This window comes from Budorcas taxicolor, chromosome 14, assembly GCF_023091745.1.
Source record: "Budorcas taxicolor isolate Tak-1 chromosome 14, Takin1.1, whole genome shotgun sequence".
NCBI classification, from domain to species: Eukaryota; Metazoa; Chordata; class Mammalia; order Artiodactyla; family Bovidae; genus Budorcas; species Budorcas taxicolor.
In genome coordinates, this window is record NC_068923.1 from 50,987,757 (window position 1) to 51,059,845 (window position 72,089).

General features: G+C 38.6%; 1 protein-coding gene across 1 annotated transcript; it reads left to right on the forward strand.

Moving 5' to 3' along the window:
* The first annotated feature begins 4,597 nt into the window (after nucleotides 1–4,597).
* Nucleotides 4,598–22,305, forward strand: GDAP1 (ganglioside induced differentiation associated protein 1). Its single transcript, XM_052651560.1, has 6 exons — nucleotides 4,598–4,714; nucleotides 5,394–5,586; nucleotides 16,286–16,459; nucleotides 17,672–17,766; nucleotides 20,192–20,306; nucleotides 21,923–22,305. The coding sequence occupies exons 1-6, from the start codon at nucleotides 4,598–4,600 to the stop codon at nucleotides 22,303–22,305; spliced, it is 1,077 nt and encodes a 358-aa protein (XP_052507520.1).
* Nucleotides 22,306–72,089: the final 49,784 nt, after the last annotated feature.

Genomic DNA, 72,089 nt, shown 5'->3' on the forward strand with positions numbered 1-72,089 from the left:
GTAATATATCAATTACAAATCCTATGCTATTCACATGGGTCAGAAAACTGGCAGGGGTTTTCTGACAGGGCAGGCAAAATAGATTGTGGTTGCTTAGTAGCTATTATTAGGTGAAAGTGGAGATATTCTATTTTTTACATATGTATAAAAGATTTTTTCCCCTAATTTTGGAAATTTTCATTTTGAATTAGATAGCTTAATTAGTCATATATATTCTCTGAAGAATATCGCCATTTCAGTTTTCTTATTTGTCAAGAAAAAAAACAATGGCAAGGGATTGATTATTCTTAAAAAGATAGAGACCTCTTGTGGTCATTCATAAAAGTACTTTAAAAAACAAACCTGGAGTATTTCAGTTTGTCAGGTTTCAAGATCTCTGGCTTAGTTGACATACATTAAAAAATGTTTACAAATATGTATGAATTACCTAATTAATACCTGTCAAAATAGGTAATGTCAGTAATAGAACTTTATATAATGACAACTGCATAAATATATATACATCATTCAGCTATAATAGTTCTATATGATAATTTTAAAATTGACTGAAGCATAAGACATAAAGGAAAGTGCACAAATCATTAATTGTTTAGCTCAAGAAATTTGTCCAAACTGAATAGATCTGTGTATCCAGCATATCTGGTAGATTTTCATCATAACTATAGGTAAGGTGACTCAGGTTCAGAGAGAGCATGTGATCTGTTATTTCATAGTACCAATCAAATCCATTTTAACTTCAATCATTCAGTAATATTTAAATGAATAACAAATTTCAATACACATTAACATAGGACTTCCCTGGTATTCCAGTGGTTAAGAATCTGCCAGCCAATGCAGGGTATATGGTTCGATACCTGGTCTGGGAAGATTCCGCACGCTGAGGGGGAACTAAGCCGGTGCGCCACAACAACCGAACCCATATTCTGGAGTCCACGCACTGCGATTCCGGAAGCCCCTGCGCCTGGAGCCTGTGCTCACAGCCAGAGAAGCCGCAGCAGTGAGAAGCCCTCACACTGCAACGGAGAGCAGCTCCTGCTCGCTGCAACTAGAGAAGGCTCTTGTGCAGCAATGAAGACCCCGTGTAACCAGGAATAAATCGGGAAAAATTTAAAAGTTAACATAAAAAGCAGTCAATTTACTGAGCCATGATCCACAGTCCAGATTTGTAAGTACTGAATGTTGTCGAATGAAATTATCTTTACACAGAATCTTTAGAGCAGTAGATAGGTTACACTTTATTATTGTTGTTGGTCATTTACTGCTGCTATCGGTGACGGCGGTTAGCTACTCTTTTTCTCAATTAATGAGCAGTTTGGGAGCATCTTTTATGTACAAAGCACTATTTTGGATTCTTGGGGGTACTAAAATGAATTTGACCTTCTGAGGCTCAAAGTCTAATGCTCAGGAAAGGTATGTGAGCAGTAGTTTGATAGTAGTAGTAGTAGTTGTTGGTAGTTTGTGTTCTAATAGACTTGTGTATATCTATATATCTATGTGGACTAGTTTTCAAGAAAGTGGCTATATTTTCTCTAATGTCTACTCCAGCTGTGTAAAGCTTGAAAGTCTACAACTTTCTTTCTTTGGTATAAAGCTAGCATAGTGTTGTAGAAAGAAATACTTGACTAGTGGTCAAAAAGTCATGTTTGAATTGTAGCTCTGTCACTTACTACTGAAAACATCTTGAGGCCTAAAGAGAGAAGAGCAAGTGTGATGTCTTCTTAACATCATGAAGGGGCTTTTCCACAAATTCTTTTTGCAGCAACTGCTGTTTTGCAGGCAACATGCTAAGTGCTTTTGAAATGGAGCAGGATCCTATGGTCCTTGCCTCCCATGTCCTCTGCCTACCTTTTGTCTGTGGAATAACTTGAGCCAAAGAATAAGTTTAATCAGAGAAGTGAGAACATGTAGAAACAAAGGAAAACAGTCAAAGGAAACCAAATAATAATAATAGTTTAGCCATTACGCATAGTCAAGGACCTTTAGTTCTTGCTCAAGGGCTATAGATAATATTCTGAGCCATGTCCTGGGAGCTGTCTTATACATACTGAAACCCCTGCCAGGTGGAAGGAATTAACTACATGATGACCAGACTATAACCATGACATAAGCTGCCACAATTCTGAGAACTGGTCAAAGAAATGGGAACAAACTGACCCTGAAACTGAAGATTAACTGTACTTAAAACAATCAAGATGATGTTGGTCAGACTACTGCATGACCAATTTCAAGATGACTATCAGAGATAACTGTGATGTTTTGGCATGTAGCCACCCCTCCCCACCCCTGTCCTTCTGTCTATAAAAGCTCTTGCCCCCCAAAAGGTCTTGCCCCTTGATAGTCTGGGGTGGGAGGAGGGGAGGAAGTTGGCCTTTGGACAGGTGGGCCCCTATTTTCCACTCCCCCAAGTGTTGCAAGCATCCAGAATAAAACTAACTTTCCTTCCCACCAACCTGGCCTCTTTATTGGCTTTTGAGTGGCAAGCAGCTGGACCCCATTTTGGTTATTCTTTATACACAGTCTCTCAGCAAATGCCATGGCACTCACATATTTTTAGATGCTAACATTTTGCACATGATGAAGTGAAGGCTCAGGAGAGTTCCGGGTAAGAGTGGAGCTGGAGTTTAAACCCCACTCTGACTGATGTCACAGTTTTGCTTTTTATTCTGCTCTGGAGTGTGAATGGATAAAAAACAAATTTGGTAAGGACCACTTTTGCTGTAGCATTTGAATTCACTTAAGGGTATAAAAGGGCTTCCCTGGTAGCTCAGATGGTAAAGAATCTGCCTGCAATGTGGGAGACCTGGGTTCAATCCCTGGGTTGGGAAGATCCTCTGGAGAAGAGAACAGCTGTCCACTACAGTATTCTGGCCTGGAGAATTCCATGGACAGAGGAGCCTGGCAGCCTTTTCACTATAAAAAGGGGCTTCCTAGGTGGCACAAGTGGTAAACAACCTGCCTACCAACAAGAGGCATAAGACTTGAATTGGATCCTGGGTCGGGGATCCCCCTGGAGGAGGAAATGGCAACCTACTCCAGTATTCTTGGCTGGAGAATCCCCATGCATAGAGGAGCCTGGCAGACTATAGTCCATAGGTTCCCAAAGAGTTGGACATGACTGAAGCAGCTTAGCATGCATGCAAGGGTATAAAGAGATACTATAAAAATCTTTAAACAGCAATTACAGAGAACAACAAATAAAGTGTTGTAAAGGAGAGGAGGGACCTCGTGAGATTTCTGTCTCTTCTAGGGGCCTTTTTTAGACCTTTCACTTCTCTTAGTACTTGTGTTTCTTCTTAAGACTGATAGTTCCCATCTCCACTGTGGTCATCTATTTATTTTGTTGTCCCTGCCACCAGACTTATATCTTGGGTGCCATGTGTGAAGAATTATACATCTTTGTATTTCCAGTGCCCAGTACAAGGCTTGGAACACAGTAGATACTCAATAAATATTTGCTGGATGAATTATAACAAGCATTCATTTCATGGTCATTTTAATACATATTCACTAAAAGAGAAATTCTGCTGATTTACTATTATGCTGAATTTTGAGAAGTGTATAATAATGACTAGATTATCATAAAATTATGATTTTGACCATGGTTATAAAGAGAATGTTTATAAGGCAACTGAAATTGTACATAATATTTAGTGTCTACAATATGCTAGCCTGTTTTGAGTGTTTAACATTGTATTTAGTTATTTAATTCTCACAAAAACCTTATGGGGAAAATGGAATTATCTCTACTTCAAAAGTTGGGAAAATTGAAAAACTAGGAAACAAACCCAAGTAATTCTGCTCTAAAAATTCTGTGTTAATTAGCAGGTGCAAACTATTGTATATAGAAGGGGTAGACAGCAAGATCCTATTGCGTAGCACAGGGAATTATATTTGATCCTATAATAAACCATAATAGAAAGAAATGTAAACAAGAATACACACACACACACATATGACTGAATCACTTTGCTGTGCAGCAGAAACACACACAACATTGTAAATCAACAATACTTAAATAAAATGAATTAAAAAATTTTTTAAATGGACAAAAAATTTCTATATTTAACAACTAGACTTTTAATTCGCATTGTTAATGAGATTTATTGTTGTTGTTACGTGACCTCATAGTAGCATCTTCTAATGAAAACTCATAAATCTTTTGTCTATCAACCTTCCACCGAAGGCACAGCCTATCCATGAGGAATCCTGTGTCTCGGGAAACGGATGCTTTTGTACCTGAGCCATCTCTACTCCATCTACAAAACCTATGAGTAATTTGCAATTAACACGTTTCATTACTCATCTTAAATAATCAGGAACTCATATTTCAGATCATTTCCCCTTAAAAACGTCCAATTGCACCTCCCAGGTGACTTCCGCGTGCAGAGACCCGGCCCCGGGTCTTTGCGGACTCGCCCCGCAGCTTTCTCGCCGGCGAAACTACACTTCCCAGTGATCTGTTCGTCCATCCGCGCGAACGCAACTTTCCCGGCTCCGGGTGGCACCCGGAAAAGCTAAACGGCTCGTTGCAGGGCAGTGTGGCTGGAGGAAGTAAAGGACCGACCGGCGAGGCCCTCCCGCGCTCGCGCACCCCGAAATGGCTCGGAGGCAGGACGAGCAGAGAGGGGGTGCGCCCTTGATGGCGGAAGGCAAGTCGGACGCGGAGGTTAAGCTCATTCTGTACCACTGGACGCATTCCTTCAGCTCTCAAAAGGTAAAGGCCTCGGCCGGGCGGGCGGCGCGGATCGGGTTTCAGCACCTGGACAGCTCCCGCTGGGTGCAGGCCGGGGAAGCCCGCCCACCTAGACCACCAATGCCTCAACCCCTGCGGGCGGGTGCGCCCTGTGGGGCAGGGGTGCGCCTTATATGGAGGAGCAGGGAGAATCAGTCTGAGATGGAAAGGCCGTGACTCAGGCACTGCCGTTCATGAAATGCGACAGAAAGCGTCACTTTCGGCGTTGGGGAGGGAGGGTTTGTCTCCGGGGCCTTTGGAGAGTGAGGCAGAGGGAAGCGCCTTCCGGCAACCGCCGCATCCAGGGTTCCTTCTTTTACTCTTGGTTGATGCACCCTCTTCAACAGGCCTAGTGTATCTGTTTCAGGTTCTTACTATGGGGAGACACATCATAAGGTTTAGGACACAAAGAAGAGTAGTGATGAAGAGGGTGACCGTGGACTGAATATTGCCAGAATCATTCTCATTACTTATCTTTTCTAACTTATAAGATTGAGCTGCGAGAATATGTCTCATTTGTTAATTCCAGGAATAGAGTTGAAAGGAGTGTTGAAAATATTAATAACTCAGGGAAGCACAAAAAGGCTGCTTGCTGGTACCCAGGGATGTCATTTAATTAAAAGCCTACCTGTGTTTTGGTAACCAATGTGAACTCTTCCAGGTGCGCTTGGTAATTGCTGAAAAGGCATTGAAGTGCGAGGAACATGATGTAAGTCTGCCCCTGAGTGAGCACAATGAGCCTTGGTTTATGCGTTTGAACTCAACTGGAGAAGTGCCCGTCCTTATCCACGGGGAAAACATTATTTGTGAGGCCACTCAGATCATTGATTATCTTGAACAGACTTTCCTGGATGGTAATGTTAAGGCTATTTGTGATTTCTTGGATTTACTTTCAACACAAATATATGTCTTCCCTCCTTCCTCCCATCCCTCCTCCCCTCCTTCTCTTCTTCCCTGCTTCCTATATCCTCCCTTCCTCCCCTCCTTCGTCCCTTCCTTTTGGTTTCATGATGGTGGTTTAGTGCCAACAACCTTTTCCATTTCCATAAGCACACAAATAAAAATGGGTCAATAGCATAATTTGTAATAAGCCAGTGTGACTCCATCGAAACGATTTCATATAAACTACCAACTTTAATGTTGGAATTTCCCTTTTAAATTCATTGCAAGAAACCCTGCAGGTGTATGATTTGTGGTGGTGATTTATTAGCCTTGAAGTCAGATTCATATTATTGACAGCCTATTCTATGTCAGACATTTTGTAATTTCTGTTCTAGTCAGTCTTTAAAAAAAAAAACACCTGAGATAGGCATGGTAGATTAATTATTCCCATTTTGTACACGAGGAAACAGAAACGGGTTGCCTAAAGTAACATAGCTGTTTTATAGCAGAATGGGCTGGAATGTAAGCCTTTCAAATCCAGACCTTCCTATTACATGGACTGTCGCTCATAGTCATTGGCACTTACACATTGTCTTTGCTTCTTCCTTAATAACAAGCCTTTCAGGTAAACTGTAGCTTTAATATTTGCCCAAGATTATACAGCCGATCAACGACAGAACTGAGAACAGAACAGAGGGCTCTTAGCTTTCAGGCTAACAACTCGTCTGAAAAAGGAACTGCATGATAAGATCCAATTACTCTTCATCTGCTACCAGTTATGTGAATGTTAATTAGGCAAGATAAAACCAGACTATAACCTCAAATTACTGGAAGCTGAGAAAGGAAATTTTAAGGCAAAAAAAAAAGTCTGAGGTACTTAGAAGAAAGATAGGTATAGGACCTAAATAGGGATGGGGTTTGCCCCAGGGAATTAGATTAGCAACTTCCCTGGTGGCTCAGAGGTTAAAGCATCTGCCTGCAATGTGGGAGACCTGCGTTCGGTCCCTGAGCCAGGAAGATCCCTGGAGAAGGAAATGGCAATCCACTCCAGTATTCTTGCCTGGAGAATCTCATGGACAGAGGAGCCTCGTGAGCCACAGTCCACGGGGTCGCAGAGAGTCAGACACGACTGAGCGACTTAGCTACCCTTATTCTTAATCTAAGTGTTTAGTTCCCTAGGATTTTGATTGGAGCTGGCCATCTATCTAAACCAAGGAGTTTAACTTGGTGTAATGAACTTCTTTTCCATCCATCATTATTTGCTAGCCCTTATAAGTCTAAATTCTGGGGACTGTACAGAAAATGGGGGCTAATTGATTTAAGACAAATTTTCTCAATCTTGAGCTTTTGGAAATGGACAAGTCTGTTAAATAATAATTTGTATTTCTTGGGGGAAGTGATTATAATAATGTGAATAAGACAAAATAATTGCATAAGAATTCTACTATAAGTCATCAAAAACTTTAAAAAGATACAGCAAATGAAAATCATATTTAAATATTTTGTTTAGCATCCCTTGAACTATTACTAGCCTTTTCCGCCTCCTCTTCCTTACATTGTGTCTACTCTCGGATGTTCAGTAATGTTCAATGTTACTTCATAGTATAGTCATGTTAATGATGATTAGGCTTTATTAAATTTTTCTTTAGGCTTTTTCTTTTTCTTTGACTATTTCATAGCAAAACTGGAATGCATTCTGAGTCCTGCTCAAGGTGAATACTAAGTTCTTACTACAATTTGTTGAATCGGAGGAGAAGGCATTGTGGGCTAAACATTAAGATGAAAATATGGAAACTAAGAACTTAATTCTGGTTGCACTGATAGAGTAAACAGACAATCAAGAATCCTAACTCTTAGTCTGAAACTTGATTTTTCTTTTTGTTCTCTTGGGAACTAGGCGTGATAGTTTTATCAGTTGCAGAGATAAAGCAATCCAAACAACTCTTATTTCACTCTTTGCTGTTTCCCAAGGAGAAGAGTCATTCAGTTGGGAAGGGTTAAACAAAGGTTAAGATTAAGGGAACTAAAACCTATAGTAGATATGAAGGCAGTAAGAAAACAATTACTTTATATAAATGAAGGCTACTCTAGTTTCTAGATGAAGTTTATCTAAAATAAAAAACTTGTAAGCATTATCACAATGATCATTAACATAATTTATATTTATTATTAAGAATTCATGGAGGTTAGGAAAAGTGCCAGACAAGAGAGAGACAAATGTTATTCACTGATAACATGTTATTTAACATGTATTCCCTTGACCAGCTTCCCTGGTGGGTCAGAGGGTAGTCTGCCTGCAATGCAAGAGACCCGGGTTTGATCCCTGGGTCGGGAAGATCCCCTGGAGAAGGAAATGGCAACCCACTCCAGTATCCTTGCCTGGAGAATCCCATGGACAGAGGAGCCTGGTGGGCTACAGTCCACAGGGTCGCAAAGAGTTGGACATGACTGAGCGACTTCACTTTTACTTTCTTTCTTTCCATTGACCAGCAGCATTGGTATCACCTAGGAGCCTATTAGAAAGGCAGAATTCTAGACCCTACTGCAAGTCTCTTGAATCAGAACCTATATTTTAATAAGATTCCCAAGTGACTCATACATACATAGAAGTTTGAGAAGCAGTACTACAAATTATTTTGCATTAAGTAATTGCTTAAGCTTTAAGCAGTGCTGTAAAATATTTCTTTAAGTATGGCAGAGTTCTAGAATGTGTTGTCAGAAATTAAAAACAGTATTTTTGAGTATCTTGATTAAAAGGAACCAGCATAAGTTTTACATTACTGGCGAATGTCTCTAACACTTTAAAAAGTGGGTCTGTTGTGTGCTGGGCATAGTTCTTAGTATAGTGTTGCTTGATTTAAGTAGAGCATTTGAGATTGGGTCATATGATAGCCCTGTGGAATGAAGGAGCACATATGGCTAGATAAGAATAATGCATATTTTCCGATGAATAAACCACCATTCTGAAGAATATTCATTTATAAATTTCTTTTTTTTTTTCAAGGTTATGTTGATATATATATATATTTTTTGACATTTTTTTCCCTTTATTTTAATTTACAATACTGTAATGGTTTTGCCATACATTGACATGAATCCACCACGGGTGTACATGCGTTCTCAAACATGAACCCCCCACCCACCTCCCTCCCCATAACGTCTCTCTGGGTCATCACCGTGCACCAGCCCCAAGCATGCTGTATCCTGCGTCAGACATAGACTGGCGATTCGATTCTTACATGATAGTATACATGTTACAATGCCATTCTCCCAAATCATCCCACCCTCTCCCTCTCCCTCTGAGTCCAAAAGTCCGTTATACACATCTGTGTCTTTTTTGCTGTCTTGCATACAGGGTCGTCATTGCCATCTTTCTAAATTCCATATATATGTGTCAGTATACTGTATTGGTGTTTTTCTTTCTGGCTTACTTCACTCTGTATAATCGGCTCCAGTTTCATCCATCTCATCAGAACTGATTCAAATGTATTCTTTTTAACAGCTGAGTAATACTCCATTGTGTATATGTAGCACAGCTTTCTTATCCATTCATCTGCTGATGGACATCTAGGTTGTTTCCATGTCCTGGCTATTATAAACAGTGCTGCGATGAACATTGGGGTACATGTGTCTCTTTCAATTTTGGTTTCCTTGGTGTGTATGCCCAGCAGTGGGATTGCTGGGTCATAAGGTAGTTCTATTTGCAATTTTTTAAGGAATCTCCACACTGTTCTCCAAAGTGGCTGTACTAGTTTGCATTCCCACCAACAGTGTAGGAGGGTTCCCTTTTCTCCACACCCTCTCCAGCATTTATTGCTTGTAGATTTTTGGATCGCAGACATTCTGACTGGTGTGAAGTGGTACCTCATTGTGGTTTTGATTTGCATTTCTCTAATAATGAGTGATGTTGAGCATCTTTTCATGTGTTTGTTAGCCATCCATATGTCTTCTTTGGAGAAATGTCTATTTAGTTCTTTGGCCCATTTTTTGATTGGGTCGTTTATTTTTCTGGAATTGAGCTGCATAAGTTGCTTGTATATTTTTGAGATTAGTTGTTTGTCAGTTGCTTCATTTGCTATTATTTTCTCCCATTCAGAAGGCTGTCTTTTCACTTTGCTTATAGTTTCCTTTGTTGTGCAGAAGCTTTTAATTTTAATTAGATCCCATTTGTTTATTTTTGCTTTTATTTCCAGTGTTCTGGGAGGTGGATCATAGAGGATCCTGCTGTGATTTATGTCGGAGAGTGTTTTGCCTGTATTCTCCTCTAGGAGTTTTATAGTTTCTGGTCTTACATTTAGATCTTTAATCCATTTTGAGTTTATTTTTGTGTATGGTGTTAGAAAGTTATCTAGTTTCATTCTTTTACAAGTGGTTGACCAGTTTTCCCAGCACCACTTGTTAAAGAGATTGTCTTTACTCCATTGTATATTCTTGCCTCCTTTGTCAAAGATAAGCTGTCCATAGGTGTGTGGATTTATCTCTGGGCTTTCTATTTTGTTCCATTGATCTATATTTCTGTCTTTGTGCCAGTACCATACTGTCTTGATGACTGTGGCTTTGTAGTAGAGCCTGAAGTCAGGCAGGTTGATTCCTCCAGTTCCATTCTTCTTTCTCAAGATTGCTTTGGCTATTCGAGGTTTTTTGTATTTCCATACCAATCTTGAAATTATTTGTTCTAGTTCTGTGAAAAATATGGCTGGTAGCTTAATAGGGATTGCGTTGAATTTATAGATTGCTTTGGGTAGTATACTCATTTTCACTATATTGATTCTTCCAATCCATGAACATAGTATATTTCTCCATCTATTAGTGTCCTCTTTGATTTCTTTCACCAGTGTTTTATAGTTTTCTATGTATAGGTCTTTAGTTTCTTTAGGTAGGTATATTCCTAAGTATTTTATTCTTTTTGTTGCAATGGTGAATGGAATTGTTTCCTTAATTTCTTTTTCTACTTTCTCTATAAATTTCTTATACCATGTTACTTATTTAGCTATATTCTCTCATTTCACTCATCCTATGATAATTCTATCACTTTCATTATTTCATTTACTGGCAGACCCTGTATGCACTGTGAAGTCAGAGACAGTGTCTGTTTCACTAACAGCTACATTTCCAGTGCCTCGTATGGTGAATGTTCTCTAATGGGAGCTTAATAAATATTTTTGAATGATTAAAATGAATGAAATATTGAAAATAGATATCAACTTGGACAGGGATCTCTACTGGTGTTCTTTTAGGCTTCTGTTCTCTGATTTGAGTCTAACAATTCCATAAATGATTTGAATAAAGGCATAGAAATACTGTTACACTTGTGGATATGTAAACTGCAGTAGTTAAAATGATGAGTAGCTTATGAAATGCTTTGCATGGAACAATAACTAAGATAAAGTTTAACAAGGCTAAAAGTAGTATATGAATTTTGTTTGGAAAAATCAGCTTCGTTAATGAAGGATGGGAGCCCTGGCTTGCTAATAAGTTACCAACAACAGCCAACAATGAAATAAAAGACAAGTGTGATCTTGAGTTGTTTCAGAAGTGTAGGTTCTATCCAGAGCATGGCTAATTGTGAGCTACTACATTTGAGCTTGATGGAACATGCAGAATTTTGGTCAATTATGGATGGAACTTTGAGGAAAGTTGACAAATTAGAATGAATAACACTTGAATGAATTTCATGAGGTGTGTACTTGTCCATGGTTGTAATGAGAGGCTTTAAGTGTATCCATTCATCTCCAGAACAGAGTGTAGTAGTCAACAGGCATCGTTTTTGCTGTTATTTGTTGGTATCTTTCATTAGTCTACCAACTGAGACTGTACTAAAAATGATGGCTTGCTGGCCTGTACGCTTTTCTCAACCTTTCTGTGTAATCAGTATTTATATATTTACATTCTTAGGCTTTTGGTATATTGTAATTTCTTTTAGTGAACTTTAACATGGCCACTAGATAATAAAAAAAAAAGGTGAGCATTAGATAACTACAAAATACTAGAATGTATACTATTTATTATTGTCAAATAACTCATTGGTAACCTGGAATCAAGGGTGTCATATGGTAAATATTGAATTTTGGTAACTTAATATGTTATATAACAGTTCTCTGAAGATTATATCCCATGTCTTATGTCCATATATGTCATTTTGAATATTCTTAGGAAAAGAATTTGGTTTGTAAAGAATCCAAGTATCCTGATAGATTAAAGGATCACATATTAAGTCCAATTAGGAAATGTAAATTTATTTTATAAATACAGTTTTATCAATAGAAAATTAATTCAGACTTAAAAAATAATATTAATTCTGAAATTACTGTTACTTTAAATAATATAAATGTAAAGGAATTTCCAATTATTGTTCAGTTCGGTTCAGTCGCTCAGTCGTGTCCGACTCTTTGCAATTATTGTTAAGGTCATAGAATAAATAATTTTATGTCTGTTAATAAAAGGCTCTCATATATAATTGAGTAATATTACATAATTTTTAGCACACTACTGAAATTGCAGATTAGCTCAAAGTGTGTAACTGAATGCAGAGAAAATATGGTATATGGTAAGGAAAAGAAAAGGAGTCTTTAAAACTCCTGATTATGCCAATAAAAGTGGTTTTAAAAAGTAATTAAAAAAACTTTCTGTGATTTGTTCAGTTTTAGTGGATGCCAGTCCACTGTCCATGGGCTTCTCCAGGCAAGAATATTGGAGTGGGTTCCATGCTCTCCTACAGGGGACCTTCCCGACCCAGGGATCAAACTTGCATCGCCTATGTATGTCTCCTGCATTGGCAGGCAGGTTCTTTACCACTAGTGCCACCTGGGAAGCTAAACTCTTTTTATTGTTTGCTCTTGGGGAAACTGAATGTAATTAAAAAAAAAAATTGCCCAGGGCCATTCTTAGTCTACTCAGCAATACAGGGACTTGAGGATATATGGAGCGGATGTCCCCAATTAAATGGATTACAATATGATTTTGTCCTTTCTTTCCGATTTCAAATTTTGTGCTTTTGTTTTCTCTCCTTGTGTATCGCATCTTTCTGCTTTGTGTCTATCTGCTTGTTTCTGATTTGCTGCCTAAATTTAGTCTTGCCTTTGTCCCTACTCAGTGCTTCTACAAAGTCAGGTCTTATGCCAATGTATTTGTTTGTTCTTCCAGCTTAGTCACTAATCCTGGCTTCCACTACTGCAACCGTCCTCCCCAGTGCTGGAAACTTCTTTTACTGCTTTTTCTTTAAAATCCTCTGACTGTCTCTCCTGCCACTGTAACCCTTCTGTTGTTTTCTCACTCCTGACCAAGATAGACCCAGAAAAGATATTCTTTTTTAAATATCTTAACAAAAGTGCTTTATGAAAGGACTGGAAAATAAAAGAAGAGGAGAATGAGAGAGAAGATTTTCTGTGTCACTTAAAGGAAATTCCCAATTGTGTTTTGAAAAAAACTCTTTTTCCAGAGGCAGCTGTCTGTTGCTGATTTGTTGCTGGTGTCAGGAAGATGCTGGTAGTACGTCGTCATGTGGACAGGGTGTCCTTGAAGAGAGAAAGTGAGCTTGGAAAAGAACATGGGTTCAGCGGGTATCTGAGCTTCTGTCTGACAAAGTTGTCTTAGGAGACAGTTATATAGTTCATGGTGCACTGAGTAGAAGATTATTTTCAGGCATTCAAACATTTGGATGCAGGCTTGGCCAGATGGACCTTTCCCAGAAAGCAATTAGACATTATTTTTCCTGCTCTCATTCTCTTTCCAGGAAGGAAGTGGTATGCTTTTCTGAAGTCAAGCCCCCAGCCTGGCCCCACAAAGCAGCCAGAGCCAGTAGCCATAAATTTAACAACCTGGGAAGCATTTTAAAATGCTGCATCATTCATGGTTATTAACCTGCGGTTCTTGAACCCTCCCAGAGCAGTGGTTCTGAAACTTTAAGGTTTCAAGGCCCCTTTGTGTTAGAAGTTAATGAGGACATTTGAGAGAGCTTTTGTTTATATGGACTATCTATCAATACTTATCAAATTAGAAATTAAAATTGAGAAAAGTTTAAAATACAAGAACATACAAGTCTCATATCCCGTTAACTGTCAGAGCGATGGAGTTTTTACACATTGTGTAACCTCTGGAAAATACCATTGTACACTCAAGAGAGGTTAAGAATGAAAAAGCAATGAACATCTTAGTATTACTATAAAAACAGCTTTGATTTGTAGACCCTCTGAGGGTGTCTTCAGGAAGCCCAGGTATTTTCAGACCATACTTTGTGAACTGTTACCCCTAGTGGTCTGTGAATAAAATCCAGGAGATTTACTATCTTAGAGGGGAAAAAAATTACATCTTTGTTTTCACTAATTTCCAAAAGAAATGGATCATTTCCTTCATTTCTAGTGTAGGGAGAATTCAAAGCAGTATCAGAAGTGCCTATGACTTTGTTCACATGTTCACATGACTGTGATGTATTAATAGCATTATTGTTATTGCAGATGTCTTAAAATATCACTTATGCCCCTCACTACATTGAAATTATGGTAATTATTAGATCTGCTGCTAGATCTTGTTAATGTGTTAATAAAAGACACCCATATTACTATTTTATCATTTAAATTTACTCTGATAACATACTTTAATATAATCAATTTTCTTTGCAATCCTATGTATTTTGTGCATTTAAGAACATTATTTTGGAGGTCAGTGGCAAACAAAAAGTTAAGAACTCTTCAGAATTTCAAGCACCTTAGAAAGCCTCCAGTCTGTTATTCTCATGGGAATGGCTACTGTGCATTATTGGGGGTACTGGTGACATTCTGAGATCCTGAAAAGTCAGTAAGAAAGTGTGATCTAGTTGGGCAAACCCACAGTGTATGAGCAGTTTGCAGCTGACATGTGATCCTTGGTCATTCTAACGCAGACTTCAGAATTGGAGTCGCTAGCAGGGAATTAGACACTTGCCCACTGAGGAGTAATCATCTTCTTTTTTCCTTAGAGTCAGAAATAGCCTATTCGCTTTTAAAAGCTTGTTCTTCTTGGTCTGGCATGATGAGATCTTGCCTGAAATGCTCTGCAACCAATTCTGAATTGTCAATGCTTATGAATGAGTGTGGGATGCTCAAAAGGATTCTACATTAAATAAATAACCCAAACTAAATAAGTGAATAAGCAAAAAGGAATGTATAGAATAGAGGCTGTTCTTTTCAACCATTGGATTAATAAGCTTTTTGGCACTTTTTTAGAGGCAGTTTGAGAGTTAGAAGTGGGAATTGGTTCTGCAGGAACTTAGCCCTGGCCTCTGGATCACGTGGTTTATCTTTATTTTTCTTGGATAGTCTCTGAAAAGTATACCCTTTGAAGATGTTATGATGATGTAATACAACAGAGCACTGCATTAGGAGTCCATGACTTTGGTTCTCGTTCTGCCTCTAATTAGCTGTGGGCTCTTGGGAGAATGTCTCAGCCTCTATATGTCAGTGTCGTCCTTAACTGCTCCAGAGCTTCTCCAGCTCAAATATTCCTATAGCTAGCAATTTGGGGACATATTCATTAATTCATTTATTAATTGAAATTTATTGAACACCTGCTATCAGCCAAATATTATATTAGGCAACTGGGGATTCAACAAAGAATAGTACATGATCCTTACCTTTAGGAGTCTATAGTCTAGAGTTTAACCAACAAATGAAGATTTATGTGAAACCCACTTTCCAGAGAGAAAATACCAGAATTTCCCAGTGAATTCCATGAAGACTAGCCATTCACATTCACAGAGCATCAACAGGATCACTCTTTTTTTTAAAAAATATTTTTAATTGGAGGATAATTGCTTTACACTATTGTGCTGGTTTCTACCACATACATCAACAGGATCACTCTTGGTATGTACTGGAACCTCAGAAGGTGTGGTCCCTGGTCATCTTTCCACAATGAGCCTTGATTCACTTAACCAACATTTACTGATGGCCTAAAATGAGACCTCGGTTCAAATCATGCATTGGGAAATTCCTCTGGAGACGGGATAGTCTACCCACTCCAGTATTCTTGGGCTTCCCTGGTGGAAAGAATCCACCTGCAACGCAGAAAACCTGGGTTTGATCCCTGGGTTGGGAAGATTCCCTGGAGAAGGAGATGGCTACCCACTCCAGTATTCTAGCCTGGAAAATCCCCATGGACAGAGTAGCCTGGCGGGTTACAGTCCATGGGGTCACAAAGAGCTGGACATGACTGAGTGACTAAGCAGACATGAAATGTATAAGGCACTGTGCTGGACTCTGGATCATATGTTCTTTGCCCTGGAGGAGTTCATAGGGCAAAAAGATACAATAACTAGTTAAGGTGATAAGGGTTGCAAAGGAGTTTGTACCAAGTATTTTTTGTGTACAGAGGAAGGCACACTTGGTCTAGTCAGATGTTGGTAGTTGTGGGAGGTTGGAGAAGATTTCACAGAGGAGTTGGCATGAAAATCTGGACCTTGAGAATAGTGATTTGCGAGTTGGAGAAGTCTGATCATGGTTTGGAATCTGGTCTAGGACATCAGTTCAAGTTTTGAATGTTGAGGCTGGGAAAATATCATCCTTTACCTCCCTTCATATAATATTGAAAATGTTAATGATGAGGGGGCTGGTATTTTTCTTTTCTGCTTTTGGTTGTAACGTCTCATTTGTAACTTTTTCTTCAATGTTTGTGTATGTGTTTGTATGTATATTTTAGAAAAAACACCCAGATTAATGCCCGATAAAGGAAGCATGTATTACCCACGGGTCCAGCATTATCGAGAACTACTTGACTCTTTGCCCATGGATGCCTATACACACGGCTGCATTTTACATCCTGAGCTAACTGTGGACTCCATGATCCCAGCTTATGCAACAACAAGGATTCGCAGTATGTAGAGATCTTAAAGACCTGCAATTCTGCCTCACATTTCTTTTCATTCATTTTTGACACCCAGCACATCTCAGGAAGCCCCGGGGGCGGGATTGTTGAGTTTGCTTCATGGACATGCATGTTACACATCAATCCATGTGCCAGGCAGATGAATCTGTGCTTCACCTGTTTGGCTGGACATTTATTGTCTTTAGGATCTGATTTTCCAGCTCTTGGCCTTGAGGACCAAGCATAGATAAAACTCAGAAGAGTGGCCTGTGGAAGAGTAAAGAACGTAACGTGTTTACAGGGACAGACAGACTAGGAATCAGAAAAGCTGGGGTCTGCAGGCAGTTATGGGCAATGGAATTCACATTTCTGGTCCTTTAGTTTTGTTTCATTATGTGAAGGCTGTCTTATCATTACTCTGCCTCTAAGTTCAGTGACTGGCGATCCACTGAAGTTGAGCTGTGACCGCTAGCCCTCTCCTTCCTCCTGTCCTGAGCATAGGGATGGGTCAGTGTATGGGATGAGGAGCAGGAGGTGTGCTCCGCGGCCCAGGGGTGGGAAGGGAAGGGGCCGTGGTCTACTGAGGAGTGACCAGGAACACTCACACTCAGATCTCCAATTCCACCAAGCATGTTCTTCCCATGACATCATGCCTCGCTTTTAGGGTTCTCTTACGATGCTTTCCTTTCTTTTTGATGCCCTCCTCCTCAGTCTGCTCCCGTCCCGTGCTCTCCTTCCCTCCATCTTCCTCGTTTCTCTCCTGGCCTCTCACCTTCCTCGTGTTCCTCTTCCTCCTCCTCATAAATACCCATCATATGGTTTGAAGCAAGTATTCTGACCATAGTTCTATCATCCAGAATAAATATTTCTCTAAATAATGCTTTTTCCTTCCCTTCACAAAAAAAGTTTATTATGGAAGACTTGAAAGGTACTGAAAAGTAGGACAACTATTCTGCAGCTGGCACTCACGGTGTGCTGGACTTGGCTCTAAGCACTTTCCAAGGTGCCTCTTATTTCATCCTCAACCTGCGTGGCAGATAGTCTCATAGCTCCAATTTAAAGGTGAGGAAACTGAGGCACAGAGAGGGGGGAGTCTGGGGCAGAGAGAGGGTGTGACCACCCAGCGCGTATGCTCTTACCATCAAGTTTCCCTACTTCTCCTTGTTTCTTATATGGAAGGGAGGAAATAATTTTCTGTTTCAAAACTGATTTCATCATCAGGCCAAATTGGTAACACGGAGTCTGAACTGAAAAAACTTGCCGAAGAAAACCCAGATTTACAAGAGGCGTACATTGCAAAACAGAAGCGACTTAAAGTAAGTAAACCAGGCTGTCCTCAACTGACATCTGCTATTTGTGTTAAATGGTCCACTTTTTGTAAAGTATTGCTATTTCTTAGAATATCTTCTATTAGATATCACAAATCATCAGTGCACATGTTACCTTTGGCTTATGCTCTGCTTTTAGAAAGAATTTTTCTTTATTAGATTTGATATTCAGACCTAACGACAATTGCTTGAGGAGCAGATATTGCTCATGCTGGTTGCCAAGGCAAGTTATAAAATGTAAAAGCAGGTTAATAAAATATCATAGGAATCTGTCATTTCAGGTGTTTAGCACTTTGAGTCAGCTGGATCTCTGTTTGTGACTTTTTATACCAGTAAAGCAATCAGTGAATTTTTTCTTTTAATACTGTATATCTTCCCCTCACACCTTTCAGTTTTTTCCTTTTTACCTTTTGATCACCTTCACCCATTTCTCCTACCTCTTACCTCCTGCCTCTGGCAACCACTGGTCTATTCTCTGCATCTATGAGCTTAGTTATTTGTTTGTTTTGTTTTTAGATTCCACAAACAAGAGAGATCATATGGTGTTTGTCTTTCTCTGTCTGATTTATTTCACTTAGCATAATTCTCTCAAGGTTTAACTACATTGTTGTAAATGGCAAAATTTTTATTCTTTTTTGTAGCTGGAAAATATTCCATTCTATATATACACATCACAATTTTTACAAATCCATTCATCTGTTGATGAACACTTAAGTTGTTCTGGTTATTGTAAATAATACTGCAAGGAACATAGGATTGGAGGAAAAGCTTTACAATGTTGTGTTGGTTTCTGCTGTACAACAATGTGAATCAACCATAAGTATACACATATCCCCTCCATCCTGAACCTTCCTCCCACCCCCTACCCCATTCCACCCTCTAGGTTGTTACGGAGCACTGGGTTGAGATCCCTGTGCTATGCAGTAGCCTCCCATTAGCTGTCTATTTCACATATGATAATGTATATGTTTCAATGCTGCTCTCTCAATTCATCCCATCCTCTCCTTACCTGCTATGTCCACAAGCCTATTCTCTGTGTCTGTGTCTCTATTCCTGCCCTGGAAATAGGTTCATCAGTACCATTTTTCTAGAATCCAGATATATGCGTTATTAAGAATTTATTAGTTCTGTTTTTAATTTTTTGAGGAACCTCTACACTATTTTCCATCATGGCTGTACCAGGTTACATTTCCACCAATAGAACACAAAGGTTCCCTTTTTTTCACATCCTTGTCAACACTTGAAGTTTTTGTCTTTTTGATAATAGCCATCCTAACAGGTGAGGTAGTATCTTACTGTGGTTTTGATTTGTTTTCCCTGATGATTAAAAATGTTGAGCATCTTTTCATGTACCTATTGGCCTTTGCATATCTTTGGAAAAATGTCTATCTAGATCTTCTGCCCATTTTTAAATTGAATTGTTTACTTGCTATTGAGTTATGTGTGTTTGCGTGCATCAGTCATGGCCAGCTCTTTGCAACCCCATGGATTGTAACCCATCAGGCTTCTCTGTCTGTGGGATTTCCCAGGCAAGGATAAGGGGGTGGGTTGCCATTTCCTCCTCCAGGGGATCTTCCCATCCCAGGGATCGAACCTGGGTCTCCTGCATTGCAGGCAGATTCTTTACCAACTGAGCCACCAGGGAAGTCACAGAGCTCTGACCCCTCAGTTATTCATTGGAGACTGCTGAATTTCCATTCTTAAACTTCCTTTGTGGTCCAGTGGTTGACTCTGTGCTCCCAATGTAGGGGACATGGGTTCAACCCCTGGTCAGGGAAGATCCCACGTGCCACGTGCCATGGCCAACAAAGCAAAACAAAATCAACACAACCATCTTCAGGACTTCTCTGGCTCTCCAGTGACTGAGACTCTGCATTGCCAATGTAGAGGTTAGGAGCTCCATCCCTGGTTGGGGGACTAAGATCCCACATGCTACTAGGTGTGGCCAAAAGATTAAAAAAAAAAAAACTTAAAAAATTCCATTCTTGAATTGGACATGAAAGGAATCTCTCTTTTTTTAAACTTTTTATTTTGTACTGGGGTAAAGCTGATTAACAAACAGTGTTGTGATAGTTTCAGGTGAACAGCAGAGGGACTCATCCATACATATGTGTGCATCAATTCTCCCCCAAACTCCCCTCCCAGTGAAAGGAGTCTCTTTGTGCCCCTCATATTCTCTGTACTTCCTGATCCTTCAGTCCCACAGGAGTTGCCAGTGGACAGTGAGTCTGGCCCCTGGGATAATTTCACAGCCAGGGCATTTCCCCTCAGATTTGCTTCTGCTTTAGTTATTGTTTCTTCTCACTGTCTAGAATAAACAGACTCCCACTGTGTAAAAATTTATATCTTCTCTGCTCTACGCTGATTATTTTTACAGGCATAAATAACCTACTTAGTTATTTTTGTTAATTAGTCAAAGCTCCTTGACCATGACAATGTCAAATATTTGAAGAAAATTCTTGATGAATTGGAGAAAGTCTTGGATCAGGTTGAAACTGAGTTGCAAAGAAGAAATGAAGAAACCCCAGGTAGGTTCTCATTTGTGTTCTTTTTGTCTTTTTCTGTATACCAGGGGTATTTATGGGAACATTCTTAGATTTCACCCAAAACGTTCTGTAACCTACTTTTAACTGTTAGTACTCATGGACAGTTTGACTTATGATAGCAACAATAATACTGAATTCAACAAAACCCAGGTGTCTAGTTGTAATTGCATTTATATGAAATACAGCCAGTGAAGAATTTTTTTTGCACAACTTAAGTTATGGTTGGTAGATTCCTACCTGGCCTGTTTCACAAGTTTTAATTACAGTGGTTAGTTTGGGAGTGTTCTACTTGCTAGAATATTCCCTCTAGTTTTTTCCTTAGGTGTGGGAAAAATTGCAAATTCAAGTAAAGTATAACATGGGTGGGCTTCCCAGGTGGTGCTAGTGGTAAGGAACCCACCTGCCAGTACTGAACCCATGAGACATGGGTTCAGTCTCTGGGTCAGGAAGATCCCTTGGGGGAGGACATGGCAACCCACTCCAGTATTCTTGCCTGGAGAATCCCATGGACAGAGGAGCCTGGGGCAGGGAGAGGTGGGGACTACACTCCACAGGGTTGCGAAGAGTCGGACACAACTGAAGTAACAGCATAACTTGTTAGCCTGTGAGTATGTGCAGGCTGGCTGGTGAGCACCCGTCTTCCGTACCTGTGAAAATGAATTAATGGTGAAGCCCAAGTGCAGACACATGGACTGTTTGCACTATTCTGACTGACCACAAAGTTGAAGACCATGTTACCTGCAACTTGCTTCACAAAAGGGATTTTCTTCTGTTTTAAATAAGTAACAATTAACAAAGCAGCAACTACTGAGTGACATTTTAGACCCAACCTTATAGATTTTCCTCAAGTACACGTGTCATTTTTTTTAACCCACGAGGAAATATCTGTTAACTCTGTTGGCTTGGAGGCATGATAGACAGGCTTCGAGCTCCAGTAGCTCTAGTGGCACCTAGGGACCCGGGTGCCTGTCAGGTGTCAAGAAACTGTCCCTTAGCTCTGGGATGGATTATTTTGATGTGGACCATTTTTAAAGTCTTTATTGGATTCGGTACAATATCACTTCTGATTTATGTTATGATTTTTCTTTTGGCTGGGAGGCACGTGGGATCATATATTCCCCACCAGGGATTGAACCTGCACTCCCTGCATTGGAAGGTGAAGTCCCGTAGCTTGGGATACATTTGCTCCTCCTTTTTTTAAGCATAGAATTACTCGCTGAGTGTGATTGTCAAGAAAATGTACCATGGCCTCCATCTTTTGCTACACTCACCCTTGCCCTCAGCACTAAGAGCAGAGATGCCAACCAGAGTCTGTCTGTACAGTGCATGGATGTGTGCTCAGTAACTCAGCCGTGTCTGACTCTCTGTGACCCTGTGGACTGTAGCTCACCAGGCTCTTTGTCCATGGATTCTCCAGGCAAGAATACTGGAGTGGGTTGCTATGCCCTCCTCCAGGGGATCTTCCCAATCCAGGGACTGAACCTGTGTCTCTTACATCTCCTGCATGGGGAGGCAGGTTCTTTCCCACTAGCACCACCTAGAAAGCCCTCTTGGTACAGTGCTTGCCCTTAACCCACCGTGTCCCTTTCTCCAATTAGAAGAAGGCCGCCAGCCATGGCTCTGTGGGGAATCCTTCACTCTGGCGGACGTATCGCTTGCTGTTACACTGCATCGACTGAAGTTCCTGGGGTTTGCAAGGAGAAACTGGGGAAATGGAAAGCGACCCAACCTGGAAACCTATTACGAGCGTGTCTTGAAGAGGAAAACATTTAACAAGGTTTTGGGACATGTCAACAATATATTAATCTCTGCGGTACTACCAACTGCATTCCGAGTGGCCAAGAAAAGGGCCCCAAAGGTTCTTGGCACCACCCTTGTGGTTGGTTTGCTTGCCGGAATGGGATATTTTGCATTTATGCTTTTCAGAAAGAGACTTGGCAGCATGATATTAGCGCTTAGACCGAGACCAAATTACTTCTAGGTGGGTGGGATCTAGTGGTGGCCATTCATCCAGCCATTCAGCTAGACCCTTCTCCACTCTTCCAGGTCCAGGGAAGAATGACCCTGGGCAACTAGTAAAAAGCATAATTGACTTTACTCTTTGGCTAGCTTATGTGAGAAAAGGAGGTAACAAAGATGTTTTTGTGCGCTGGTAACTCTGACAGGACTTATTTGCAAACCTCTTCTAAGTCATCCTTAAAACATGCACAAAGTCAAGACAGGTGAATACCGACAGGTAGAGGAGAGACCTTTAACTCAAAATTCCAGTTCAAGTACTGGGTTATTTGGGGGGAGAACATTATTATTATGAGCAGACAGTAATGATAACCTATGATTGCCCATAACTCTTCATCTGTGACTATCTGGGTGTGTTGAGTGGTGAATAGTTTGCAGTATTTTCTCCTAGAATTCAGAAATCATCTTTGTTACTCACCCCAGGTGTTCAGACATCAGAAGGGCACAGCAGTGCTTCATACTCTCAGCTTTAGGCTGAAATAAGGGAGGCAAAGGGACAAAGGAGGGGGAAAAGGGAGATGAAGTCTATATAATGATGGCAATGGGATGCAACCTCCATGTGCCTCCAGTGCCATTCATGGCTGCCTGTCCCCTTAGTAAACATTACATTTGACTGCTTGTGGCTACAGCCCATGCATCCTCGAGTAACCGAGGACCTTGGAAAAAGAGGACTAGAGAGTCACTGGGGGGAGTTGGCTGGAGAAAACTCTGGGCTTTAAACTTACAGCACCTCACCTTACTGTTAATTTTAAATGCACATAAATCACAGTCATTAATAAAACTAACTGCTTATCTATTTGGGCAAGAGATACCTACTGGAACATGTCTTGATTAACATTTCCATGAAAATCTTAAATGGCACTAAAATTTCTTCTTGGTTCCCCAATTTGAAGGTACCTATGAGATGTCAGTCCTGTGGACTGTTGCAAACAGTCACTGGAAGCCTTAGCCTGTCCTACCCTTTTGTGCTCACAAGTGGCATTTTGGTGAATGTCCCAGGTAGTCACTGACATGGCATGTGGCTGGGGAGGGGATAGTTTGATGATCTGGGAGTGGTAAGTAGGCTCATTTTTCATGTGGAGTGGCTGGTGGTATGTTAACACAAAAACTATTGTCTAAGCCTTGCATCTATTTATTGTCTTCAGCAGAACCTTAAAAGGTTACAGGGAGGGAGAAAGTCTAGTCTTGGTCCTTGGCAATAAAATACCAGGGAGATGAAATAAGTCAATAGATAGTGATTCCACCTACATTCATTCATGTATGTCTTGGCACTGTGGGGGGTGCCTCAGTCCATCTGGAAGGGATAATTCCAGTATGTCCCATCAACAACAATGGGGTTTGTGCTCAGGAAAAATCTTTCCTGGTATGGGAAGGTGGAGTTTCTCTGAAATTGGCCAGAAAGACATGGGGAACAGTGTTGGGTCTGATGGGAAGTATGTGTAATAAACAGAGCTAAGGTTCCAGCAAAGAGCAAAAGCTTGCTTGGACTGCCTCAGATCGACTGTGCAAATGGCTAAAGAATGTACTGATTTTTTCACTAATAGGAAACAGTCCTACTTACTAAACAATGACTTTGATGGTAAAGTGATTCTATAATTCATGTATCAGTTGTTTCAGAAAAGCTTGATGAACTCGATATTCCCTACTGACAAAAAATTTATAAAATGTCCAGTGTAAATTCCATCCAACAAGAATTAACAGACTGGCAGCTTTTATAATGTCCTGATTTTGAGCCTTAGTGCACTGTTGTATAGAGTGTTTAATTTTGTTGCTGGGACATTCCAATCCATGTATTCATAAAAGAGCCACAAAGCTGATCATTCAGTAGTTCAGAGTGTTTCAGAGTTCTTTATGTCATCCTACAATTAGCAAGAACCCAGACATGAAGAAATCAAAACTGGATTTTTATAAAAATCTACAAAGGCAAAGGGTTGTTGATTAAAGATTTTAAGGTCAATGCTGGCTTTTCCTTACAATTTATATTATTACTGATCAATAGAAAAGTTAATGAAAGTATCTGTGATTTTCAGATTAAATTTCATTGGAAATAGGCTCTTCTGTCAATTTAAAGGGGATGCATTTGTGGCAATTTCTTGGATACCCTTAAGTTTATACTTTGAAGATATTTGTTTAGGAGTATAATGACCACTAGGTGTCGCTGTTCCTCCAGTAGTTTGAGATTGGGCTTTCTCTAGGCTCAGCAAGCCTTCTGAATGTTTCAAGGGAAGATAAACATTAATGACCTTCGTTTCTGAGATGAGGGCATCTTCATCAGATCATTCATCTGTAAAAGAGCTTGAGGCACATGTAGTATTGATCTATAATGCTTGGAAGGGATAACTGTACCACACAATGTCAAGCTAAAGAGCTGAACATATCCTATTAGCAAAATAGGCACTTTTACATATTCTGTCTTTCATGATCATTAGTAGACTGGCCAGTGTGCTCAATTTAATTTCCAAAATTTGTGTAAATACCACAATTAGAAAAATGCCTGAGGTACTACATTTACGTTGGCTATTTATGTCTTAACACAAATACTATTTTATTGTTATTGCTGTTATATGCCTTTTGGATCCACTTTCCTTAATTGAAGATAGTTGTAAATTGCTTGCTCGATTTTTAGTAATTATTGATTTTGACACCAGAGCTGTAGATTTTTTGGTGTTGTTGAATGTAATAGAGATCAAGATACTATTCTGCCTGTAAGATCAATAAAATTAATTGGAAAATAAACGTGCATACTGAAAGTACTAATTTTGTAATCTTTTTAAGAAATTGGATTGTGTTTTTCATTTAATGTCAAAGCATAATGTCATAATTAGAGTAAAGTAAGCAAAAGTCAGTTATTAAAAATATTTAGTTATAGGATGTTTTATTTGTAACATAAAAATTACTGACTTGGTTTACTTAAATATAGATAATTTTCTGGTTAAAATGAATGGTGGCTTAAATAATAACATATTTGATACTGATTATTAAAGGAATTTTTGCAGACCTGATAAGGTATGAAGCATGAAAATGAAAAACGCAATTTTTTTTTTTTCAAAACAGTTTTGTTACATGTTTGTGTGCATGTTCAATCGCTTAGTCATGTCCTATTCTTCGCTGCCCTGTGGACTGCAGCCCACCAGGTTCCTCTGTCCATGGAATTTCCCAGGCAAGAATACTGGAATGGGTTGCCATTTCCTTTCTAGGGAGTCTTCCTGACCATGGGTCAAACCCACATCTCTTGTGTCTCCTGCACTGGCAGGTGAAGTCTTTATACCTGGGAAGTCACATGTTTACTGTCTTTCAAATACAACTCTTTTTATGATATTTATGTATTCCTTTTATTGAATCATGGATTATGAATAATTCAAATTACTATCCATATTTCTAATCTTGTTGAGTTTAGCCATTATTCTGATCATTATATAGAAGTTGAGTGCTACTTTTGTTTTACATTGAACAAAACCAACTGAATAAGAATCAAATTGACCTCATTTTCCCTGAGTTTGCAAATAAAAGGCAACAATCTTGAATGTCATGGAATGTCAGATGCATATACCACTCTATAGTCTGCTCAGAAAGAAAAAAACACTGTAAGGACAGAAAAATCAAATTAGTACAATGAATAAATTAGTATTTAGACATAATCTTCATCTTGTTGTGCTAAATATTTGGCCTGTTTATACTGTTGTTTTCTACTTAGTCCTACCAGAATGTCTTGATTTTCTAATTTTCCAGAACACCAGTGATTTGCTCAGTAGGGTACCTGCGTGCATATCTGCATGCTAAGTCACTTCAGTCATGTCCAACTCTTCGCGACCCTGTGGAATGTAACCTGCTAGGCTCTTCTGTCAATAGGATTCTTCTGGCAAGAATACTGCAGTGGGTTACTAAGTAGGATAGTAGATTCCAAATCAAGTGATGAAGTATAATTTCCAAGAGGGGATAACAGTTTTGTTTTAAATCGTGTATTACATTATGAAAGTGAAGAGAGGGAGACAGGAGAACTCATGTTATAGGTTAGGAAGGCAGCACACTGATGAAAACAGTATACTGTCTTACTTGTGCCTGAGTTGAGCCCTCGATTTTGTTTTGGAAGATTGACATATGTGTCAGGAGGCCATGGGGCACAGCAGGCTATGAGGTGCAAGGCAACACTACCACGTAGCATTTGAGACATCTCATGCCCACCATGGACCTTAATATCCTCTGATTCAAGTAAGGTGGCATATCTCATCCATGGTACTTTGTCATGAAACTCCTTTGGGAAGGATAGACTTTTTTTTGTCTTAAGCCTTTACTTTGAAAAGTGAAAGTGAAAGTAGCTCAGTTGTGTCCGACTCTTTGCAACCCCATGGCCTATGCAGTCCATGGAATTCTCCAGGCCAGAATGCTGGAGTGGGTAGCCTTTTCCTTCTCCAGGGGATCTTCCCAATGCAGGGATCGAACCCAGGTCTCCCACATTGCAGGTTCTTCACCAGCTGAGCCACAAGGGAAGCCCAAGAATACTGGAGTGGGTAACCTATCTCTTCTCCAGCAGATCGTCCCAACCCAGGACTCGAACCAGGGTCTCCTGCATTGCAGGCAGACTCTTTACCAACTGAGCTATAAGGGAAGCCCAAAGCCTTTATTTATTCATTATTTATATATTGGCTACTTAATTACAATGTACTGTCTTTGAATTCCCTTACTAAGAGAAACCAATTATATGGGTAAAAATATAGAGATGTTAATGCAATGTAGTTCAAAGGGTCAGGTAATTTTTCAAGCATATGGGCAGCATGTATAAGTCTTTGTATTGAGAGATTAACCTGTCCTTTGAATATAAGTTTCTGGTATTCAATAAAGTCACACAAACACATCATCAAATATGCATCCTATTAAAAATATAATGAAGATATATAATTTCAGAAAATCTGTATTTACTAAGTTCCATGCTCAAAAGAAAGTAAAGGTTTGCATTTAGAAAATTAAGTGAACTAAAATTTATTAGCAGTAAAAGCAGAGGTAGCTATGTTGTAGAAATAGTCACAAATTCTTTTCATTTCTCTACTCATTTCCTTTCAGTCTTCCCTTCAAAAATAGCATCTGCAGAGCATGACTATTAACAGCTTACCAGAGAGTAGCCTACCGGAGATATTAGATGTCAAGTAGTGAATGAAGTCACTGGAGGTCCATTCCAGGCAGAGCGGCAGGTCTCCTGAACACCTCGTTACCAGGCAGACCATGCCCTAGTGAAAGCCCTGAGGTAGGCCTGGGCTTTTCAGTCTTGGCACTATTGATGTGCAGGATGGATCATCCTTGTTAGAACTGTTTCAGTGTTGTAGGCTGTTTAGCACTCTCCCTGACCTCTATCCACTAAATGCCGGTAACTCCCCTTTGCTCCCCAGCTGTGTCAACCAAAACTGTCTTCAGGTATTTCCATGTGTCATCTGGGGGGAAAGTCACCTCCTGACAGAGGCCGCTGCTCTATATCCACCCTGTGTGCGCGTGTGCTAAATCACTTCAGTCATGTCTCTTTGCAACCCTGTGGACCTTAGCCCCCTAGGCTCCTCTGGAGTTCATGGGATTCTCCAAGCAAGACTACTGGAGTGGGATTTCCTGCCCTCCTCCAGGGGATCTTCTTGACCCAGGGATCAAACCCGCGTCTCCTGTGGCTCCTGCATTGCAGGCAGATTCTTTGCTGCTGAGCCACTGGGGAAGCCCCGCACCCACCCTGACAAAGTCCAAAGCCAAGCCTTGACAAGACCTGCAGGGAAGACAGGTTTTGGAGGCTGAGTCTTGTCAAGTTAGAGGTGCTTGGGTAGCATCATGGGTTTCCACTTATCCACTATAACAGGAGTCCCCAACCCCCTGGGCCATGGACTTGTACTGGTCCGTGGCCTGTTATCAACTAGGCCACAAAGCGGGAGATGAGTGGCCGGTGAGCAAGCCAAGTGAAGCTTCCTCTCTATATTGAGTTGCTCCCTCTCGCTTGCATTACTGCCTGAGCCCCGCCTCTTGGCAGATCAGCAGTGGCATTAGATTCTCATAGGAGCACAAACCCTACTGTGAACTGCACATGCGAGGGATCCAGGTTATGTGCTCCTTATGAGAATCATCCTAAAACCATCCACACCCTCCTACCAGCGCCCTGTCCATGGAAAAGCTGTCTTCTGTGAAACTGGATCCTTGTGCCTAAAAGGTTGGGGACTGCTGCCCTGTAACAAAGCATTAAACTGAACCTATACAATATAAAGGTTATTAGCCTGTAAATGAACTGCCTACTAGAACAAGTCAAAGTCCTTTAAAGGAAACATAACAGAAAAGATCCAGAGTCTATAATGTATCACTAACAACGTCCAGTGCACAGAAAAAAAAAAGTACCAGACATGCAAAAATCAGGAAAATAAGGCCTATATAGTCAATCAAAAAAAAGTAATTGTAAATAGAAACAATGTGATGTGACTCAAATGTTAGAGTTAGCAAAGATTTTAAAGCAGCTAAAGACCAATACATGTTTAATTCTTTTAATGGAATTAAAGAATGATGGTTCAGTGGTAAAGAATCTGCCTGTAATGCAGGAGATGCAAGTTTGATCCCTGGATTGGGAAGATCCCCTGGAGGATGGCATGGCAACCCACTCCAGTATTCTTGCCTGGAGAATCCCACAGAATGAGGATTTTGGTGGGCTATAGTCCATAGGGTCTCAAAGAATTGGACACGACTGAAGTGACGAAGCAGACACATGCATAGTCTGTTTGAGTCAATAGATAAGGAATCATAGTAGAGAAATAAAAAACATAAAAAGGACCAAATGGAAGCTCTAAAATAGAAAAGTGCTATAACTGACGTGAAAAAATTCATTGGATAAGCTTCACAAGCAAATAGGAGATTGTAAAGGAAAGACAAAGGGACAGAATTTCAGGGACAGATGGATAATATCAGCTGGTCTAATATGTGTGTTATTCGAGTCCTAGAAAGAGAAGAAGGTAAGGATGAGGCAGGAAAAATATATAATTAAAATAATGCCAAATTTTCCCAAATTTGATGGAAAACATTTACTGACAATCTAAGAAAATGGAACACTATGGAAGATAAATACCAAGAAACCTGCACCTGGACACATCATAAAGGACTGCTGAAAACGAAACACAAAAATAAAATCTTGAAAGCAGTCAGAGGGGGAAAAGGGACATACAATATACAAGTGAACAACAATAAGAATGTCTGCCTAGTTTTTATCAGAAACTCTGGAAGTCAGAAGAGAGTAGAAATGTCCTTAAAGTGCAAATGGGGAGAAAACTTTCAGAATTCTATATCCAGAGAAAAATTTCTAAAAAATTGAGTGAAATAAAGACACTTTCAGATAAATGGAAGCTGAGGGAACTGGATCTAGCAGCCCTGCAAGATAAAAAGATTTAAAAGGCATTCTTGAGACTGATGAGGGAATGACATCAGAATGAAAATCTAAATCTACTCAAGGCAGGAAAACTATGTCCCAATAAAAGATCATTTTTATCACTTCCTAATTTCCTTAAGAGGTAACATCCAAAAATGACAACATCCTAAGGTGGATTTTACAGTATGGGTAGAAGTAAATATGTGACAAAAAAGCAAACTATTTTGGAGTGATGGATAAATGGAATTATATCATTGTAAGGCTATTTGATTTGTGGAGTGTGAAGTATGAAGTGGGAAGAGGGATATTTCAAGTGTCAAGGAACAAGTGGGCAGTGTGAAGAAGGAAGTCCTGTCAAGTGTAATGGGCGAAATTGTACAATTTTGATTCTAACCAGACTCTATTAGAATGCATTGTTAGCCCTGAAAGAATACTAAAAATTTGTAAAAAGAGCTAAGAAACCAATAGGAATAAAAACAAAATATCAATGAAATGAGAAACAAAATGAAAAAATTAAAGAGAGAAATAGAAAATAAATAGCAAGGTGTAGACTGGAGCAGGAAATGACAGCTCACTCCAGTATTCTTGCCAGGGAATCCTATGGACAGAGGATCCTGGTGGGCTACAGTCCGTAGGGTCACAAAAGAGTCAGACATAACTGAGTGAGCACAGCACAGCACTAACTTAAATGCACGGTAGCAGAGAAGGCAATGGCACCCCACTCCAGTACTCTTGCCTAGGAAATCCCATGGACAGAGGAGACTGGTAGGCTGCAGTCCATGGGGTTGTAAAGAGTCGGACACCACTGAGCGACTTCATTCTCACTTTTCACTTTCATGCATTGGAGAAGGAAATGGCAACCCACTCCAGTGTCCTTGCCTGGAGAATTCCAGGGACGGCAGAGCCTGGTGGGCTGCCGTCTATGCGGCCGCACAGAGTCGGACACGACTGATGTGACTTAGCAGCAATAATTATATTAAATGTAAATGTAGTGTAAATTACATTACATCTAATTTCCACTGAAGGTCAAAGACTGTCAGATTAGATAAGAATGAAAGACACAAGTATATGCATCTATTAAATATACATTTTACATTTAAAAATATATATAACTTGAACATAACACAAAAAGCAATATGCCAACCAAATGGCATAAGAAAGGTGGTACAGCTATGTTAATTTTAGAAAGAGTAGACTTTAAGACAAAGTATTTTGTCAAGACAAGAGATAAAAAGACATTCACAAATCAAAAGAGGACCAATTCATTCGGAAGACATAATCATAGATGTATACATCCACTCACAAAGCTTAAAATTCATGAAGCAAAAATTTTACAGAACAAAGGGAAAATCATGGGAGTGTGGAACACCACTTTCTCAGTGATTAGTAAACAAGTAGACAAAAATTAGTTAGATACAGAAGATCTGAGCACACTATCTTGAACTAATTGACATTTACAAAACATTTTACTCGACTGTGGAATAAACATTCAAGAGCATGTGGAATGTTCATCTGAGTAGACATACTAGATCATAAAAGAAATCTCAATACATTTCCAAAGATTTGTGTATTACAGATTGTATTCTGTGATCATAATAGAATTGTATCAGAAATCAATAACGAAAATATTTAGAAAATGTCCAAACATCTGGTCACTAAATAGTACATGTCTAAATAACCCATGTCTCAAAGATGAAATCACATGAGAATAATAAAATGTTCTGAGTTGAATGATAATAAAAATAAAACATCAAAATTTGTGGGATACAGGAAATGCAGTGCTTTAGAGGGAAATTTATAGCTTTAAAAATTTATAATGGAAGAGAGGAAAAATTTTAAAAATTGACATAAGTTTCCATTCTAAGGGGTAAAAAAAAAGTAAATTAAACCTAAAATAAGTTTGTTAAGTTAAGTTAAAAAATTTTTAACGTTAAGTTAAAAAATTCTGAAGCAACCATATGAATTTATGATGTATGTTTTCAAAAAATATTTCCCAACTCTGTCCACCAAAAAGGCTTGAAACCAATGACCAACCCAGCAGCAATAGCATCTCTAGTGCTCAGATTATGGTCTCTAAATGCCTTTTCTCACTAAAAGGAATCAAGACTCTTTGGACAAACAGGTGTTTCAGAGTTTTGGGCAGGGAATTTATAAGATGACTCTGGAATATCTTGCTACTGCAAAAAACTGAGCTGCTTTCAAAGACTGGTCGATTTATGTCAAAAAGACTAGGAGCTAATTTGAAAAGCTCCCATGCAACAAAAATGGAAAAAATGTGTGCAACAATATGAATAAAACTGCCATGGGTTGAACAACAACAACAAAAAAGAAAAAATAATCAGGTCAGTACAGAACTCTATGATTTAGAAACAGAAAAATGTATATAGCTCAAATTTCATTCTTTGAAAGATTAATGAAATCAGTAAGCTCCAACAGAACAAACCAAGATTTAGATAAATATAAATTACCAATATTACAAATAAGAAATACTATTACAAACCTTAATGATTTTAATAGGAAAATAAAAGATTAGGAACAGATGGTGCCAACAGATTTGGCAAGTAGATGAAATAAATAAGTTTTTTAAGAGTAAATCTTTTCAAAAGTGACTCAAAAAGAAGTGGACTACTGGAATAGCCATATAACTATTCAATACATTGAATTTATAATAGTAATCAAAGAACTTTTCACAAAACTCAAGGCCAGATAGTTTCACTGTTAAATTACATAATGCACAAAGTAAGAAATAATAACAATAATGTATAAACTCTCCTTCAAAATGTAGAGAGAGGAATGCTTCCCAAGTCATTTTACATGATCACTATAATCCTAATACCAAGATCAGACAAAGGTTTATAAGAGAAGAGGCCAGAGACTATAATGGACAGACTGTCCTTCTCCATTCTCTGTTCAGATTCATGTGTTGAAAGCTTATATCCCTGATGTGATGGTACTAGAAGGTGGCCTTTGGGAGTTAATTAGGAATAGATGAGGTCAGGAAAGGGGTCAGAGTTTGCATAATGTCTGCTTTCCGCCACATGAGGATATAAGGAGAAGTTGGCACTCTGCAAAGGTAAGAGGGCTCTCGCCAGAACTCAACCATCTGACATCTTGACCTTGAACTTTCAGCCTCTAGAACTGTGAGAAGTAAATTTCTGTTGTATACAAGCCACTAGTCTATGGTCTTTTACAGCAGCCTGAATTGAATAAGAGACAAGTATCCCTCATGGACACAGATTAAAAAATCCTCAACCAAGTAGTAGCAAATAAACCCAGTTCAGTTCAGTCACTCAGTCGTGTCTGACTCTTTGCGACCCCATGAACCGCAGCATGCCAGGCCTCCCTGTCCATCACCAATTCCCAGAGTCCACCTAAACCCATGTCCATTGTGTCAGTGATGCCACCTAACCATCTCATCCTCTGTCATCCCCTTCTCCTGCCCTCAATCTTTCCCAGCATCAGGGTCTTTTCAAATGAGTCAGCTCTCTGCATCAGGCAGCCAAAGTATTGGAGTTTCAGCTTCAGCATCAGTCCCTCCAATGAACACCTAGAACTGATCTCTCCTTTAGGATGGATTTGTTGGATCTCCTTGCAGTCCAAGGGACTCTCAAGAGTCTTCTCCAACACCACAGTTCAAAAGCATAAATAAACCCATTATATACACAAAAGGATACATCTACATTATGGCCAAGTAGGGTTTCAGGAATGCAAGCTTGTTTTAATGTTTGAAAATCACCCAACATAGCTAACCACATTAACTGAATAAAGATGAAACATATGGTCATCTCAGTAAATACGGAAAAAGATTTTGGTATAATTCAATACATATTCAAGATAAAAACATTCAGCCTAGCAGAAAGAGAAGGAAACTTTCTCACTCTGAAAAAGGCATCTACAAAGAATCCAAGTTAATATCATTTAATGGTGAAAAATTGATATTTTCTTTCTTAGATCAGAAATAGAAATAAACTAAAGATGTCACTGCCATCATTTCTATTCATTATCCTACTGGAATAATAGCCAGTGCAATAAGACAACTTCTAAATGAAATAAAAGGCATAAAACTGGAAGGGAAGGAAAAATCTTGATTCTGTTTGCAATGGATATGATTGTCTATATAGAAATTCCTAAGGATTCATCTAAAAAAATTAAAAATATTAAGTGAAGTTATCAAGGTCACAGAATGCAAGATTAATATGAAAAACTCAGTTTTATTTATATGTATTATACATTTGAAAATGGAATAAAAATTCCTTTTATAATATGTCTAAAAGATAAAATACTTAGGTTTAACAGAAGATATGCAAACAGCTACACTGAAAGCCTCAAATATTTGATAAGAAAAGTTATGAAGATCTCATTCAATATTGTTAAGAAGTCCATTCTCCCTAGATTTGTCTATAGGTTCAATGGAGTACCAACTGACCTCCCAGTAACCTTTCTTCCCTGTTAAAAGGGAATCGATAATCTTACTCTAAAATCTGTACAAAAATGTAAAGGACCCAGAAGAACCAAAACAATTTTGAGACAGAACAAAGTTGGTGGGAGAACTTACATTATCTTTTTCAGAAATGATGAGAAAAGTACAGCTTCAACTTAGTGTGGTGCTGGCATAAAGGTAGAAATACAGATCAGTGCCACAGTGTAGAGAATCCAGAAGATACTTTCATGTATGGCCAACTTTTTTTTTTTTTTTAAACATAGGAGCCAACACTTTTCAATGGAGGAAAAAGAGTCTCTTCAAAAATGAAGCTGGAATATCTAGATAAATATATAAAATATGTACTTCAACACTAAGAGAGTTGGACTGTGAAGAAGGCTGAGCGCCAAAGAATTGATGCTTTTGAATTGTGGTGTTGGAGAAGACCCTTAAGAGTCCCTTGGACAGCAAGGAGATCCAACCAGTCCATTCTAAAGGAGATCAACCCGGGGATTTCTTTGGAAGGAATGATGCTAAAGCTGAAACTCCAGTATTTTGGCCACCTCACGAGAAGAGTTGACTCATTGGAGAAGACTTTGATGCTGGGAGGGATTGGGGGCAGGAGGAGAAGGGGACGACCGAGGATGAGATGGCTGGATGGCATCACCAACTCGATGGATGCGACTCTGAGTGAACTCCGGTAGTTGGTGATGGACAGGGAGGCCTGGCATGCTGTGATTCATGGGGTCGCAAAGGGTCGGACATGATTGAGCGACTGAACTGAACTGAATCGCAAACACACAAAAATTACTTTCCAATACATCACAGACCTAAATATAGAAGCTACAAACTATGAGTCTTCTAGAGAAAGATACAAGAGAAAACTTTTGCTACTTTGGGATGGGCAAAGACTCATGAGAGAGAGAGAGAGGACACAGAATACTCATCATAAAAAGTGATACATTAGACTTCATCAAAGCTAAAACTGCCTGGTTTCCAAAAGATGCCATTAAGAAAAATAATAAAGGCAAACTACAAAATGGAAGAAAATATTCACAATATTTGTATCTAAGAAAAGACTTAAAGCAAGAATATATAAAGAATTCTTACAATGTAATAGCAGCAAATAGTTCAATTTGAAAATAATTGAAAAAATACCTTGTAAAAAAAATACATGAATGGTCAATAAGCACATGAAAAGATGCTCAACATAACATCATAAAATCCAGTGAGACAGTTGGATTCAATTGGAAATAAACCAATTATTATACCAATTATGCCATTATACTAATATATAGAAACTATTAACATTTTACAGTCTAAGCCAAATCCAAATTAAAATCACAAGGAGGTACTACTTCATATCCTCTAGAAGGACCAAAATTAAGAAGACTGATGATACTGATTCTTGGCAAGGATATGGAGCAACTTTTATAAATTATAATTTGGAGGTAAATTTTACATCCACTTTGGAAAACAGTTTCATAGTATCTTATATATTAAACATGCACTTTACATATCTAACAATTCCTCTCTTAGATATTTATCCCAATGAAACGACAACCAATATCCATATTTATGTAGGGGATCCCAGGTGGCTCAGTGGTAAAGAATCTACCTGCCAGTGCAGGAGATGCGAGTTTGATCGCTGAGTTGGGAAGATCTCTTGGAGGAGGAAATAGCACCCCACTTCAGTGTTCTTGCCTGGAGAATCCCATGGACAGAGGAGCCTGGTGGGCTACAGTCCACCAGGTCCCAAAGAGTCAGACGTGACTGAAGCCACTAAGCATGCATGCATGCACACATCCAGATTTATGTACAAGGCCTACACACTGTTTATAGCAGCTTTGATAATCCTAACCAATTATGGGAAACCATTGAAACAGATGTCATAAACTGTGCTATAGTCACACACTCGAATATAATTCATTAATAAAAAGAATGAACTGACACATACACTAACATAGATGATCTCAGAATCACACTGTGTGAAAGAAGGCATGGGCTCACACTTGCGACTTAACCGAAGAGTAATCATCACTGGCCATGAGCCCTGAACTTGTCCTGCATCTGACGTGAGTGAGGGTCACCCCAAGTCAGTTTGTCAGCACTATCCTGGTGACCCGACCTCAAGTGATCCTGTGGAAGAAGAACTGTACTGGTCAGTGGGGGTCACTGGCCTTGTAGGCCCCTCTCCTAGAACTGGGATCGGCCCTGGAAAGTCTCATAAGTCTGGGTTATGGGGCTTCTCAGGGCATCTAGTGATCCTACATGTAGAGTAGGTGGTTGGAGAGTGTCCTGAAACAGGAGAAAGAGGGATATAAGTCCAGCTCCAAGCGGGAGGCTCCACCTGTATGAAGCTGCTGGCCATAGCCAGTACAGGCACTTGAGGAGAACTCAGAAAGATCTGAAGAAACCCCCTTAAAGTGCAGGCTGTCCCGGCGCTGTACCCTTGAGGTACCCAGACTTCTTGCTTGTGTTTAAGGGCAATGCTGATAAGATGTGAGAATTTCAGGAGTGGCTATCCTTGATTGATAAGGCTTTACAGTATTTTGAAGATACTGCCATCAAACTATCACAGTGTCCTCAAATTTGTATCAATTCCAAAGGATTCTGAACCAACAGAGGCTAGGTGGTAGCATTTAACCAATAGAGGAAAAGGCATACATAATTACCAAAATGGGGAGCAATTTGGAATCACAGCTGTTGACCCACAAGGATCTGTTGTGCAGCGAATAGACCATGTGTTCCCAGAGGATACTCTAAGGGAAGCCCACCAGGGGGTCACTTTGCTTGTACAACTAGAAAAAACTGAGAGCTGGTGAAAAGTCTAACAGCTATTGTAGTGGAAAATCATGGCTGTTCACTTAGATTCCATAGGTAAAGAAATCCTTAGAACCAGAGTTTGTATGTGAAAGAGATGCTATGGTCCTTTAAGAAAGAAATACGCAGTTTCACCTTAAGAGTACATGATAAATATTTTGGGACCTGTGGCCAGGCCTACTTCTTTCCTTACAAAAATGGTATAGAAATATAGATGGTGCTAGTGGTAAAGAACTCACCTAGAATCCCAGGGATGGGGGAGCCTGGTGGGCTGCTGTCTGTGGGGTCGCACAGAGTCGGACACGACTGAAGCGACTTAGCAGCAGCAGCAGCAGCAGCAGCAATGAAGAAGACATAAGAGGAGCGGGTTCTATCCCTGGTTTGGGAAGATCCCCTGGAGGAAAGCATGGCAACCCACTTCAGTATTCTTGCCTGGAGAATCCCATGGACAGAGGAGCCTGGTGGGCTACAGTCCATAGGGTGGCAAAGAGTTGGCCATGGCTGGAGCAACTTAGCACACTCACACACAAATAGTATAGAGCAAGTATGCAAATGGTAGCTGTTGGGTCAAGGTCCATGCTTCTTAGAAAGTGTTTAAGTACTTCAATTTATTACAGTTTACTTCCTTTTTTTGGTAGTCAAAGTTTAAAGTCATTTGATATTGTTCAAAAGATAAAATAAGAACAAGGACCTACTGTATAGCACAGGGAACTCTGCTCAATATTCTGTAATAACCTAAATGGGAAAAGAATTTGAAAAAGCATACTTGTGTATGTATAACTGAATCATTTTGGTATATAGCGAAACTAACACAACATTGTGAATCACTATACCCCAGGATAAAATAAAAATTAAAAAAATAAGGTGATTTATGATTTCATATAATCAAGAAAAAATACATAGCACAATTTTTCTATTCTAAGTATTACATTTGTTTCCTAAATTTGAATGTCTTTTTCTTCTTAAGGTTTTCTCTTAACAGGTGCTACAGACGAATTGTCTGTATCCCTCCCTAAGTTCATACATTGAAATCCTAACCCCAGTGTGGTGGTATTAGGAGGTGGGGCATTGAGGAGGTGATTTGGTCATGAGGGCAGAGTCCTCATGAATGGGATTAGTGCCCTTATAAAAAGGCCTGAGAGAGCTTCCTTGTCCCTTCTACCTTATGAAGTTACAATGAGAAGATAGTCTTCAATGAAGAAATGGACTCTCATTAGTCATTGAGTATGTTAGTGCCTTGATCTTGGACTTCCCAGCCTCCAAAACTATAAGAAATAAATTTCTGTTGTTCACAAGCCATCCAGGCTACAATGTTTTGTTATAGCAGCCTGAATGGATTAAGGCAGAAACTGGTGCTGAGAAGTTGAGGTGTTGCTGTAACAAATACCTAAAAATGTGGAAGAGGCTTTGAACCTGGATAATGGATAGAGGTTGGAAGAGTTTTGAGGTACATAATAGGAAAAGCCTCTATTGCAGTGAACAGACTATAGAGGGCAATTTTAGCGAAACCCAGAAATAGAAGAGGAAGGCTGTAGACAGTCTTAGAGAATACCTAAGTAATCTTAACAGGTTTTTTTCTAGGCATATGGAGAGTGAAGACCACTGCAATGAGGTCCAGGTGGAAATGTGCGAAGGTGCTAAGTCACTTCAGTCATGTCTGACTCTTTGCAACCCCATGGACTGTAACGTACCAGGCTCCTCTGTCCATGGGATTCTCCAGGCAAGAATACTGGAGTGGGTTGCCATTCCTTTCTCCAAGGTGGAAATGAGGGGTGCCTTATTGGACAATGGAGGAAAGGCCATCCTCATTATAAAACAGCCAAGAACCCGGCTGGATTATGTTTGGGTTCTCATAGTTTTTAGAAGGTGGAACTTGTGAGCAATGAAATTGGTTATTTGCGTGAGGAAATTTCTAGGCCCAGTGTTGAAGGTGTGTCTTGGCTTCTCTTGACTGCTTACAGTAAAGTGAGAGAAGAGAGAAAAGACCTAAAGATGTAATTGTTAATCAGAAAGGAAACAGACATTAAACACTTGGGAAATTCTCAGTCTGTTCATAACGAAAGGAATGAAAAAGACTGGGAGAGAACTCAAAGAAGTGTGCAAAAACCCATCTGAGACAATGGGTTTATATCAACTACACTTGATGTAATTACTTTAAATAATTGCCAGTTAGAATCTCTTATTTTTCCACTGTTTTTCTCAGCAAATGCATCACAGACTTGAGAATGCAACACTACATTTCCTCACCCACTAACATATGTAGCCAGTTGATTTTAGACAAACATTCAGAAGTAATTCAGTGGCAATGTAGTCTTTCAACAAGCGATGCTGGAATCGTGGATATCTATGCAAAGAAAGCACTTTGCTCCAAACCTGATACATATAAAAAAATCAGCTCAAAATAGTTTATATTCCTGAATATACAAGCTAAAACTATACAACTGCTAGAAGAAAACGTAACAGAAAATCCTTGTGACATTGTATTTGGTAAAGATTTCTTAGTATTAATAACTATCCGAAGCACAATCTGTAACAGAACAGTTGATAAATTAGACTTCATCCAATCAAGAACTGCTTAAAAAAAATACTTTTAGAGACTTCCTTGGTGGTCCACTGGCTAAGATGCTGCACTCCCAATTCAGGTTCTATCCCTGGTGAGGGAACTAGATTCCACATGCAGCAATGAAGAGTTCATTAGCCGTAACGAAACGATCTTTCATACTGCAATGAAGATGGAAGATCTCACATGCTGCAGCCAAGACCCAGTGCAGTCAAATACATAAATATTCTAAAATGTTTAAAAATTTTAAAATATTTATTTCAGAATGGAAAAATAAGACCCAAACTGGGAAAATATTTGCAACTCTCATATCTTGTAAAGGATTTCTATCCTAAATATTCAAAGTTTTAAATGGGACAACAGTCCAACAAAAATAAAAGATTTTAACTGACATTTTATCAAAGAAGATATATGGATGATAAATAACTACACAAAAAGGTGTTCAGTGTCATTAGTCTTAAAGGAAATGCAAAGCAAAGCCACAATAAGATACTCTTACACAACTACTGGAATGTCTAAAATTAAAAAGACTGATAATACCAAATGGTGATGAGGTTGTGCAGCAACTGGAATTTTCATATACTCCTGGTGAAAACATAGAGTAAACGCTGTTTGACAGTTTCTTAAAACATATGGTAGGTATGTATCAACTGTTTGATTCCTACGCATTTAACCAGAAGAAATTAAAGTATATTCTATACAAAGACTTGTAAATGAATGTTTATAACAGCTTTATATGTAATAATAGCCCCAAACCAGAAAAGATCTAAATGTTCATCAGTAGATCAATGGATAAATAAATTGTTATGTGTGGATACAATACAATGCTACTCAGCAATACAAAGGGACAAATTATCAATGCATGCAGCAACATGGATGTATATAAAATATTTAAGCTGAGTAAAAGCCACCAAAGAAAAAGTTTACTTCCTTTATGATTCCATTTATATAAAATTCTAGAAAACTCAGACTAATCTATAGCATGACCAAGATGGCCTTAATATTTCCTCTCAGTATGATGAAACTTTTAGACAGATTTCTTCCTCACAATAGGCTCCTGACCTTCCTTTTTCTGGAGAAGATAGTGAAGGACAGGGAAGCCTGGCATGCTGCAGTCGATGGGGTTGCAGAGAGCTGGACACAACTGAGTAACTGAACAACATACTGTAGAAAACTTGTAATTAAAAAACATTTTTTCCCCCTTTGGGATATAAATCTTCTCCCAGCCTCTCATCAGTTTTACAACCCAGGACTAACTATCTCTCAAAGACCTGGGTGCCACCTCTTTGAAATACAATCATCAAGAAAGACAGGGCTGAGGGTTATCTTTGAATCTTGTTTATTGCTTCCTTTACTGTACAAAAGCTTTTAAGTTTAGTTGGGTCCCATTTGTTTATTTTTGTATTTATTTAAGAGGTGAGTCCAAGAGGATCTTGTGATTTATGTCCAAGAATGTGCTGCCTATGTTTTCGTCTAAGAGCTTTATAGTTTCTGGCCTTACACTTAAATCTTTAATCCATTTTATTTTTGTGTATGGAGTTAGGAAGTATTCTAGCTTCATTCTTTTACATATAGCTGTCCCGTTTTCCCAGCACCACTTATTGAAGAGGTTGTCTTTTCTCCATTGTATATTTTGGCCTCGTTTGTCAAATAAGATGCCCATAGATGCATCGGTTTGATAATTGCAACTGGAACAACTGACAAAGGATTAGGCTTCAAAATGTATAAGCAGTGCATATAGCTCAATATTAGAAAAACAAACAGCCCAATCAAAAAATGGGCAGAAAATGTAAACAGACATTTCTCCAAAGAATACATACAGGTGGCCAAGAGGCACATGAAAAGATGTTCAACATCATTAGTTATTAGAGAAATACAAATTAAAACTACAATGAAGTATCAAAAAATCTACAGATAATAAATGCTGTAAAGAATGTGGAGCAAAGGGAACCCTCCTGTACTGTTGTGGGAATATAATCTGATAACAGCCATTATGGGAAACAGTATGGAGATTCCTTAAAAAACTGGGAATAAAACTACCATATGACCCAGCAATCCCACTACTGGGCATATACCCTGAGAAAACCACAATTCTAAAAGACACATGTACCCCAGTGTTTACTGTAGCAGTATTTACGACAGCTAGTATATGGAAGCTATTTACAACAGCCATTTACAGATGAATGAATAAAGAAGATGTAGAATATACATACAAAGAAATATTACTCAGCCATAAGAAGGAACAAATTTGAGTCAGTGGTAGTGAGGTCAGTGAAGCTAGAGCTTGTTATACAGAGTGAAGTAAGTTAGAAAGAGAAAAACAAATATTGTATATTAACACATATATATGGAATCTAGAGAAATGGTATTGATGTACCTATTTGCAGGGAAGGAATGGAGATTCAGATGTAGAGATTGGACTTGTGGACCCAGTGGAGGAAGAAGAGGGTGGGATGAATGGAAAAGTAACATTGACACATATACACTATCATGGAAAGGGGTGGGACTGCGGGAGTGGAGGGAGGCTTAAGAGGGAGGATATATATATATATATATATATATTTATTTATTTATTTATGCTGATTCACATTGTTGTGTGGTAGAAACCAACACGACATTGTAAAGCAATCCTCCTCCAGTTAAAAAAAAAAAAAGACAGGGCTTTATCTCCCAGTCCTTATAGGAGGGTAGAAGCCTGGATTGGGTAAGCACCACTTAAACACAGACAGACTAATCATATTAACCAGCCTCCCCTGATCTTCCTTTAGTATTTTTTCTACAACTCACACCAATGCTTAAAAAACTATCCTGCCTTTTTCAGTGGGGTTGTGTTTAATCTGTCTTCACTACTGAAATAATTTTTACCTCTATTGCAATACTCTTGAATAAAGCCTTCCTAGCTTGTTTAACTCAGTCTGATGCAATTTCATTTGACAAGTGACAGAAAGCAAATAGTGACCACTTGGGGACTGGGGAAGGCACGGAAGAGAGGGATTACCAAGGGGCATGAGAAAACATGGGAGTGATGAATATGTTTTGCATGTGTTTGTGGGCATTGATGACTTCATAAGGGTATTCTATGTCAAAAATTATTACACTGTATATTTATTTATATTAATTATATCCAAAAAAGGCTATCAAAAGGCTATTGCATGTATCATCTAACCCAATTATTTTACTTTTAAGAGTCCATTTTATTAAAATAATTGCATATGAATAAAGAGATGTATGAATAAGGTTTTGCATCATAGCAGAGTTTGATGTCTTTAAACAGTCTTTAAAAGGACTGAAAAGAATCTTGATTATCAATAAGAGAATTAGTAAACAAATTATGGCACATCTGTAATAGTATGAGTGGAAGGATACTCGAGTAAACTGAAGATTAGTGTATGTATATTACTATGTGTGATTCCATTTATGTACAGAAGTATGTAAGCACATATGAAAAAATTAATACTAAAGCTCTTAATAGTGATTGAATCTGCAGAGGTAATTGGAATTGTGAAAGGGTATGTGAGGGAGATTAAGAAGGAAATGGCAAACCACTCCAGTATCCTTGCCTGGAAAATCCCATGGACCGGGGAGCCTGATGGGCTGCAGTCCATGAGGTCGCAAAGAGTTGGGCAGGACTGAGTGACTAACAGACAGATGTGAGGGAGAGGACTTAAACTTTTTACTTTACCTTCTGTATTTTATATCAGTAGCTTGCTTATCTTTGAGATCTCTATTCTCTGTTTGTCCCTTCATATCCTAATATTGGCTACCATGCTGGAGTGCACATTAACAACTAAAAGCTTGGTTCTTAATTATTTTCCAGTTTTCAAAATAGTGGATTTGTTTCCTAGTATTCTCCAAAGATGAACAATGAAGGATTTTGGTAATATTATGTAGGTGTTTAAACATATTACATGGATTTTAATTAATTGCCTTTATTATCTTACTAATGCTCATATTGTTCTGTCATTGGCCGCTGTAAACCTATTCAAGTTGGCTTCTGAGTTCTTATGTATATAGTATAATGTGATAGTTCCCTTGATTTGTGGCATGATAAAATGCTTCAAGTACATGTTTTACATTTCCTGCCCCAGATATGGAATCAGCCTTTTATTTTTTTTTAGAAAGCCATAGATCCTGTTAATAATAAATTGATGTGAGAGTTGGTTATTGCCATTGGATTGACATTTTTTTTCTAGATCTTTTCAGTGGACAGAACTTGATATGTTCTAAAGGTATGAAGTCCATTTAGGATTTGGTATCTCGCTAACACCTTGTTAGATATCGTGAGTACTTCAAAAATATCTTCAATAAGTTTACAGTTTAATAGGAGTTTACTGATTCTGCCTAAGAATTTAAAAATGTTGAATAACATGCTTTGTATTAATCCCAAATTATCCTTTTTTAAAATAGATGAATATAGCTTTTGAGTTCTCTTTATCAGTGCTGGGTTCAGATAGTTATATAATGATTTAGTTAGAAAAATAATTAATGAGGGGAAAATGACAGGTTGGATTTTTGTTATCAATAATCTAGATAAATTGTAACAAATATTTTCTGTCTAGAATTCTATTATTTTCTTCTATGTATGTATCTGCTTAGGAGATTGAATTATCCAAGTGGAGAATTTTTAAATGATTAATTCTGCTTACTTTTTATTTGAATTATTCTCTATTTGTAATCTCTTCTTTCCAGCAGTTCTAAGCTTTTCACTCCCAGTTACTGAATTAAAGACTTAGAATTTATGAAATCTAAATTCCATTTAGATTTAAACTTACATTTAAACTAAAAAAACAAACAAAAATAGGCTTCTTCCTCAATTTGCTTAAAAATCAATCAGCTCACAAAATGTAAAACCTGCCTTTTACAAACCTGGATTAAGCCTGGGTCTTTTCAGGATATGGCTTTCAAATAAAGCAAAGTTTCACAAAACACGACAGTTTGTTTCCCTGGGTATTTGCATACAAACTTATTTAAACAAACCCAAATCCACAAAAAACATTTACTACTTAGGCTAGTCCTTCCAAAACTGAATCAGGGGAAATCTTAAAAATCAATTCAAATTAGCTTATTTTGTTAAATTTCACCTGTTTGCAGGTTTCTGATGGCTTTCATCCCTGCCTTTAACCCAGTCCAGCTTTATTTGAAAGCCAAATGCACTACCTTTAGAACTGACCTGAGCTTGTTCCAAATGGATCTCATTCAAATTGCAGCCCAGGTCCAAAATGTATCCCTAGAAATCTCTCTTTTTTTTTTTCCTCTTGGGAGACAAGAATCTGATTGAATCTTGAGGAGTAGAACTGATTTCAGAAATTTTAGATTTAATAGCCCGTTTTTGAATTTTTGGAGTTTCCCTTTTAGCTCATTCGGTAGAGAATCTGCCTGCAATGCAGGAGACTGGGGTTCACTTCCTGGGTCAGGAAGATCCCCTGGAAAAGGAGATGGCAACCCATTCCAGTATTCTTGCCTGGAGAATCTCATGGACAGAGAAGCCTTTTTAACAGCTATTTCCATTCTTAGTTTAAAAATCTGTTTTGCTGACACAAGACAACACAGAACACAGTAGTGGATAAGCCATGACAGAAGTCTTCTCATGTCTAAGTCTGTCTCTTTCTCTTCCCCAGGCGGGGGAGCTTAATCAACCCTTTAGCTATATCCTGTGACATTCATGATCCGTACCTCGTTTCCACACTCTTTGCATATAATTGGAAGAAGTTATTTTTTTCTCTTAGTTTTCCAGTTTACCAGTTTTTTTCAGCTATACCTCTTAAAAATTCACTTCTTCCATGAAGCTTTCTAATCAAAATCTCTAAAAAGCCAAAAGGAAAAGCATAACCTCACAAATATAAGTTTTCTTCAACCATGTGAATCAACCCAGATCCTGGTAGTAGTTGCTGTCTGAGCAATAAGGTTGTAAGGTTCACATTATCACATAGTATACACAAATTCAACTCTTAACACAAAGTAGCAGATTTCCTGTCTTTGAAATGATGAGAATAATTATTTCATTTATTTACCTCCCAGGAATTTATTATTTGGAATACAACCAGCTGAATTCAGACAATGCACTGATAACTGCTTTTCAAAACATTCTGCTTATTTTAAAAGCAACTTGTTGAATTTTGTCTATTAATATATGACTTATGTTAACATTTTCTTGCTCAAGATTATGTGTGTCAATACCTCTTATAGCTTCTGGGAATTCATTTCAGTAGTGAGCATAACAACCAGTGGTAACATACGGTATTACAGAATTTATTTAAATTCCTTTCAAGCAACCTCTTTTCAACCACGATGTTTTGTTTCAGAGCCCATGCATGAACAGTTTTTATATTTTCCAAAGTAAAAGTTGTTTTCTCCAGGTCTTTCCACTAGGAAGTCATGATTTCCCTGTGAATGAATGGAACTTAAAGCCCAATTGTTCAATTCAAAATTCAAAAGCCACAGAATTTGGCCTAAAGTAAACAAAGCATATTTATCCTCTTGTTCCTAATTGCTTGAAATTTTATCCAGGTTTTCTGAAAGTTGATTGCATCTTACCAACATTTTCTATGAACCACACATGGATTTGGAGTTTATAGAAAAACCCAAACCTTTAGAAACCAAACCCCGCATCAAGAAAGTTTCATTTGGTTTCAAGTTTCAGTACAAAAATCTAATATAACTGTATTAAAAAAGCACTAAGCAATACTAGATGAAGTGATCTGTTTCCAGCAAAATGCCATGCTTACATATCATTGCATACTGGTACTAATTTATGTCTTTAAGTCTTGAATGAAGTCCTCTTTATGTTTTGAAGTAAATGCACCTATGCACATTTTATTTGTAGATAAAATTCGAATATCGACTTTTCATCTTGAAATTACACAAAACAGAGCACTGAAGAGCAGCATTACATGGATGTGGATCTACTCTGAACCACAGTTGAATGATTAGATCTAGAAAGACAAGTGATGCGGACGCTCATTTTTGCTGTTTAGTTGCATAGTCATGTCTGAAGTCAGCCAGGCTCCTCTGTCTATGGGATTTCTCAGGCAAGAATACTAGAATGAGTTGCTATTTCCTTCTCCGAGGGATCTTCCTGATCCAGGGATCAAACATGTTTTCTGCATTGCAGGCGGATTCTTTACCACTGAGCCACCTGGGAAACCCATGGGTGCTAACTAGCTAAATATTTATCTATCAACTTTCAAAAGATCTAGAATCACAGAAGTAAAAGGCATTGTTTGGTTTTTACCATGGTACTTCTTCTGCAGGTAGGTTGTGAAAGTGAAGTCTCTCAGTTGTGTCTGACTCTTTGCGACCCCATGGACTGCAGCCTCCCAGGCTCCTCCATCCATGGGATTTTCCAGGCAAGAGTACTGGAGTGGGTTGCCATTTCCTTCTCCAGGGGATCTTCCCAACTCAGAGATTGAACCTGGGTCTCCCGCATTGCAGGCAAATGATTTACCCTCTAAGCCAGGTAGGTTAGATATTACCAAATACAAGTGATATAGGCCACAAAGAGACTTGGCCTTCACAAATCTTCCTTGATCCTTCCCACATCCTTTCTCCTCTCACTGGAACAGACACAGATGTTAAAAGCTCAGAGAATGGCAGAGTCAAAAGACAGGAGGAGATAAGCAGGCTGGAGGAAATTTGCTGCTGATCAGGACACCCACACTGAACTTATTAGCAAGAAAAATCTACAGGTTTAAGACATGAACATTTGGGTGTTTCTTTATTGCAGAGGCTTCCCTGGTGGCTTAAAGGGTAAAGCATCTGCCCACAGTGCGGGAGACCCGGGTTCAATCCCTGAGTTGGGAAGATCCCCTGGAGAAGGAAATGGAAACCCACTCCAGTACTCTTGCTTGGAAAATCACATGGATGGAGGAGCCTGGGAGGCTGCAGTCCATGGGGTTGCAAAGAGTTGGACACGACTGAGACACTTCACTTTCCTTCTTCCTTTTCACTTTTGTTGCAGATGTTAGCCTTATTTTTACTAATACAGAAGGTATTTTGACACTCAGTCTTTATGTGAGTTATTTTTAGCATACTAAAAATATTAAGGCATTAAACAGAACTTTAAATTTTTAGGGAGAAAGTGTGATATAATCAGCAGTGTCTTAGAATTGCATCATCTAATGTAGTATTTTTAACCATGAGAATTATAGTGCCTAGACCATCTTTAGATATCCTAGCTCATCTTTAGATATCCTAGTTGGAGCTGTATAATTTAAACAACTTAAGTAATGGCTGCTTTCTAGTAAAGAGCCTGACAAAAACACGAAAGAAAAACTACAACTTACTGTCTTAGACAAAAAGTGAGAGAAAACCTATTTTTTTTACCCCTACTCTCCACTTTCTCCACTACTTGCTTTAAAAACTTGCCTTGTTGTTTCCCTCTTTTTTGCTGTGTGAACTGAGTAAGTTTGGGATAAGGGGTAATGGCCATAAGGGATGAATAAAAGGCCTCAGGAAATTGTAGATGAAAAACTTTGGCCCCCAGTTTTTGTTTAATGTGTACAAACTATGTGAAATATTCTGGATTAAAATGTCCTGAACAGCCTAGAAATATGGTTCGGACTATTTTAGGTCTTTTTATTAGTACCAAAGAAAGAAAAAAATATGGGGCTGAAATAAAAAACAAATTTCCATGTATTTTGACTGTTCAAGTATCTATTGATCTAGGAAATAACAAAATGTATTTTGATTTAAAAAGTAAACTCCTGTCAACAAAATTGCCATCACCAATCATTTAAAAATTATTATAACCTTCTCAATTAACACAAGTGCAATTAAATGGGGGCTAAAGTCATTCAACAAGATGCAAGTGTGAAATAACTCTTTAGCTACTGAGAGATGTACCTGAAGAAAGCAGAACCATCAAGTGGTGATCACACTATTGGATATTTTTTGAAGTCTATTTTTCTCCTCCTTGCATTCCCCCTTCTCCCTCACTCTTCTATGACTGTGCTTTTTCCATAGCACATTCTGATATAATCCTCATGTGAATGTTCGCCTTGAATGATGTGAGTTAATCAACTAGTCTAGATAGAATCTTATCTTTGTTCCTGCAGTATGTCTTCTTACAGGTCCTCTTTTCCTCAGCCTCATTGTTCAGGTTAACTGCACACTTTGATTTTTCCAGGCAGAGTTAATCATTCCTTCTTCTGTTTCTGTAGTGTTTGATTCTTTTCTTTAAAAAAAAAAAATTTATATATTTACTTGGCTGCACCAGGTCTTAGTTGTGGTATGTAGGATCTAGTTCCCTGACCAGGGCTCGAACCCAGGCCCCCTGCATTGGGAATGAGGAATCTTAACCATTGGACCACTAGGGAAGTCCCTAAACCATTTGATTCTTACCTCTATTATCCACACACTCCTACATATGCATTGATGTTGACTGGAGGATTGGTTACAAATGAGGTGATGACTCAGAGAGAACACTAAGAGGTCGGTAGAAGTGAGCTGAGCTGGGGACCAGAACTGATACTGCTGGCGAAGAGCCAGAAGACAAAAGAGCCCAATTTCATCTGGAAATAGGGATTCAAAGAATGTGCAAACCTGGAGGAGCTGTCATGGTAACAGGGTCAGGTCAGGAAGTAAAATCATGAAACCCAAAATGGAACAATCCCTGAAGTTCTATCAGTTACAGAGAAAACGCATGCATGGGGCCCAGAGAAAACGCACGCATGAGGTCCAGATATTGCTTAATTAGGCTTTGCTTCTTGGTTCATCCCTGTTGGGGGTTCTTTGATCACACGTCTTTTCTGCTAGCCTGTGAAATTCTACTGCATCTTCAGTTCACAGTGCTTATTTTACAGGTGATACACCTAGAGGTTGATCAAAGCTTTTAAGCACGTTAGTGAGCATGAACATGGCTTCAGTGATACTTTAGTTAGAATGTGGTGCAACTTTGTGACTTCCAATCTTACTTAAGTACAGGGATCCAATTTTGCCTTATAAGTACTGTATCTAAGGGGGGACAGAAGATGAGATGATTGGATGGCATCACTGACACAATGGATATAAGTCTGAGCAAACTCCAGGAGATGGTGAAGGACAGGGAAACCTGGCTTGCTGCAGTCCATGGGGTTGCAAAAAGTCAGACAAGACAGAGCAACTGAACAACAATGTTTATGTAAAGGCACCAGTATGTGTCAGTGAAGCATCCAAAGTCAGAGGTAGATTAAATGCAGAGAAGACAGGAATCTTAATTTTATGTCCTCCCTTCTTTCACAGAGCAATGACTGAAATGGGTGAGGAGAAAAAATTAATCTCTTTTGTACACAAGAGTTTCACTGTGCAGCAAGTCCTAAGACCATGTTGTTGAAAGTGTGGATGACACAGTCACATAATCCTGTTTTCCAATGAATGATACTGGTACATTGCCTTTGGTAATTTTCTGATGCCATATTGCATGTGGGCATAAGACTCCAATACTTTGACCACTGCAGTGGGTTTAACTGCATCTTCAGTCAAGCCTAACTAAAGCAAATTTTTTTTTTTTTACCATGCCTGTACTTGTATCTCTAGTCATTCAGTCTTAGGCTTATTTAAAGTTTGTTTAAAAAACTATATATGCACACATGAACACAGCATCTATATATGTACCACACTGTTTTAAGTTTTATAGTGATAGAGAAATAGCTTAAAAGAACTAAAAGACTTAGTTCAGTAAGGCAGCATTTTCAAGCCAGTGGTAACAACCTAGTACTGAATAGTGAAATTTATTAATTCACTAGAATGTGATTGGCATTGAAAAAGAAAGGAAACAGTATAGAATAAAACAGAAGAATAAACAGAAAGCCTCCTAGGCCATAAGGAGAAATGTATTTTTTCCACATATGCATGCCTGTGTGCACTGCGTCATAATGTAAGATTCTTCAGTGTATATCATAATCAAAAGAGTTTAGGAATCACTGCTTAAGGTGTTCTGCTATAGAAACCCTAGAATTTACAATACATGACAATATTTTGGGTACTAAAGACTCTCTATCCAGGTATTTATTGTTGAAATTCCTAAGAAGATCTTTTTAAATATCAAATTGAAACAAAATCCATGCAATTATTGGTTTTCACAATTTCAATGTAAAATTCTCTCGCAGAATTAAAAAAAGACTTCTCATTTTTGTGCTAAAAGCAAAAATAATTTTTCCTCAAAAATACAAATGAGTTCTGCAATGAAATGTCTTGAAATTAATCTTTAAAACTTTTAATTTAATAGAAATCAATCTGCCATAAAATTGTCTATCAAAACATATCTGAAAGGATACACTGTCTTTTCCTTATTCTTTTTTTTTTTTTTTTTTTGATTGAGCTTGGTTTAAGTAAAGAAAGTTTTGGTCGGAATGTATAGGATTCTTCAAAAGCTCATGGAAAAAAGAGTTAATAAAATATGTAGAAATTTATATGAATAGAGAAACCTCTATAATATAGTGATAGACATTTTCATTACAAATATTAATACATATATGACCATACTAGCAAAGAATGTATTAAAATATAAGACATTTTATTCCTTGAAATCGTGGGAAAGAGTCATTTACTGAGTATCTATTGTTTATCAGAAACATTTGAATATTTTAAATTTGGTTGCATGTAGATATTTTTTAATGATACATATGTATGCTTAGTCACTCAGTCTTGTCCATCTCTTGAGACCCCATGGATTTTCTGCCAGGCTCCTCTGTTCATGGAACTTTCTTTGCAAAAATACTGGAGTGGGTTGTCATTTCTTCCTCTAAGGGATCGTCCCAACTCAGGGATCAAACCGGTGTCTTCCATGTCTCCTGTATTGCAGGCAGATTCTTTACTGCCAAGCCATACAGGAAGCCCAATGATACATATGGTTTAGCTTAATAGTTTCAGTTTTATTAGTGTTTGATTCTTCATCTATTTTTGTGATAGTATGGAATATATTTTATTGCTTCATTTGAATAAAATTTAAAGGAAGATATACCAGAAGGAAACATTACAAATAGATTTAAAAGTTTAATTCTTAATTTTTTCCCATCCAGTCAGGAAGAGGACAGGGCATGTTTACATGTTTTGTTTGGGTGACTCTCTTGGTCTACCATTCTACTTGGGAGAGGGTTAAAGCTGCAAACGAACCCAGAGAATGGAATTTTCCTACTAAACAAGGCTGCCAAATACTTATGTTTTACATGATTACATTTTAGCTTTTGCTGATGAAGCATATCCACTGAATTTCACCAGAACGTCCAGTAAAAATACATGGATTATGGTTAGCAGGATTTGGGTAAGACATTTGGGCGAGTTTCCCAAGTTGCAGCTCTCTGCTGTGTATGCTTGAGTAACTCTTAGGGACCACCGGATAGAAGAGTCAGGATGAAGTGACTGGCACAGCCTATGTTTAAACATAAACCCTGATGGAGCTGCTTTTTAATTCAAATTCAACTGAGATTTAACAACTCAACACCTTAACTAACGTGGTGCTATGTATAAGGTTTTAAGACCTATGATACCTGGAAAATCTTGATTTTTAGTCTCTTTATTAAAAATTTACAATGAGCAATCTTTAAATATTGAGGATTGAGAAGATGCAAGAAAGGTTTAACAAGGACCTAGAAGAAATAAAAAAGAGTCAATATATAATGAATAATACAATAAATGAGGTCAGAAACACTCTGGAGGCAACAAATAGTAGAATATTGGAGGCAGAAGATAGGATTAGTGAAATAGAAGATAGAATGGTAGAAATAAATGAATCAGAGAGGAAAAAAGAAAAACGAATTAAAAGAAATGAGGACAATCTCAGAGACCTCCTAGACAATATGAAATGCTCCAACATCCGAATTATAGGAGTCCCAGAAGAAGACAAAAAGGAAGACCATGAGAAAATCCTTGAGGAGATAATAGTTGAAAACTTCCCTAAAATGGGGAAGGAAATAATCACCCAAGTCCAAGAAACCGGGAGAGTTCCAAATAGGATAAACCCAAGGCAAAACACCCCAAGACACATATTAATCAAATTAACAAAGATCAAACACAAAGAACAAATATTAAAAGCAGCAAGGGAAAAACAACAAATAACACACAAGGGGAATCCTATAAGGATAACAGCTGATCTTTCAATAGAAACTCTTCAGGCCAGGAGGGAATGGCAAGACATACTTAAAGTGATGAAAGACAATAACCTACAGCCCAGATTACTGTACCCAGCAAGGATCTCATTCAAATATGAAGGAGAAATCAAAAGCTTTACAGACAAGCAAAAGCTGAGAGAATTCAGCACCACCAAACCAGCTCTCCAACAAATGCTAAAGGATATTCCCTAGACAGGAAACACAAAAAGGGTGTATAAACCCGAACCCAAAACAATAAATTAAATGGTAATGGGATCATACTTATCAATAATTACCTTAAACATAAATGGGTTGAATGCCCCAACCAAAAGGCAAAGACTGGCTGAATAGATACAAAAACAAGACCCCTCTATATGCGGCTTACAAGAGACTCACCTCAAAACAAGGGACACACACAGACTGAAAGTGAAGGGCTGGAAAAAGATATTTCATGCAAATAGAGACCAAAAGAAAGCAGGAGTGGCAATACTCATATCTGATAAAATAGACTTTAAAACAAAGGCTGTGAAAAGAGACAAAGAAGGCCACTACATAATGATCAAAGGATCAATCCAAGAAGAAGATATAACAATTATAAATATATATGCACCCAATATAGGAGCACCGCAATATGTAAGACAAATGCTAACAAGTATGAAAGGGGAAATTAACAATAGCACAATAATAGCGGGAGACTTACACCTATGGACAGATCAACTAAACAGAAAATTACAAAGAAACACAAACTTTAAATGATACAATAGACCAGTTAGACCTAATTGATATCTATAGGGCATTTCACCCCAAAACAATGAATTTCACCTTTTTCTCAAGTGCTCACAGAACCTTCTCCAGGATAGATCACATCCTGGGCCATAAATCTAACCTTCATAAATTTAAAAAAATTGAAATCATTCCAAGCATCTTTTCTGACCATAATGCATTAAGATTAGATCTCAATTACAGGAGAAAAGCTACTAAGAATTCCAACATATGGAGGCTGAACAACACACTTCTGAATAACCAATAAATCACAGAAGAAATCAAAAAAGAAATCAAAATATGCATAGAAACTAATGAAAATGAAAACACAACAACCCAAAACCTGTGGGACACTATAAAAATAGTGCTAAGAGGAAAGTTCATAGCAATACAGGCATACCTCAAGAAACAAGAAAAAAGTCAAGCAAATAACCTGACTCTACACCTAAAGCAACTAGAAAAGGAAGAAATGGAGAACCCCGGAGTTAGTAGAAGGAAAGAAATCTTAAAAATTAGGGCAGAAATAAATGCAAAAGAAACAAGAGAGACCATAGCAAAAATCAACAAAGCCAAAAGCTGGTTCTTTGAAAGGATAAATAAAATTGACAAACCATTAGCCAGACTCATCAAGAAGCAAAGAGAGAAAAATCAAATCAATAAAATTAGAAATGAAAATGGAGAGATCACAACAGACAACACAGAAATACAAAGGATCATAAGAGACTACTATCAGCAATTATATGCCAATAAAATGGACAACTTGGAAGAAATGGACAAATTCTTAGAAAAGTACAACTTTCCAAAACTGAACCAGGAAGAAATAGAAAATCTTAACAGACCCATCACAAGCACGGAAATTGAGACTGTAATCAGAAATCTTCCAGCAAACAAAAGCCCAGGTCCAGATGGCTTCACAGCTGAATTCTACCAAAAATTTCGAGAAGAGCTAACACCTATCCTACTCAAACTCTTTCAGAAAATTGCAGAGGAAGGTAAACTTCCAAACTCATTCTATGAGGCCACCATCACCCTAATACCAAAACCTGACAAAGATGCTACAAAAAAAGAAAACTATAGGCCAATATCACTGATGAACATAGATGCAAAAATCCTCAACAAAATTCTAGCAATCAGAATCCAACAACACATTAAAAAGATCATACACTATGACCAAGTGGGCTTTATCCCAGGGATGCAAGGATTCTTCAATATCCACAAATCAATCAATGTAATTCACCACATTAACAAATTGAAAAATAAAAGCCATATGATTATCTCAATAGATGCAGAGAAGGCCTTTGACAAAATTCAACATCCATTTATGATAAAAACTTTCCAGAAAGCAGGAATAGAAGGAACATACCTCAACATAATGAAAGCTATATATGACAAACCCACAGCAAACATTATCCTCAATGGTGAAAAATTGAAAGCATTTCCCCTAAAGTCAGGAGCAAGACAAGGGCGCCCACTTTCACCACTACTATTCAACATAGTTCTGGAAGTTTTGGCCACAGCAATCAGAGCAGAAAAAGAAATAAAAGGAATCCAAACTGGAAAAGAAGAAGTAAAACTCTCACTGTTTGCAGATGACATGATCCTCTACATAGAAAACCCTAAGGACTCCACCAGAAAATTATTAGAGCTAATCAATGAATATAGTAAAGTTGCAGGATATAAAATCAACACACAGAAATCCCTTGCATTCCTATACAATAATAATGAGAAAGTAGAAAAAGAAATTAAGGAAACAATTCCATTCACCATCGCAACGAAAAGAATAAAATACTTAGGAATACATCTACCTAAAGAAACTAAAGACCTATATATAGAAAACTATAAAACACTGATGAAAGAAATCAAAGAGGACACTAATAGATGGAGAAATATACCATGTTCATGGATCAGAAGAATCAATATAGTGAAAATGAGTATACTACCCAAAGCAATCTACAAATTCAATGCAATCCCTATTAAGCTACCAGCCATATTTTTCATAGAACTAGAACAAATAATTTCAAGATTGGTATGGAAATACAAAAAACCTCGAATAGCCAAAGCAATCTTGAGAAAGAAGAATGGAACTAGAGGAATCAACTTGCCTGACTTCAGGCTCTACTACAAAGCCACAGTCATCAAGACAGTATGGTACTGGCACAAAGACAGAAATATAGATCAATGGAACAAAATAGAAAGCCCAGAGATAAATCCACACACCTATGGACACCTTATCTTCGACAAAGGAGGCAAGAATATACAATGGAGTAAAGACAATCTCTTTAACAAGTGGTGCTGGGAAAACTGGTCAACCACTTGTAAAAGAATGAAACTGGATCACTTTCTAACACCATACACAAAAATAAACTCAAAATGGATTAAAGATCTAAATGTAAGACCAGAAACTATAAAACTCTTAGAGGAGAACATAGGCAAAACACTCTCTGACATAAATCACAGCAGGACCCTCTATGATCCACCCTCCAGAATTCTGGAAATAAAAGCAAAAATAAACAAATGGGATCTAATTAAAATTAAAAGCTTCTGCACAACAAAGGAAAATATAAGCAAGGTGAAAAGACAGCCTTCTGAATGGGAGAAAATAATAGCAAATGAAGCAACTGACAAACAACTAATCTCAAAAATATACAAGCAACTGATGCAGCTCAATTCCAGAAAAAAACAAAAAACAAAAAACAAAAAAAAAAACCGACCCAATCAAAAAATGGGCCAAAGAACTAAATAGACATTTCTCCAAAGAAGACATATGGATGGCTAACAAACACATGAAAAGATGCTCAACATCACTCATTATTAGAGAAATGCAAATCAAAACCACAATGAGGTACCACTTCACACCAGTCAGAATGTCTGCAATCCAAAAGTCTACAAGCAATAAATGCTGGAGAGGGTGTGGAGAAAAGGGAACCCTCCTACACTGTTGGTGGGAATGCAAACTAGTACAGCCACTATAGAGAACAGTGTGGAGATTCCTTAAAAAAATTGCAAATAGAGCTGCCTTATGACCCAGCAATCCCACTGCTGGGCATACACACCGAGGAAACCAGAATTGAAAGAGACACATGTACCCCAATGTCCATCACAGCACCGTTTATAATAGTCAGGACATGGAAACAACCTAGATGTCCATCAGCAGATGAATGGATAAGAAAGCTGTGCTACATATACACAATGGAGTATTACTCAGCCATTAAAAAGAATACATTTGAATCAGTTCTAATGAGGTGGATGAATCTGGAGCCTATTATACAGAGTGAAGTAAGCCAGAAAGAAAAACACCAATACAGTGTACTAACACATATATATGGAATTTAGAAAGATGGCAATGATGACCCTATATGCAAGACAGCAAAAAAGACACAGATGTGTAGAGCGGACTTTTGGGCTCTGAGGGAGAGGGAGAGGGTGGGATGATTTGGGAGAATGGCATTGAAACATGTATATTATCATGTAAGAAACGAATCGCCAGTCTATGTCCAATGCAGGATACAGGATGCTTGGGGCTGGTGCACAGGGATGACCCAGAGAAATGTTATGGGGAGGGAGGTTGGGAGGAGGGTTCATGTTTGGGAACTCATGTACACCCATGGTGGATTCATGTCAATGTATGGCAAAACCAATACAGTATTGTAAAGTAAAATAAAGTAAAAATAAAAATTAAAAAAAATAAAAATAAAAATTTACAGTGAGCAATCTTTATTTTATTTTATTTTTTATAGTTTTTAATTTTTTTAATTTTAAAACCTTTAATTCTTACATGTGTTCCCAAACATGAACCCCCCTCCCACCTCCCTCCCCATAACATCTCTGTGGGTCAAAAAAAGATAGTGAGTGTTTGGAGTTTATACAGTATAAATTACTAAGAATGTAAATCTTTATGAAGATTAGGAGACAATGAGATATTAATTTGTGATCAACAAACGTGACAATGGCCGTTTCTTTTTTTAATTGACATACAGTTGACTTATAATACTGTGTTAGTTTCATGTGTATAGCGAAATAATTCAGTTTCATATATTTGTATATATGAATATATGTACATGTATAATTGAATCACTTTGCTGTACACCTGAAACTAACACAACATTGTAAATCAATTCTCTCCCAATAAAATTAAAATAAAAAAGGAATTTTATTTTAAAAAGTTTACTATTGTCCATGTTGGCCTTGGGGCCCTTTTTTATGCTTTTCATGTCTTTAATATCTGCATTTACCAGTGTTGGCTATTGTGGTATGTGGACTTCATTGCTGTGAATTTTCAAATGATATTCTTTTAAAGTAAATAGTCACATTATTTTAAAAATTGCTACACCAATCTTGATTGATAGAGCAAAGCTGAAGTATTTTAGTAAATCCTGACATTGAGAAGGGAAGAGATTGAAGGACTAAAACATGAGTGAGCCTCTTAATGGCAAAAATCTACCCAAAGGAATATAATTTTAACATTTCAGCACTGGAGGCCAGTCATGAATATGACATGGAGAACATTAGAAGGAGCTGTTGGGGTACAAGATGGTGTGTTCTGGCAAAGAATAGATGTCTGAGGAGGAATTCCAAATTGTGAAAATTTACACATGGGATACTTTCCAAGGAGCCAAAAATATATTGGAATCAATAAATGTCAATTGCTTACACAGGCTTTTAAACCGTTTTAGTGTAGGAATATAAAGCGCTTGGCATAAACAGAGCTGATTGCTTAGCCAGTTTCATATGCCTTGTATCATCCAAGACACTCACCTGACCTTGTCTTAGTTGAAATCCTGTTTTTAATTACCACTGAGTTGCAATTCTTAGATGCTGAAAGGCAGATGAGGTAAAAATGTGTGGAGCACATGTCTTTTCAGCAACATGGCAATACATTGAGAATATTTATGGCTCAAATTAAAATTTAGGACTGTCAGTGCCATTTAATGGATTTTCTGTTAGTAATGATACATAAACAGTGACTCAGTAACAATGTTTATTTTCTGTCCTTGAGACTTTATTTTGGGGTGGGTCCTGTAAACAGATATGCACTTCTCACAGGACTGGCATTAACATAATATTCTGTGATACCAAGAAAGTCTGGTTTGAAACATCAGCCTTTCCTTAGATGAACAGCTCCCTTCACTTCTTATTATAAGAAACCATGGGAAATTATCCTTACAGCAGCAGCCTGATTTCAAGAGTTTCTATATTAGGTATACTCTTTAGGTTGCTTAATAACTTCTGCAACTATATCTCAGATGGAAGATAGAGTGCATTGTCCATCTCCTAATTACTTTTCAACTTGGTGAAGGTTATAAATGGTAGAGAACTTTTCACGATAATTCAATACCACTTCGTCCTTTAGATCTACTGCTGATTCTCATAATGAACAGTGACTTTGACCAATAATTGTCCAAACTGGTACTCGTGAAGTCAAGAAGTTAACTCACTGTGAGATAATTCATGTTTCAAAGCTATACCAGGGTTTTCATAAAGTACCAGTTGGTAATTGTGTGCAATTAATTTATAAGGAAAGTTTTGATTAGAATCATGACTGTTGATCACCAGGTCTCTTGGCTGCTTATTCATAAAGTCTTCATAATATAATTTTGTCTGCTGATGTAATGCTTAATTGCCACTGTCATAATTAAGAGAAAACTTCTGTATCAGTTCCTCTTGTGTCATGACATTTTAAGGCTTTGATCAATAGAAAATACCAAGGAAAAGTGCCTATATTCCATTCAATCAGAGAAATTGTGGCTCTCAGAAATATCTTTCTAGAGCAACTTCAATGGTGACACCCGGGCCAATGGAGTTTTTATCCCCAGGAACAACTTCTGCCTTCCTTCCCTGTTCCTTTATTCTGCTGGCAAATTGGTGGCTATAATAAGAAAAGTACTTCTCTCTTTACCTCTTTCCTTAAAATCAGAACTGATTGCTGAAAAACTTCTATGGTTCCTCTGGATTTGAGCCTTAGCAACTTTCTAAGCTTTCCAGAATCAAATGGACTTCCCTAAGTCCATTCAGACACACCCTACTAAAATCACTGCAGATGGTAATTGCAGCCATGAAATTAAAAGATGCTTATATCAATCCCAAGGAAAGGTAATGCCAAAGAATGATCAGACTACCACACAATTGCACTCATCTCACACACTAGTAAAGTAACACTCAAAATTCTCCAAGCCAGGCTTCAGCAATATGTGAACCGTGAACTTCCAGATATTCAAGCTGGTTTTAGAAAAGACAGAGGAACCAAAGATCAAATTGCCAACATCTGCTGGATCATCAAAAAAGCAAGAGAGTTCCAAAAAAAACATCTATTTCTGCTTTATTGACTATGCCAAAGCCTTTGACTGTGTGGATCACAATAAACTGTGGAAAATTCTGAAAGAGATGGGAATACCAGACCATCTGACCTGCCTCTTGAGAAACCTGTATGTAGGTCGGAAAGCAACAGTTAGAACTGGACATGGAACAACAGACTGGTTCCAAATAGAAAAAGGAGTACATCAAGGCTGTATACTGTCACCCTGCTTAACTTCTATGCAGAGTACATCATGAGAAACGCTGGGCTGGAGGAAGCACAAGCTGGAATTAAGATTGCCAGGAGAAATATCAATAACCTCAGATATGCAGATGACACCACCCCTTATGGCAGAAAGTGAAGAAGAACTAAAGAGCCTCTTGATGAAAGCGAAAGAGGAATGCGAAAAATTGGCTTAAAGCTCAACATTCGGAAAACTAAGATCATGGCATCTGGTTCCATCACTTCATGGCAAATAGATGGGGAAACAGTGGCTGACTTTATTTTTAGGTCTCCAAAATCACTGCGGATGGTGATTGCAGCGATGAAAGATGCTTTACTCCTTGGAAGGAAAGTTATGACCAACCTAGACGGCATATTAAAAAGCAGAGACATTACTTTGCCAACAAAGGTCCGTCTAATGAAGGCTATGGTTTTTCCAGTAGTCATGTATGGATGTGAGAGTTGGACTATAAAGTTGGAGTATAAAGCTGAGCACAGAAGAATTGATGCTTTTGAACTGTGGTCTTGGAGAAGACTCTTGCAAGTCCCTTGGGCTGCAAGGAGATCCAACCAGTTCGTTCTAAAAGAGATCAGTCCTGGGTGTTCATTGGAAGGACTGATGTTGAAACTGAAACTCCAATACTTTGGTCACCTGATGCAAAGAGCTGACTCATTTGACTCATTCCCCTGATGCTGGGAAGGATTGAGGGCAGGAGAAGGGTACAGCAGAGGATGAGATGGTTGGATGGCATTGCTGACTCAACGGACATGGGTTTGGGTGAACTCTGGGAGTTGGTGATGGACAGGGAAGCCTGGCATGCTGTGGTTCATGGGGTCGCAAAGAGTTGGACTTGACTGAGTGACTGACCTGAACTCCTTGGAAGAAAAGTTATGACCAACCTAGACAGGATATTGAAAAGCAAAGACATTACTTTGTCAACAAAGGTCCATCTAGTCAAGGCTTGGTCATGTATGGATGTGAGAGTTGGACTATAAAGAAAACTGAGCCCCAAAGAATTGATGCTTTTGAACTGTGGTGTTGGAGAAGACTCTTGAGAGTCCCTTGGACTGCAAGGAGATCCAACCAGTCCATCCTAAAAGAGATCAGTCCTGGGTATTCATTGGAAGGACTGATGTTGAAGCTGAAACTCCAATACTTTTGCCACCTGATGCAAAGAGCTGACTCATTGGAAAAGACCCTGATTCTGGGAAAGATTGAGGGCAGGAAGAGAAGGGGATGATGGAGGATGAGATGGTTGGATGGCATCATCGACTTAATGATCATGGGTTTGGGTGAACTCTTGGAGTTGTTGATGGACAGGGAGGCCTGGTGTGCTGAGGTTCATGGGGTTGCAAAGAGTTGGACATGACTGAGCGACTGAACTGAACTGAACTGAACTGAACTACTAAGTATCCTTCTTATTTTGAATCCTTTTACAAGTCTGAGCAACTCAAATCACTCACAGTCTAGGCCTGTGATGCTTCAAAATAAGACAAGATGGGAAGAGAGGGGAATATATCTGCTTCTTTATTTTTTTTACATTGAAGTATAGTTAACTTACAACACGATATTACTTTCAGGAGTATAACACTAATTTAGTATTTTTACAGATTATGCTCCGTATAAAGTTAATTATAAAATATTAGCTGAATTCCCTGTGCTCTACATTACATGCTTGTATCTTATTTATTTTATACCTAGTAGTTTGTCCCTCTTATCCCATATTCCTCTTTTGCCCCTCAGCCCTTCCATCTCCCCACTGGTGACTAATATTTTGTTCTTTGTATCTGTGAATCTGTTTCTATTTTATTATATACATTTGTTTTGCTTTTTAGATTTCGTATATAAGTGAAAATATACAGTATTTGTCTTTCTCTATCTGGCCAGTTTCACTAAGCATAAATGTGTGTAAGTGAAAGTTGCTCAGTCGTGTCTGACTCTTTGAGACCCCATGGACTATACAGTCCATGGAATTCTCCAGGCCAGATACTGAAGTGGGTAGCCTTTCCCCTCTCCAGGGGATCTTCCCAATGCAGGGACCGAACCCAGGTCTCCCGCATTGCAGAAGAATTCTTTACAAGCTGAGCCAAAGCGGAAGCCCTTCACTAAGTATAATACCCTCCAGTTCCATCCATTTGATCGCAAATGGCAAAATTTCATCCATTCCTTTTTATGGCTAAGTAATATTGCTTTGTGTGTGTGTGTATATATATGCAATATATACATATAAATACACAATTTATATATATACACAATATGTACACATAATATGTATATATCATTATATATAGTGTATATATATGTAAATTGTATATGTATATAGTGTGTGTGTGTATGTGTATGTGTGTGTATGTACACACACCTACCACATCTTTTTATCTGTTCATCTGTTGATGGACACTTAGGTTATTTTTATATCTTGGGTATCATAACTAACATTGCTATGGACACTGAGGTTCAAGTATGTTTTTGAATGTTTTGTTTTCTTTGGATATATGCCCAGAAGTGGGATTGCTGGATCATATAGTAACTCTTCTTTTACTTTTTTGAGGAACCTCTATACTGTTTTTTTGTAGTCAATGCAACAGGTTACATTCCCACCAAAAATGTACTAGGGTTCTTTTTTCTCCACATCCTTGCCAACCTTTGTTATTTTTTGTCTTTGCTTCTTTCTCTTCTTGGAAGATAGACTTAAAAAAAATCCTTATTACATCTGGACAATGTTGGTTTGCATTCTGATGGTGGTTTGTAATGCCCTCTGCACTGAATATTATTTAATTCTCTCAGGGTGTCTCCTAGTGGAGGTGGGCGAAGGTTAGAATCGTTCTCTCAGTTCTGTTCCCTGTCTTGATTTCAGGACTTGTTTGTTAGTATCATCTCAAACAAAAGGGCCAGCATGGAACCCCAGTTCCTGACTCCTTCTGAGGTGGCCATGGGTGACCCCAGTAGGATCATGAAGGATACACAGTACAGGCACTAAGCAAATGCACCCTTTATTACTGGCTATACATTTGGGCTTCCCTGGTGGCTCAGATAATAAAGAGTCTGCCTGCAAAGTTGGAGACCCAAGTTTGATCCCTGGTCGGCAAGTTCCCTTGGAGAAGTAAATGGCAACCCATTCTAGTATTCTTACCTGGAGAATCCCACGGACAGAGGAGCCTGGCAGACTGTGGCCCATGGGGTCGCAAAGAGTTGGACACGACTTCGTGACTTCACTTGCTTACTTATAAACTTGGTCTGTAGTCCCTATCTGATGCTCTTACCAGGTGAATTGAGAATGTTCCCTTGTAGAGCTTGAAGAATAATGTTTGGACCCAGGTTCCCTGCATCAGAGTCATGTGGGGAAGCTGTAAATGTGAAGATTTCTGGACTTCATCCTAGAGTTACTTTATCTCCAGCACTGGAACTTAGAAAATGTATGGTAAAAAAAAAAAAAAGTCTCACAGGCAATTTTGATGTGCAACAAGAATTCTGAACCTTGTGCAGGAGGTAAAATTAGAAGCAGATATGACTAGCTAGTTTAGTTCAATGTTCCATCTCCCTTTGCTCTTCTAATATTTGATTCATCTACTAAAGTAAATATATCCCCAACTTTGTGTGTATTTGTATCCACATTACTACAGAGATGTGAATAAGGAAAGATATAAGAGAAAATTGTCATTGAAAGAGTATGACACATGGTAGATCTACCTGTGTCTTGAATTGGTTATGCACAGTCACCAGTGGGACATTCTGATATTAATTCTTTTATGAACTTAGCCACCAGGACCTCAATATGTAGCCAAGAAATTATGAAGCCTGGTGAAAAAGCTGTGGGGGTAAGAGAGCAAAGAGATTAGGGGGAAATTCTGAATTGATTGATTTTGTCCATATTTGTGACCAGAAGTAATTGGGATACCTTGATGAGTTTGAGTAAACTCTGGGAGTTGGTGATGGACAGGGAGGCCTGGCATGCTGCAGTCCATGGGGTCACAAAGAGTTGGACACTGCTGAGTGACTGAAATGAACTGAACTGAACTGAACTGGCAAAGTTCGATTCCCTTACTGTCAGCAGAAATGGAGACTTGGGTGCTAAGTCAGATTTAAAGACAGAGTTCAGAGTCCATGATCATGAAATATTAGACCAGATAAAATTTAAAACATATATCTATAGTTCTATATTAGTGTTTCCATGTGGAAATCCCTTCTAAAAGTTTCTTGGGATAGTTAAATGATCTGTTTTTTTAAAATCCTGAGAAAACTCAGTATAGAAATGGGGAAAATAGGGGACAATGTATTGTAATTCACTGCAAGAATTAAAGTTTAACAGGCAAAAGAGCAACAATGCTGGTTCAAAGAAATTCACTGATGTTACGTCAAAAGTAAGAGTAGAACATACAGACACTCAGAGCCCAGAGTTAAGGTGGACAAGGGCGGGAACCTGGGCGGGAGCAAGCACGTAGGGCAGGAGCAGTTAGGTGGTCAGGACTGAATAAGGCTTGCTTCTAGCTGTTGCTGTGTTATAAGTGTGTGCTTCGGGCCCTGAGTGCTGGTAATGGTGAGCCATTCCTGTAGATTAATTAAATATTAATATGTTTTTATACATAGTATATTTTATAAAACTCCTATGAATGGTGTTCTAAGAAATCACAAATTGGGAAGCAAAATAGGTTCTCATATTGGAAATTTTGACTTATGATTCTGTGTAGTGTTGCTAACTCTATTAGGAGATCCAAATGTTATATTATAAAAACACTATTCAATAACATTTTCTATAGGCTACAGTTCCTTGTAAAATTATTATTAAAGCAGTTTTAATATAGCCACAAAGTAAATGAAGAGCATGAAAATGTTAAAAGTATTTTAAGACTATTTATGATTTTGAGAATTTAAGTGTTTCATTCCTGAATCTGAAACAATAATATCTGTCAGGAATTTGGAAACACTAGGAGAGTGCCTTTTTTTAAAAGGCATTAAAAAATTGAGATAAAATCCAGGGTATTTTCTTTATCATTCAGGATTCCTACAAGTAAAACTTCATCAGTAAGTTCACAGTCTGCAGTTATACAATATAACAATAGGTGTCAGAGTCATACGCATTGAATAGATTGAAAAGCAGATTATAGTTAGCTAAAGGGAAAATTATTAATGGAAAATATATCTGAATAATTCTGCAAAAGTAACACAAAGATACATAGAAATGTGAAATATTAAAGAGGTATGAAATATGGAGTGAAGAAGTCTATCATATAAAAGTCAGTTTGAAGTTCTAGAAGCACTAGAGAGGAGTGGGGAAGGGGCAATATTGGAAAAGATAATACCTCTGAATGTCCAGAAAACACTAAAGATACTTTCTCAGCCTCAGGAAGCACAGCAAGTCTCAATTAAAGACAGAATAAGGTTTTAAGAACAAAAATAGAGAAAAGCATGTCATTCATAAGGGAAAAATTAAACTGATAGCAGGTATGTCAACAAAAGGAAATAGAAAATGACAGTAAAATAATAGCTTCAAACACTGAGAGAAATTATTGTCAATCATGAATTTAAAACTGAAGGTAAAACAAATTTTCATTCTAACAAAAACTAAGAGCAAAGGAATGGCAAGGTAGCATAACAAGATGAAATAAACACTGGTAAACATTATATAAGATGGGAGGGGTGATCAAAGATCAAGATTTCTGAAGCTCTTGTATATATTAACCATATTGTTCATTGTTCAGTTGCTAAGTCATGTCTGATTTTTTACAACCCTATGGATGGAGAGCAGCACGCCAGGCTTCCCTGTCCTTCACTATTTCCTGGAATTTCTCAAGCTCATGTCCATTGAGTCCGTGATGCCATCCAGTTGTCTCATCCTCATTCGTCCCCATCTCCTCCTGCCTTCAATCTTTCCCAGCACCAGGGTCTAATCCATTGAGTCAGTTCTTTGCATCAGGTGGCCAAACTATTTGGGCTTCAGCTTCAACATCAGTCCTTCCAGTGAATATTCAGGATTGATTTCCTTCAGGATTGACTGGTTTGATCTCCTTGCTGTCCAATGGACCATCAGTTCAGTTGCTCAGTCGTGTCCGACTCTTTGTGACCCCATGGACCATAGCATGCCAGGCCTCCCTATCCATCACCAACTCCCGGAGTTTACCCAAACTTATGTCTGTCAAGTTGGTGATGCCATACAACCATCTCATCCTCTGTCGTACCCTTCTCTGCCTGCCCTCAGTCTTTCCCAGCATCAGGGTCTTTTCAAATGAGTCAGCTCTTTGCATCAGGTGGCCAAAGTACTGGCGTTTCACCTTTAACATCAGTCCTTCCAATGGACACCCAGGACTGATCTCCCTTAGGATGGACTGGTTGGATCTCCTTGCAGTCCAAGGGACTCTTAAGAGTCTTCTCCAACACCACAGTTCGAAAGCATCAATTCTTTGGCGTTCAGCTTTCTTTATAGTCCAACTGTCACATCCATACATGACCATAGCCTTGACTAGATGGACCTTTGTTGGCAAAGTAATGTTTCTGCTTTTGAATAGGCTATCTAGGTTGGTCATAACTTTTCTTCCAAGGAGTAAGCGTCTTTTAATTTCATGGCTGCAGTCACCATCTGCAGTGATTTTGGAGCCCCCCAAAATAAAGTCTGACACTGTTTCCACTCTTTCCCCATCTATTTGCCATGAAGTGATGGGACTGGATGCCATGATCTTAGTTTTCTGAATGTTGAGCTTTAGGCCAACTTTTTCACTCTCTTCTTTCACTTTCATCAAGAGGCTCTTTAGTTCTTCTTCAGTTTCTGCCATAAGAGAGGTATCATCTGCATATCTGAGGTTATTGATATTTCTCCTGGCAGTCTTGATTCCAGATTATGCTTCCTCCAGTCCAGCGTTTCTCATGATGTACTCTGCATAGAAGTTAAATAAGCAGGGTGACAATATACAACCTTCACATACTCCTTTCCCGATTTGGAACCAGTCTGTTGTTCCATGTCCAGTTCTAACTGTTGCTTCCTGACCTGCATACAGGTTTCTCAAGAGGCAGGTCAGGTGGTCTGGTATTCCCATCTCTTGAAGAATTCTCCACAGTTTATTGTGATCCACACAGTCAAAGGCTTTGGCATAGTCAATAAAGCAGAAATAGATATTTTTCTGGAACTCTCTTGCTTTTTTGATGATCCAGCGATGTTGGTCGGAGAAGGCAATGGCAACCCACTCCAGTATTCTTGCCTGGAAAATCCCATGGACAGAGGAGCCTGGCAGGTTTCAGTCCATGGGGTGGCTAAGAGTCGGACACGACTGAGTGACTTAACTTTCACTTTTCACTTTCACGCATTGGAGAAGGAAATGGCAACCTACTCCAGGGTTCTGGCCTTGAGAATCCCAGGGACGGGGGAGACTAGTGGGCTGCCGTCTATGGGGTCACACAGAGTCGGACACGACTGAAGCGACTTAGCAGAAGCAGCAGCAGCAGATATTGGCAATTTGATCTTTGGTTCCTCTGCCTTTTCTAAAACCAGATTGAACATCTGGAAGTTCACATTTCACGTATTGTTGAAGACTGGCTTGGAGAATTTTGAGCATTACTTTACTAGCGTTTGAGATGAGTGCAATTGTGCAGTAGTTTGAGCATTCTTTGGCATTGCCTTTCTTTGGGATTGGAATGAAAACTGACCTTTTCCAGTCCTGTGGACACTGCTGAGTTTTCCAAATTTGCTGGCATATTGAGTGCAACACTTTCACAGCATCATCTTTCAGGATTTGAAATAGCTCAACTGGAGTGCCATCACCTCCACTAGCTTTGTGTGAAGTGATGCTTCCTAAGGCCCACTTGACTTCACATTCCAGGATGTCTGGCTCTGGGTGAGTGATCACACCATTGTGATTATCTGGGTTGTGAAGATCTTTTTTGTAGTTCTTCTATGTATTCTTGCCACCTCTTCTTAATATCTTCTGCTTCTGTTAGGTCCATACCATTTCTGTACTTTATCAAGCCCATTTTTGCATGAAATGTTCCCTTGGTGTCTCTAATTTTCTTGAAGAGATCTCTCGTCTTTCCCATTCTATTATTTTCCTCTCTTTCTTTTCACTGATCACCGAGGAAGGCTTTCTTATCTCTCCTTGCTATTCTTTTGAACTCTGAATTCAAATGGGTATATCTTTCCTTCTCTTCTCTGCTTTTCACTTTTCTTCTTTTCTCAGCTATTTGTAAGGCCTCCTCAGACAGCCATTTTCCTTTTTTGCATTTCTTTTTCTTGGGGATGGTGTTGATCCCTGTCTCCTGTACAGTGTCATGAGCCTCTGTCCATGTTCATCAGGCACTGTCTATCAGATCTAGTCCCTTAAATTTATTTCTCACTTCCACTGTATAATCATAAGGGATTTGATTTAGCTCATACCTGAATGGTCTAGTGGCTTCCCGCACTTTCTTCAATTTCAGTCTGAATTTGGCAGTAAGGAGTTCATGATCTGAGCCATAGTCAGCTCCGGTCTTGTTATTTCCTGACTGTATAGAGCTTCTCCATCTTTCGCTGCAAAGAATATAATGAATCTCTTTTTGGCATTGGCCATCTGATGATGTCCATGTGTAGAGTCTTCTCTCGTGTTGTTGGAAGAGGGTATTTTTTATGACCAGTGTGTTCTCTTGGCAAAACTACAGGGATTTTCAATGCAGGTGTGTATACTGAAAACAGTTGATAAGATAAAATAGGCCACTCCCACTTCTCTCCTTTTCTTCTACTGAATGCAGCTATAAAACCTGGATAGAATGCTCAGGGCAGTTTTTGAGGACTTTGAAAAGTAATGAGTAGCAGGCAGATTTGGGAAGAAGGCAAGTATTGAAGTGTTGCTGGACTGGTGGTAGATTTACCAATCTGGCCCCTGGCTCCTCTATTGTGCTACCCTGGATTCAATGCAGCCCCAACCCGAAAGCGGGACTGCTAGGGAAAAGGGGCAGAGAGAGAGAGGCAGAGGGAGAGACAAACAGACACAGAGATGGGGAGAGACAAGGGGACCCTGTGTCTTCTGTTAGTTATGACTGGAGATGTAGGGAGGACAACTCCCAGTACTTAGAGAGAGTGTAGAAGTCACCCATTTTGCTTCTCTGTTCTCTCGCACCACATGCCCCAAGCATTCCCATAATGGTTGTGGCAGCCAAAGCAACAAGAGGCCAGTTAAAATCTAAAGCCCTGAGCAGGGAACCCTTTATCCCTGATTAGAGATTGGAGAAGTGGTAGTTCCCAGATGGCTGGATGAACACTTGTTGTTTTTCTTCCTGTTCTGCCACCATTTAGCCCCAAAGCAGGTGTACTCATGGGAAATACACAGCAGACTAGTGTAAATAAAGTCCTAACTTTCTGGCCAGAAGACCAGGGGTAGGGGTGCATGAGAGAGGAGGAAAGTCCTGGGGAGATTTCAGAGAAGGAAGCCGTTGAGAAAGTGATCCTTTAAGTTATTTATTAGTTCCTGGGCTCACCCTTGGGTTGTACACGCCTGGATCTGAAACAGCATACACAGACTTTGATAACTGGCCCATGGCATATAGACCACTACCAAAATCCAAGACTAGTCAAGGACAAGCACACATACAGGAGAGACCAGAATAGCACTGCTAGGGAAAGGCTTTGGAAACTGAACTGACACTTCAGCCACTGAATGTCCGAATCCAATTAGTGGACTGAATCCAACTGGGCAATTTCCTGCTTAAAGAAAAATTTCAGTACTATCCCATAAGATTCAAATAAGGCCCAGTGACTTTTAAGGAAATATTAAAAATGTCTGGGATACAAAGTTTATGTACCTAATAGCCATTTGAATGTCTTGTTTGAAAAATATCTATGCAATTCCTCTGCCCTTTTAAAATGGAATTGCTTATTTTTTGCTATTCAGATGGTAAAAAAAAATCTGCCTGCAATATGGTAGACCTGGGTTTGATTGCTGGGTCGGAAAGATTCTCTGAAGCAGGGAATGGCAACCCACTCCAGTATTCTTGCCTGGAGAATTTCCTGGACAGAGGAGCCTGGCAAGCTACAGTCCATGGGTTCGCAAGGAGTCAGACATGACTGAGTGACTAACACACACACATTGAATTGCATGTGTTCCTTTTTTCTTGACCACGCCATGCAGTTTGTGGGATTTTAGTTCTTCAACCAAGGATTGAATCCAGGCCCTCAGCAGAATGAGTGTGGAGTTCTAACCACTGGACTATCAGGGAATTTCTGAGTTGTATATTCTTATTCAGTATTAACCCCTACCAGATATACAATTTACAAATATTTTCTCCCCTTCCACAGGTTGCTGTTTCATGTTGTTGATGGCTTTCTTTTCCATGGAGAAAATTTTTAGTTTGATGTAGTTGAACTTGTGTTTTTTTTTTTTTTTTTGTACTTCCGCTTTTGGTGTCAAATTTGAAAAATTATTGTCAAGATAAGCTCCTGATGTCCAGGAGCTTATTGCCTGTGTTTTCTTCTAGGTATTTTTATGGTTTCAGGTCTTACATTCATGTCTGTAATTCATTCAGAGTTCAACTTTGTGTATGGTGTAAGATAGAGACCCAGTTTTATTATTTTGCATATGGCTGTCTAGTTTTCCCAACATCTTTTATTGACGAGACTATTATATTTTCTTGGCTCCTTTGTTGTATCAATCCAAAATTCTACGTCTAGCAAATATATTCTTCAGGAGTGAAGAAAATAGTTTTAGATGAAGAAAAACTGAGGCAATTTGTTGAAAGCAGATTGGTTTTAAAAGAATTGCTTAAAAAAGTTGGTCAGATATAGAGGGGAAATTGTACCAGAAAGAAACCTGAAATAATGAGAATGATAAAAAAGTAGCAGTAAAATATATATCTGGGTAAATATACCATGCTATTCTTTACCTATTGAGTTCTTTAAAAAGTGTTTGAAAATTAAAAACAAAAAGTTTTATAATACTTAAAAACTATTTCTTCCTGGGGCAGGTGGCCAAAATGGCAGAGGAGAAAGACTCTGAACTTAGGAGAAGTCCAAGGACACACCAAAATTAAACGATGTACAGAAACTATCTCTGAGAACAAGAAGGAAAGATTTTCCACACTACGGAAATGAAAAACGAGATGAGTAAGAGGGATGGAGACTCAACAGAATCAGAACCCACACACCCAGGTCAGTGGCCCAGAGATGGGAGAAATATCACAACCGGAGAGGTCATCCTCAAGCAGTGAGCGGCTGGAGCCCACGCTGGGCTCCCTAGTGGGGGATACTGCACCGGGAAGATACCGTCTGCCCCCACGCCCTCCCCCACAAGCCCCAGAACATCTGGCTTAGAAAACCAGAGAGACTTCTGTTTGGGAAAGCTGAAGCGCTGGAGGAAACAGAGATTTCACTCTTTTAGGTCATGTACAAAATCTCACAAACTCTGAGTCCCAGCACAGAGAGAGCAGTTTGAAAGAAGCCTGAGTAAGACCTGCTTGTTGATCCTACAGAGCCTTTTAGAATGGCAGGAGGCGACTGTGACTTCTGAGGATGGAGACACTGGCCATTTGGGGGAGTGTATCCTATAGTGGAAACATTAGCAACTGCTAAATGTCACTTCAGAATCCTCCATCTAGCCTATTAGTGCCAGGGATCTGGTCCTGCCCTCTAGTGGGCTAGCACCATTCCTAGCCTCCCTGGCCCTTGCAGCCAGCCATACAGCAAATATTAATTAATGGAAAAATATATCCCTGACTACCAATCTGGGCAGAGTTTTGCTCTCACCCTATTATTCTCTATTTAATTTTAAAAACAATTGGTACCATTTCTCTTTTAGGTATCTGCTGTGATATAAAAACAGTGTATTTACTTATTTATTTCTCACTTCTCATTTCCTGGGCTCATTCAACTTGTAATAGTCACAAAAGACAGGGATAAGGTTGTTTTACTCAGGAATATATACCTCACTTAATAGTGTCTACATGTATTATATATTCAATAAATGTTTGATAAGTGAATTGATGATGCTATCATTGGTGTTGACTCATTCCTAACTCTGCATTTTTCTAACCTCTCTGATTTTTATCAACCCAATATAAACTTGAGAAGTTTTGATTTTGATCTACATTTATTTATATTATCTTGGATGTAAAATGAAGTTTCTTCATTAAGGCAGACTTACTGTTGTTTCGTAATGCAACAATTCCATTTTTTATCCATGCTTTAATTGTTCCCCCTTCTAGCATAAACTGATGAGTGCCAGAGAAACACTTTCTGTGGGGAAAAGGGACTTTGAAAACCATAGAAGAGGAATCTCTAAATG

Excerpts from the sequence above, each read along its gene's own strand:
- GDAP1 (XM_052651560.1), top strand. The coding sequence starts at position 4,598 with ATGGCTCGGAGGCAGGACGAGCAGAGAGGGGGTGCGCCCTTGATGGCG. Across the intron at positions 5,587-16,285 it reads TGAACAGACTTTCCTGGATG|AAAAAACACCCAGATTAATG; the intron begins GTAATGTTAAGG and ends TGTATATTTTAG. Across the intron at positions 17,767-20,191 it reads CAAAACAGAAGCGACTTAAA|TCAAAGCTCCTTGACCATGA; the intron begins GTAAGTAAACCA and ends TTTGTTAATTAG.